Source organism: Mesoplodon densirostris, chromosome 1 (genome assembly GCF_025265405.1).
Source record: "Mesoplodon densirostris isolate mMesDen1 chromosome 1, mMesDen1 primary haplotype, whole genome shotgun sequence".
NCBI lineage: Eukaryota > Metazoa > Chordata > Mammalia > Artiodactyla > Ziphiidae > Mesoplodon > Mesoplodon densirostris.
In genome coordinates, this window is record NC_082661.1 from 160972921 (window position 1) to 161045009 (window position 72089).

A 72089-nucleotide genomic window follows, 5' to 3' on the forward strand; every position below is an offset into this window, starting at 1 on the left:
CATTCTAGTTAAGAAAGATTAATTAAGCATATACTATGTATCAGGCACCATTCTATGAGCTAGAGATCACAGTGAAGAGAACAGACAAAAATCCCAGTCATCACTGAGATGACAGTTCTGCTGGGGGATTAAATGTATCATCAAATATTACAAATGTTTAATAATCATTCAATGAAAACAGTGAATAAACACATGTCTCCCCACCCCTCTCTCTCCCTTTCTCTCACACATATGCACACAAGTTTATCAGTTCCCTCTAAACCATCTTCATTCTTCACCCCCTGTTGCCCAAAGGTAATCAATATTAAGAGCTATACGTAGATCTATACATAATCTTTATGTTTATAGAAACTTCAAATCATATGCAAACAGATTTTTGAAGGGGAACAAAATATACTACTGAAAATATGCCTCTTTGGCATATTGATTATTTTAGGCTGATTATTTTTAAGAAATATCAGACACAGGAGAAGCTCTGAAAACTGAGAAGTTACCCTTTTGTGAGAGACATTTATAATGATAAAAGAAATCTCCATCTGTAAGGTTGTTTCCTCTCTGTACCGGAAAGAAAAGGCCAAGACAAATCTGTATAACAACCTTAGCCTTGTTTACTGTGCTTTACTTGATAACCTCCCATAACTGGCCTCGCCTGCCCCCAACATCCTTTGTCTTTAGATGGAGATGTTATTTAAAGTGGTGGCTTGGGCCCTTTCCAAAAGTTACTCAGTTTTCTTGGGTATCTCCCATGTATACAGGAGGTATACATGTTATTTATTAAACTTTTGTTTGTTTCTCTCCTGTTAATCTATCTTTTTATTACAGAGGTGTCTCAGTAAAGAACATAGAACAGTAGAAAAGTTATTTTTCCTCCCCCACATCATAAATTTCTTTTTAAATAAATATTACAGTCATTCTCGGAAGGGCAGATATGTCATTTGACCTTCTACCTAACATTTAAGGTTTTTGCATTTTTAAATTAAGGTATATTTACAGACAATAAATGTCACCCCTTTTAATGTAGTGTTTTACAAGTCTTGAAAAATGCATATGGGTGGTAAGCACCACCACAATCAAGATATAAAACAGTTTTGTCACCCCCCAAATATCCCTCATGTACATTAGTAGCCAATACTTCCCCACCCCAAATCTCTGGCAATCACTAATCTGTTTTTGTCTCTATTGTGAACAAAGAAGAACAAAGAAGAAAAAACATCACCCAATTATGCAAAGGTTAAACCACAACCCACCACAGCCCTCATGTCCACCAATAGCGCTCTGAGAGGAATTCAGAATGAAAACAAAAGAAAACAAAACAAAGCAGGATGAGGCACTCTATGCTTTGGATAAATGGACCCCTAGATATTTGTTAGATGCCTATCTCAGAAAGAATTTTAATGACCCAAGATTCTTGTATCTTCCCATACATAGACAAGTACTAAAATTATTAACTTGAAATATCTGTTCTCGTGATTAACAGTAATCTTTTTACCAAAATGTGTGCTTGACTACATGTATTTTCCAGCCAAAAAAGTCATATATAAACTGGCTCCTCTTTTACCGCTTTGGAACAGTTCCTTAGAGCTATTTTCTTGGCTGTTTTACCGGTACTCAGTAAGACCCTGAATAAAACTTAAACTCACGACTCTTATGTTGTGTGTTTTTCTTTAAATTGACACTATATTTGCCTTTGCAAGAATGTTGTACATGTGAAATTATATATGTGGAATCATGCATGTAAGTGTTCAATAAATGTTAGTTATTATTGCCATATGTCACTGGATTTAAGAAGATATTGATTGTAAAAGTTTTTCTTAAGTTTAACACTAAATAAAGAACGTTTAAAAAGTAAATTTAATTGTTTTCTTGTCACATTATAAGATGCATGCCTATGGTACTAAAAAAAATGACTTTGAATCACTGAAATACTATATTATTAGTGTTTATTCCCACAACAATGTAATCACTTGTACATATGCCCCACAGTATCATCACTTAAAATTTCACATTCTCTTAAGGCCAAAAGATGTGGCTCTGACTCACTCTTTTTAATTGATGAACATATACTGAAGTATGAATAGACATTAACCATTCCTATATTGATATTTAAGTTGTTCACAGTTTCATGATACCACAACCCATGGTGCAATCAAAATAATTGTCCATATATCCTTGTTTCCTAATGCTTTTATTTCTATAGAAATTATTGCCTCAGGAGATATTATTTGAAAGGTTTTGTGTATTTTTCAACTTCTGTAAAAATTTCTAGTTTATTTTCCAAAATACTTTAGTAATTCGCACACCAAGCTACAATGTAGAAAACATGCCTTTTTCCTTAAATTCTCATTGGAAGTATTTTTCTTTAATTGTTCTCAAAAACAGCAATTAATTTATTCTTAAATATTTTTTCCTATACACTAATAAATAGCAGTTTGATATTGCTTCTAAGAAGAGGACTGTAAATAACTTTTTGACAACAAAATTAAAACATGCCAAGAAGTGCCATGTGAATACTGCCTATGGATATCAAAAAGAGCTGACTATCGTGGTTGACAGGAAATGCAAATTAAAGGAAACCTAAGACAGTGAAGGCAGAAGAATTAACAAAATCCCATAGGTAGCAACCATAACGATGGGAGTAAAAATTCTGAGCACTTGACAATCTTAAATTCATTTTAAAGTTAAAAAAGAACTGGAACCAGACTCAACACTTTTAACACCTATAAAGTTAATATTTATAAAATTATAAACTATAATCTGGTTCCCTTTTCATTGCTCTATTCCTTGATTCTAGGATTCTTACAAACAGAGAAGCTCAGACCTTCAAGATGGAAGAGGAGTAAGACGTGAAGATCACTTTCCTCCCAACAAATACATTAGAAATACAGCTACATGTGGAACAACTCCTACAGAACACCTACGGAACACTGGCAGATGACCTCAGACTTCGCAAAAAGCAACAAACTCCCCACGTACCTGGGTAGGGCAAAAGAAAAAAGAAAAAACAGAGATAAAAGAATAGGGATGGGTCCTGCAACTCTGGGAGAGAGTTGTGAAGGAAGAAAAGCTTTCACATGCTAGGAGCCCCTTCACTGGCAGAGATGGGGACGGGGCGGGGGGGGGGAGCTTCGGAGCCATGAACGAACGAGAACACAGCAACAGGGGTGTGGAGGGCAAAGAGAAGAAATCCCCGCACAGAGGATTGGTGCCGACCAGCACTCAGCAACCTGAGAGGCTTGTAAGCTCACCCACTGGGATGGGTGGGGGCTGGGAGCTGAGGCTTCAGCTTTGGAGGTCAGATCCCAGGGAGAGGACTGGGTTTGGCTGTGTGAACACAGCCTGAAGGGGGTTAGTGCACCACAGCAAGCCAGGAGGGAGTCTGGGTAAAAGTCTTGAACTGCTTAAGAGGCAAGAGACCATTGTTTTGAGCTGCGCAAGGAGAGGGGATTCAGAGCACCGCCTAAAGGAGCTCCACAGAAGAGCATGAGCTGCGGCTATCACCATGGACACCAGAGACGGGCATGAAATGCTAAGGCTGCGTTTCACCACCAAGAAGCCTATGTGCAAGCACAGGTCACTATCCACACCCCACCCTAGGAGCCAGTGCAGCCCGCCACAGCCGGGGTCCCGTGATGCAGGGACAACTTCCCTGGGAGAATGCAAGGTGTGCCTCAGGTTGTTGCAACATTGTGCCGGCCTCTGCCACACAGGCTAACCCCACATTCTGTACCCCTCCCTCCCACCAGCCTGAGTGAGCCAGAGCCCCCTAATCAGCTTCTCCTTTAACGCCATCCTGTCTGGGTGGGAACAGACACCCTCAGGCAAACTACATGCAGAGGCGGGGCAAATCCAAAGCTGAACCCCAGGAGCTATGTGAGAAAAGAAGAGAAAGGGAAATTTATCCCAGCAGCCTCAAGAGCAGTGGATTAAATCTCCACAATCAACCTGATGTACCTTGCACATCTCTGGAATACGTGAATAGGCAATGAATAATCCCAAAATTGAGGCAGTGGACTTTGGGAGCAACTGTAGACTTGGGGTTTGCAGTATGCGACTGACTGGTTTCTGGTTGTATGTTTATCTTAGTTTAGTATTTAGAGTTTATTATCATTGGTAGATTTGTTTATTGATTTGGTTGCTCTTTTCCTTTTTTTATCTTAAATATATATATATATATATATTTTCCCCCTTTTTCTCTTCTTCTGAGTGTATATGTGTATGCTTCTTTGTGTGATTTTGTCTGCATAGCTTTGCTTTTACCATTTGTCCTAGGGTTCTGTCTGTCCATTTTTTGTTAGTTTGTTTTTAATATAGTTTTTAGTGCTTGTATTCATTGGTGGATTTGTTTTTTGGTTAGGTTGCTCTCTTCCTTCTTCTATTACTTTTTAATTTTTTATTTTAATAACTTTCTTTCTTCTTTTTTCTTTCTTTCTTTATTTTTTCCTCCCTTTTCTTCTGAGCCATGTGGCTGACAGGGTCTTGGTGTACTGGCCGGGTGACAGGCCTGTGCCTCTGAGGTGAGAGAGCTGAATTCAGGACATTGGCCAACCAGGGACCTCCCAGATTGATGTAATATCAAACGGTGAGAGCTTTCCCAGAGATCTCCATCCCAATGGTAAGACCCAGCTCCACTCAACAACCAGCAAGCTCCAGTGCTGGACACACTATGACAAACAACTAGCAAGACAGGAACACAAAGCCACCCACTAGCGGAGAAGCTGCCTAAAATCATACAAAGGTCACATACAGCCCAAAACACACCACTGTATGCGGTCCTGCCCACCAGAAAGACAAGATCCAGCCTCATTCACCAGAAAACAGGCACCAGTCCCCTCCACCAGGAAGCCTACACAACCCACTGAACCAACTTTAGCCACTGGGGGCAGACACCAAAAACAATGGGAACTACAAACCTGCAGCCTACGAAAATGAGACCCCAAACACAGTAAGTTAAGCAAAATAAGAAGCCAGAGAAACACACAGCAGATAAAGCAGCAAGGTAAAAACTCACCATAGCAAAAAAATGAAAAGGAAATAGGCAATCTACCTGAAAAAGAATTCAGAATAATGATAGTAAAGATGATACAAAATCTTGGAAATAGAATGGAGAAAATACAAGAAACGTTCAACAAAGATTTAGAAGAACTAAAGACCAAACAAACAATGATGAACAACACAATAAATGAAATAAAAAATTCTCTACAAGGAATCAACAGCAGAATAACTGAGGCAGAAGAATGGAAGAGTGACCTGGAAAATAAAATAGTGGAAATAACTACTGCAGAGCACAATAGAGAAAAAAGAGTGAAAAGAATTGAGGACAGTCTCAGAGATCTCTGGGACAACATTAAACACAAAAAGCTTCAAATTATAGGGGTCCCAGAAGAAGAAGTTAAACAAAAGGGACTGAGAAAATATTTGAAGAGATTGTAGTTGAAAACTTCCCTAATATGGGAAAGGAAATAGTCAATCAAGTCCAGGAGGCACAGGGAGTTCCATACAGGATAAATACAAGGAGAAACATGCCAAGAAATATATTAATCAAACTATTAAAAATTAAATACAAAGAAAAAATATTGAAAGCAGCAAGGGAAAAAAAAACAAACAACATACAAGGGAATCCCCATAAGGTTAATAGCTGATCATTCAGCAGAAACTCTGCAAGCCAGAAGGGAGTAGTAAGACATATTTAAAGTGATGAAAGGGAAAAACCTACAACCAAGACTCCTCTACCCAGCAAGGATCTCATTCAGATTCGAGAGAGAAATTAAAACCTTCACAGACAAGCAAAAGCTAAGAGAATTCAGCACCACCAAACTAGCTCTACAACAAATGCTAAAGGAACTTCTCTAGGCAGCAAACACAAGAGAAGGAAAAGACCTACAATAACTAACCCAAATCAATTAAGAAAATGGTAATAGGAACATACATATAGATAACTACCTTAAATGTAAATAGATTAAATGTTCCTACCAAAAGACACAGACTGGCTGAATAGATACAAAAACAAGACCTGTATATATGCTGTCTACAAAAGACCCACTTCAGACCTAGGGACACATACACACTGAAAGTGAGGGGATGTAAAAATATTTTCCATGAAAAGGAAATCAAAAGAAAGCTGGAGTGGCAATTCTAATATCACACAAAATACACTTGAAAATAAAGACTATTACAAGAGACAAAGAAGGACACTACATAATGATCAAGGGCTCAATCCAAGAAGATATCACAACTGTAAATATTTAGGCACTCAACATAGGAGCACCTAAATACATAAGGCAAATATGAAGAGCCATAAAAGGGGAAATTGACAGTAAGAAATCATAGGAGGGGATTTTAACACCCCACTGTCACCAATGGAAAGATCAACCAAATAAAAATAAATAAGGAAACACAAGCTTTAAATGATAATTTAAACAAGATGGATTTAATTGATAGTTATAGGATATTCCATCCCAAAACAACAGAATACACTTTCTTCTCAAGTGCTCATGGGACATTGTCCAGGATAGATCATATCTTGGGTCACAAATCAAGCCTTGGTAAATTTAAGAAAACTGAATTCATATCAAGTATCTTTTCCGACCAGAAAGCTATGAGACCAGATAACAATTACAGGAAAAAATCTGTTAAAAATACAAACATATGGAGGCTAAACAATACACTACTAAATAACCAAGAGATCACAGAAGAAATCAAAGAGGAAATCAAAAAATACCTAGAAACAAATGACAATGAAAACACGATGACGCAAAACCTATGCGATACAGCAAAAGCAGGTCTAAGAGGTAAGTTTATAGCAATACAATCCTACCTCAAAAAACAAGAAACACCTCAAATAAACACTTAACCTTACACCTAAAGCAATTAGAGAAAGAAGAATAAAAAATCCCTAAATTAGCAGAAGGAAAGAAATAATAAAGACCAGATCAGAAATAAATGAAAAAAGAAAAGAAGGAAACAGTAGCAAAAATCAAAACTAAATGCTGGTTCATTGAGAAGATAAACAAAATTGATAAACCATTAGCCAGGCTTACCAAGCAAAATAGGGAGAAGACTCAAATCAATAGAAGTAGAAATGAAAATAGAGAACTAAAAACTGATACTGCAGAAATACAAAGGATTATGAGAGATTAATACAAGCAACTATATGCCAATAAAATGGACAGCCTGGAAGAAATGGACAAATTCTTAGAAAAGCCCAACCTTCCGAGACTGAACCAGGAAGAAATAGAAAATATAAACAGACCAATCACAAGCACTGAAATTGAAACTGTGGTTAAAAGTCTTCCAACAAACAAAAGCCCAGGACCAGCTGGCTTCACAGGTGAATTCTATCAATCATTTAGAGAACAGCTAAAACCTATCCTTCCCAAATGCTTTCAAAATATAGCAGAGGGAGAACACTCTGAAACTCAATCTACGAGGCCACCATCACCCTGATACCAAAACCAGACAAAGATTTCACAAAAAAAGAAAACTACAGGCCAATATCACTGATGAACATAGATGCAAAAACTCTCAACAAAATACTAGCTAACAGAATTCAGCGGCACATTAAAAGGATCACACACCATGACCCAGTGGGGTTTAACCCAGGAATGCAAGGATTCTTCAATATACACAAATCAATCAATGTGATCCAACGTATTAACAAAGTGAAGAATAAAAACCATATGATCATCTCAATAGATGCAGAAAAAGCTTCCGACAAAATTCAACACCCATTTATGATAAAAACCCTCAAGAAAGTGGGCATAGAGGGAACCTACCCCAACATAATAAAGGGCATATATGACAAACCCACAGCCAACATCATTCTCAGTGGTTAAAAACTGAAAACAGGGCATCCCTGGTGGCGCAGTGGTTAAGAGTCTGCCTGCCGATGCAGGGGACGCAGGTTTGTGCTCCGGTCCGAGAAGATCCCACATGCCGTGGAGCAGCTGGGCCCGTGAGCCATGGCTGCTGAGCCTGCATGTCCGGAGCCTGTGCTCCGCAACGGGAGAGGCCACAACAGTGAGAGGCCCGCATACCGCAAAATAAATAAATAAATATATAAATAAAATAAAAAACTGAAAACATTTCCTCTAAGATCAGGTACAAGACAAGGTCACCCAGTCTCACCACTATTATTCAATATTGTTTTGGATGCAATCAGAGACAAAAAAGAAATAAAAGGAATTGAAATAGGAAAAGAATAAGTAAAACTGTCACTGTTTGCAGATGACATGATACTGTACATAGAGAATCCTAAAGATGCTACCAGAAAACTACTAGACCTAATCAGTGAATTTGGTAAAGTGGCAGGATACAAAATCAATGCACAGAACTCTACTGCATTCCTATACACTAACAACAAAAAATCTGAAAGATAATTTAAGTAAACACTCCTGTTTACCACTGCAACAAAAAGAATAAAATACATAGGAATAAACCTACCTAAGGAGACAAAAGACCTGCATGCAGAAAACTATAAGACACTGAAGAAAGAAATTAAAGATTATACAAACGGATGGAGAGATATACCATGTTCTTGGATTGGAGGAATCAATGTTGTGAAAATAACTATACTACCCAAAGCAATCTACAGATTCAATGCAATCCTTATCAAACTACCAATGGCATTTTTCACAGAAGTAGAACATGAAATCTCACAGTTTGTATGGAAACAAAAAGGACCCCAAACAGCCAAAGCAATATTGAGAAAGAAAAACAGAGCTGGAGGACTCAGCCTCCCTGACTTCAGACTATACTACAAAGGTACAGTAATCAAGACAATGTGGTCCTAGCACAAAAACACGAATATAGATTAGTGGAACAGGATAGAAAGCCCAGAGGTAAACCCACACACCTATGGTCAACTCATCTATGACAAAGGAGGCAAGGATATACGATGGAGAAAAGAGAGACTCTTCAATAAGTGGTGCTGGGAAAATTGGACAGCTACATGTAAAAGAATGATATTAGAACACTCCCTAACACCATACACAAAAATAAACTCAAAATGGATTAAAGACCTAAATGTCAGGCCAGACACTTTCAAGCTCTTAGAAGAAAACATAGGCAGAACACTCTATGACACAAACCACAGCAAGATACTTTTTGACCCACCTCCTAGAGAAATGGAAATAAAAACAAAAATAAACAAATGGAACCTAATGAAACTTCAAAGCTTTTGCACAGCAAAGGAAACCATAAACAAGATAAAAAGACAACCCTCAGAATGGGAGAAAATATTTGCAAATGAAGCAAGTGACAAAGGTTTCATCTCCAAAATTTACAAGCAGCTTATGCAGCTCAATATCAAAAAACAAACAGCCTAATATAAAAATTGGCAGAAACCCTAAATAGATATTTCTCCAAAGAAGATATACAAATTGCCAAGAAACACATGAAAGGATGCTCAACATCACTAATCATTAGAGAAATGCAAATCAAAACTACAATGAGGTATCACCTCACACCAGTCAAAATGGCCATCATCAAAAATTCTATAAATAAATGCTGGAGAGGGTGTGGAGAAAAGGGAACCCTCTTGCACTGTTGGTGGGAATGTAAATTGATACAGCCACTATGGAGAACAGTATGGAGATTCCTTAAAAAAGTAAAAATAGAACTACCATATGACCCAGAAATTCCACTACTGGGCATATACCCTGAGAAAACCATAATTCAAAAAGAGTCATGTACCACAATGTTCACTGCAGCTCTATTTACAATAGCCAGGACATGGAAGCAACCTAAGTGTCCATCAACACAGGAATGGATAAAGAAGATGTGGTACATATATACAATGGATCATTACTCGCCATATAAAGAAACAAAATTGAGTATTTGTAGTGAGGTGGGTGGACTTAGAGAGTGTCAATCAGAGTAAAGTAAGTCACAAAGAGAAAAATAAACACCGTATGCTAACACATACATATGAAATCTAAAAACAAAAACAAAAAATGGTTATGAAGAACCTAGGGGCAGAACTGGAATAAAGATGCAGACATAGACAATGCACTTGAGGCCACGGGGAGGGGGAAGGGTAAACTGGAATGAAGTGAGAGAGTGGCATGGACTTATATATACTACCAAATGTAAAATAGATAGCTAGTGGGAAGCAGCTGAATAGCACAGGGAGATCAGTTTGGTGCTTTGTGACCACCTAGAGGGGTGGGATAGAGAGGGTGGGAGGGAGATGCAAGAGGGAGTAGATATGGACATATATGTATATGTATAGCTGATTCACATTGTTATAAAGCAGAAACTAACACATCATTGTAAAGTAATTATACTCCAATAAAGATGTTAAAAAAATAAAATAAAAATAAATTAAAAATAAAAAGAGGAATTCAGTCAGTAATTGTTTAATTAAGAAACAAATTCAGATCCACTTCCGGGTAAGATGGCGGAAAAGTAAGACGCGGAGATCACCTTCCTCCCCACGGATACACCAGAAATACAGCTACACGTGGAACAACTCCTACAGAACACCTACTGAACACTGGCAGAAGACCCCAGACCTCCCAAAAGGCAAGAAACTCCCCACATACCTGGGTAGGGCAAAGCGGAGAGATCCCCACACAGAGGATCGGTGCCGAGCGGCACTCACCAGCCTGAGAGGCTTGTCTGCTCGCCCGCCGGGGCGTGCAGCGCTGGAAGCTGAGGCTCGGGCTTCGGTCAGAGCGCAGGGAGAGGACTGGGGCTGGCGGCGAGAACTCAGCCTGAAGGGGGCTAGTGTGCCACAGCTAGCCGGGAGGGAGTCCGGGAGAACTCTGGAGCTGCCGAAGAGGCAGGAGACTTTTTCTTCCCTCTTGGTTTCCTGGTGCGCGAGGAGAGGGGATTAAGAGCGCTGCTTAAAGGGGCTCCACCGACGGGCACGAGTCGCGACTGAAAGCGCGGAGCCCAGTGATGGGCGTGGGACGCTGGGGCTGCTGCTGCCGCCGCCAAGAAGCCTGTGTGCGAGAGCGGGTCACTGCCCACGCTACCCTTCCGGGAGCCTGTGTAGCCCGCCACTTCCAGGGTCCCGGGATCCAGGGGCGGCTTCCCAGGGAGAACGCACGGCACGCCTCAGGCTGGTGCAACGTCACAACGACCTCTGCCGCTGCAGGCTCGCCCCGCACTCCATGCCCCTCCCTCCCGCCCGGCCTGAGTGAGCCAGAGTCCCCGAAGAGGCTGCTCCTTTGGCCCTGTCCTGTCTGAGCAAAGAACAGACGCCCTCCAGCGACCTACACGCAAAGGCGGGGACAAATCCAAAGCTGAGACCCAGGAGCTGTGAGAACAAAGAAGAGAAAGGGAAACCTCTCCCAGCAGCCTCAGAAGCAGCGGATTAAAGCTCCACAATCAACTTGATGTACCCTGCATCTGTGGAATACATGAATAGACAACACATCATCCCAAATTGAGGAGCCCGGAGTCAGTGCTGTGCCTCTGAGGTGGGAGAGCCAACTTCAGGACACTGGTCCACAAGAGACCTCCCAGCTCCACATAATATCAAACAGCGAAAATCTTCCAGAGATCTCCATCTCAACACCAGCACCCAGCTTCACTCAACGACCAACAAGCTACAGTGCTGGACACCCTAAGCCAAACAACTAGCAAGACAGGAACACAACGCCACCCATTAGCAGAGAGGTGGGCTAAAATCATAAAAAGTCCGCAGACACCCCAAAACACACCACCAGACGTGGACCTGCCCACCAGAAAGACAATATCCAGCCTCATCCACCAGAACACAGGCACTAGTCCCCTCCACCAGGAAGTCTACACAACCCACTAAACCAAACTTAGCCACTGGGGACAGACACCAAAAACAATGGGAACAATGAACCTGCAGCCTGCAAAAAGGAGACCCCAAACACAGTAACATAAGCAAAATGAGAAGACAGAAAAACACACAGCAGGAGAAGGAGCAAGATAAAAACCCACCAGATCTAACAAATGAAGAGGTAATAGGCAGTCTACCTCAAAAAGAATTCAGAATAATGATGGTAAAGATGATCCAAGATTTTATTTCCCAGATCCAAAATCTTGGAAATACAATAGACAAAATGCAAGAAACAGTTAACAAGGACCTAGAAGAACTAAAGATGAATCAAGCATCAATTAAAAACACAATAAATGAAATAAAAAATACTCTAGATGGGATCAATAGCAGAATAACTGAGGCAGAACAACGGATAAGTGAGGTGGAAGATAAAATAGTGGAAATAACGGATGCAGAGCAAAATAAAGAAAAAAGAATGAAAAGAACAGAGGACAGTTTCAGAGACCTCTGGGACAACATTAAACGCACCAACATTCGAATTATAGGGGTTCCAGAAGAAGAAGAGAAAAAGAAAGGGACTGAGAAAATATTTGAAGAGATTATAGTTGAAAACTTCCCTAATATGGGAAAGGAAATAGTTAATCAAGTCCAGGAGGCACAGAGAGTCCCATACAGAATAAATCCAAGGAGAAATACGCCAAGACACATATTAATCAAACTGTCAAAAATTAAACACAAAGAAATCATATTAAAAGCAGCAAGGCAAAAACAACAAATAACACACAAGGGAATCCCCATCAGGATAACAGCTGATCTCTCAGCAGAAACTCTACAAGCCAGAAGGGAGTGGCAGGACATAATTAAAGTGATGAAGGAGAAAAACCTGCAACCAAGATTACTCTACCCAGCAAGGATCTCATTCAGATTTGATGGAGAAATTAAAACCTTTACAGACAAGCAAAAGCTGAGAGAGTTCAGCACCACTAAACCAGCTTTACAACAATGCTAAAGGAACTTCTCTAGGCAAGAAACACAACAGAAGGAAAAGACCTACAATAACGAACCCAAAACAATTAAGAAAATGGGAATAGGAACATACATATCGATAATTACCTTAAATGTAAATGGACTAAATGCTCCCACCAAAAGACACAGACTGGCTGAATGGATACAAAAACAAGACCCATATATATGCTGTCTACAAGAGACCCACTTCAGACCTAGAGACACATACAGACTGAAAGTAAGGGGATGGAAAAAGATATTCCATGCAAATGGAAATCAAAAGAAAGCTGGAGTAGCAATTCTCATATCAGACAAAATAGACTTTAAAATAAAGACTACTAGAAGAGACAAAGAAGGACACTACATAATGATCAAGGGATCGATCCAAGAAGAAGATATAACAATTGTAAATATTTATGCACCCAACATAGGAGCACCTCAATACATAAGGCAAATACTAACAGCCATAAAAGGAGAAATCGACAGTAACACACTCATAGTAGGGGACTTTAACACCCCACTTTCACCAATGGACAGATCATCCAAAATGAAAATAAATAAGGAAACACAAGCTTTAAATGATACATTAAACAAGATGGACTTAATTGATATTTATAGGAAATTCCATGCAAAAACAACAGAATACACATTTTTCTCAAGTGCTCATGGAACATTCTCCAGGATAGATCATATCTTGGGTCACAAATCAAGCCTTGGTACATTTAAGAAAATTGAAATTGTATCAAGTATCTTTTCCGACCACAATGCTATGAGACTAGATATCAATTACAGGAAAAGAGCTGTAAAAAATACAAACACATGGAGGCTAAACAATACACTACTTAATAACGAAGTGATCACTGAAGAAATCAAAGAGGAAATTAAAAAATACCTAGAAAAAAATGACAATGGAGACACGACGACCCAAAACCTATGGGATGCAGCAAAAGCAGTTCTAAGAGGGAAGTTTATGGCAATACAATCCCACCTTAAGAAACTGGAAACATCTCGAATAAACAACCTAACCTTGCACCTAAAGCAATTAGAGAAAGAAGAACAAAAACATCCCAAAGTTAGCAGAAGGAAAGAAATCATAAAAATCAGATCAGAAATAAATGAAAAAGAAATGAAGGAAACAATAGCAAAGATCAATAAAACTAAAAGCTGGTTCTTTGAGAAGATAAACAAAATTGATAAACCATTAGCCAGACTCATCAAGAAAAATAGGGAGAAGACTCAAATCAATAGAATTATAAATGAAAAAGGAGAAGTAACAACTGACACTGCAGAAATACAAAAGATCATGAGAGATTACTATAAGCAACTCTATGCCAATAAAATGGACAACCTGGAAGAAATGGACAAATTCCTAGAAATGCACAACCTGCTAAAACTGAATCAGGAAGAAATAGAAAATAAGAACAGACCAGTCACAAGCACTGAAATTGAAACTGTGATAAAAAATCTTCCAACAAACAAAAGCCCAGGACCAGATGGCTTCACAGGCAAATTCTATCAAGCATTTTGAGAAGAGCTAACACTTATCCTTCTCAAACTCTTCCAAAATATAGCAGAGGGAGGAACACTCCCAAACTCATTCTACGATGCCACCATCACCTTGATACCAAAACCAGACAAGGATGTCACAAAGAAAGAAAACTACAGGCCAATATCACTGATGAACATAGATGCAAAAATCCTCAACAAAATACTAGCAAACAGAATCCAACAGCACATTAAAAGGATCATACACCATGATCAAGTGGGGTTTATTCCAGGAATGCAAGGATTCTTCAATATACGCAAATCAATCAACGTGATACACCATATTAACAAATTGAAGGAGAAAAAACATATGATCATCTCAATAGATGCAGAGAAAGCTTTTGACAAAATTCAACACCCATTTATGATAAAAACCCTGCAGAAAGTAGGCATACAGGGAACTTTCCTCAATATAATAAAGGCCATATATGACAAACCCACAGCCAGCATCGTCCTCAATGGTGAAAAACTGAAACCATTTCCACTAAGATCAGGAACAAGACAAGGTTGCCCACTATCACCACTCTTATTCAACATAATTTTGGAAGTTTTAGCCACAGCAATCAGAGAAGAAAAGGAAATAAAAGGAATCCAAATTGGAAAAGAAGAAGTAAAGCTGTCACTGTTTGCAGATGACATGATACTATACATAGAGAATCCTAAAGATGCTACCAGAAAACTACTAGAGCTAATCAATGAATTTGGTAAAGTTGCAGGATACAAAATTAATGCACAGAAATATCTGGCATTCCTATATACTAATGATGAAAAATCTTAAAGTGAAATCAAGGAAACACTCCCATTTACCATTGCAACAAAAAAATAAAATATCTAGGAATAAACCTACCTAAGGAGACAAAAGACCTGTATGCAGAAAATTATAAGACACTGATGAAAGAAATTAAAGATGATACAAATAGATGGAGAGATGTACCATGTTCTTGGATTGGAAGAATCAACATTGTGAAAATGACTCTACTACCCAAAGCAATCTACAGATTCAATGCAATCCCTATCAAACTACCACTGGCATTTTTCACAGAACTAGAACAAAAAATTTCACAATTTGTATGGAAACACAAAAGACCCCGAATAGCCAAAGCAATCTTGAGAACGAAAAATGGAGCTGGAGGAATCAGGCTCCCTGACTTCAGACTATACTACAAAGCTACAGTCATCAAGACAGTATGGTACTGGCACAAAAACAGAAAGATAGATCAATGGAACAGGATAGAAAGCCCAGAGTTAAACCCACGGACATATGGTCACCTTATCTTCGATAAAGGAGGCAGGAATGTACAGTGGAGAAAGGACAGTCTCTTCAATAAGTGGTGCTGGGAAAACTGGATAGGGACATGTAAAAGTATGAGATTAGATCACTCCCTAACACCATACACAAAAATAAGCTCAAAATGGATTAAAGACCTAAACGTAAGGCCAGACACTATCAAACTCTTAGAGGAAAACTTAGGTAGAACACTCTATGACATAAATCACAGCAAGATCCTTTTTGACCCACCTCCTAGAGAAATGGAAATAAAGACAAAAATAAACACATGGGACCTAATGAAACTTAAAAGCTTTTGCACAGCAAAGGAAACCATAAACAAGACCAAAAGACAACCCTCAGAATGGGAGAAAATATTTGCAAATGAAGCAACTGACAAAGGATGAATCTCCAAAATTTATAAGCAGCTCATGCAGCTCAATAACAAAAAAACAAACAACCCAATCCAAAAATGGGCAGAAGACCTAAATAGACATTTCTCCACAGAAGATATACAGACTGCCAACAAACACATGAAAGGATGCTCAACATCTTTACTCATTAGAGAAATGCAAATCAAAGCTACAATGAGATATCATCTCACACCAGTCAGAATGGCCATCATCAAAAAATCTAGACACAATAAATGCTGGAGAGGGTGTGGAAAAAAGGGAACACTCTTGCACTGCTGGTGGGAATGTGAATTGGTACAGCCGCTATGGAGAACGGTATGGAGGTTCATTAAAAAACTACAAATAGAACTACCATATGACCCAGCAATCCCACTACTGGGCATATACCCTGAGAAAACCATAATTCAAAAAGAGACATGTACCAAAATGTTCATAGCAGCCCTATTTACAATAGACCAGAGATGGAAACAACCTAAGTGTCCATTATCGGATGAATGGATAAAGAAGATGTGGCACATATATACAATGGAATATTACTCAGCCATAAAAAGAAATGAAATTGAGCTATTTGTAATGAGGTGGATAGACCTAGAGTCTGTCATACAGAGTGAAGTAAGTCAGAAAGAGAAAGACAAATACTGTATGCTGACACATATATATGGAATTTAAGAAAAAAAATGTCATGAAGAACATAGGGGTAAGAAAGGAATAAAGACACAGACCTACTAGAGAATGGACTTGAGGATATGGGGAGGGGGAAGGGGAAGCTGTGACAAAATGAAAGAGTGGCATGGACATATATACAGTACCAAATGTAAGGTAGATAGCTAGTGGGAAGCAGCCGCATAGCACAGGGAGATCAGCTGGGTGCTTTGTGACCGCCTGGAGGGGTGGGATAGGGAGGGTGGGAGGGAGATGCAAAAGGGAAGGGATATGGAAACATATGTATATGTATAACTGACTAAATTTGTTATAAAGCAAAAAAATTAAAAAAAAAAGAAACAAATTCAAGTTTGCACTTTATGTGTGAAGGCAATATAGGGTATCATATTAATGGCAGCAAATTACAAAAACTTTCTACCTTTGCTTTTTTTAGGTAATAAATTTTGTATTTCTTATCTATCAGTATATATCAGTTTCCTTTTCCTTTGTAATGATTGAATAATATATCATTTTATAAATGTCCCATAATCTGTAGGAGTTTGAACATAGTGTTTGTTTCTCTTCTTATGCTCTTCAAAATCTCAGTGATTATCCTTGTACATGCATCACTGCATAAATTAGTAAGCAATGTCTTTATATAAGTGTAAATAATATTTGTATAAGTGTATACAAATATATACAATACATATTATATCATATGGTATTTAAAAATAGTCTATATTTAAAATAAAAATATATGAATTTTACAAATTTATAAGTATGAAACTTATATGTAAAATTATTGAGTAGAATTACTGGGTCAAAGTCTACCTATATTTTAATGTTAAATGTATTGTTAAATTTCCTTCCCCAGGGACAGACCAATAAATGTTATCCTTATATTGAGAAATGTCTGTTTTTCTTCTACTCTTTTACAACACTACTTTCTTCTTCAACATCTACATTTACTCCAAGGGTAAGTACTACTAATTAAGCTTAAAATAGCTTTCTATATCTCCTAGGCTCTTTAATGCCCTAGTTTCTACCCTTGGATTTCCTACTATTCTAACCTGTCCTGGTCTATTGCAGCAAAGCAGGCACAATTATATTTTCTTATCTATTTCCTGTGCTTATAATTCTGTAATGATTTCCCATTTAACTTAATTCAAAATCCAAAACAGTTAGTATGGCCTCTGGCTAATTCTCTAAAATCATCTGTCACTCTCCCCCTCAGTCACTACAATAAAGTCACACTTGTCTTCCATGTATCCCTGGTACACTATTTTTTACAGCTCTCTAATTTGCCATATACTATTTATTTTATCTAGAATATCTTACTCCCCATTCCTCAAGTTGCAGACTCCTTGCTGTCCTTCACATAACTGGATAATTATCACTTTTTTTTTCCAAACAACAGTCTTTTATTGACTCCTATTATAGTTTAGGTTTTCCTCCATAGCAGGACCTAAAATAAGAACTTGGATGCAGGCAGTGTATTTGGGTGAAAACATCAGAAAATAAAAGGGGAAATATGGGCAAAGTAAAACAGAAAAGAAGAGAGACAAAAAAAGTATATCAACAATCAATCAATCAAGACTCAATCTATTTAGAACCCTTAGAAACTCTGTGAGACATATCTCAGATTCATTCCATTAAATAGTGAGGAGGCTAGAGTATAACCTAATGACTTCCATCCTTTATTGGTGGAGGAAAGCCCTCCATATTTAAGGTTTTTATCTGAAGGCAGCTGTGAAGTCAATATTGTGCTGTAAAATGCTCTCTGACAGAAAATAAGAGACACACAGGTTCTTAAAAGGGAAAGGTGACATATGCTAAAAACTTACTCATTTTACAAGTACAGATGAACACAGATAAGCTTATGGGATATAGTGTGGAACAAGAATAGGGTCTGTTAAAGTTTACTCCTTGAACCAAACAGACCTATTCACTTGTGCCTCATTTGGAGTCTAAGCTGTTACTGATGAGCCAGGAAGACTGGCAGTCACAATCTCAAAAAATGAGTGAAATTGGGTTGGTAGTGAAAGAAGATAACATAGGATCCCTTCTGCTACAACTCCTTCCATGGTCATATTGATATTAATATTTTTGTCTTTGTCAACTATTGTAGATTTGTTTTTATACTTGGCTAGCCCATTTGCTGGTTACATGGCTATGCAATTTTTTGAGATAATGTCACCAATTCACTTACAACATACCAAGTTTGAGATAACTATTATATAATCAAGATATTACAAATAATGGGATGAGTTAATCTATAATTCTGGAGAAAGATATGGCCTAGAGATAAAAATTATATGTAATTAGGGGTATATAAATAATTTAAAGCCATGAGAGTTGAACCATATGAATGAAAATAGGAAAAAGTTCTCAGTACTAAGACACAGGGCATTCCAGCACTTAGAGTTCAGTCATGGGAAAGTGAACAGTCATTGAGATTAGAAGAAAAGAGGTTAATCTGATGCCCTGAATGCCCAGTAAAGAAAGTTTACTATGAAGCAATATCCCCTGGATAATCATAACCTTGAAAAGAGAAGATATAACAGAGCTGTCATGGAGAAAACCTAGCCAGGTTTTGTTCAAAATAGAATGGAGGTTTGCAGAATTGGAGACATCTAGTGTAGAAGAGTATGTCCAAGAGTCCTACAGTAGAGAAATTAAGAGACAGCTGGAACAAGGAGTGGGGTCCAGAAATGTTTTGTTTGTTTGCTTTGGTTTTTAAGGTTGGGTATATGAGAGAGTGCTTTAATGCTGAAGGAACTGAGCTATTAATAGAGAGGGAAGGCCTCTCTATAAAGCAGGATATGAAATGGAGAAGTGCCAGAGTAATAACTTTAGGGGGAAGCAGGATGACATCTAATGAGCTAGTCGAGTGGTTGACCTTCAATAGGAATCCAGGCAGTCCATCCATAGTAACAGGCAACTCAGAGTAAATGGGTACAGATCTAGGTAGGGTCCAGATGCAGTCATGGTAACTTTTGGAATTTGTCTTCTTATTTACTCTATTCTATCAGTGAATTAGGCAGCAAAGACATCAACTGAGAGTAAGGATGAGGGAAATAGTGTTGTAGATTTGAGGGGAGATTAGAAGATACAAATGAATATTCTAGAAAAGAGAGAGTGTGCTAAACCATGGAATATTGTAGGATGAACAGAAACATTAAGAACCTGCTTAATGTTATTCGTCAATTATTTAACTGGAAACTGTATCCATGTCTGTTTCTTTTTTTTCTCCAGCTACACTTAGCTACTGTCAAAGAGAGTAGGAGAACTATTTTATCTGTTTTATTCACTCCCCCACCCCCACAAATGAGTACAATATAATTAAAGAGGGGAATGGGGGGGCTTCTCTGGTGGTGCAGTAGTTGAGAGTCCGCCTGCCGGTGCAGGGGACACAGGTTCGTACCCCGGTCTGCCACCGAACGGCTGGGCCCATGAGCCATGGCCGCTGAGCCTGCACGTCCGGAGCCTGTGCTCCACAATGGGAGAGGCCACAACAGTGAGAGGCCCGCGTACAGCAAAAAAATAAAAAATAAAAAAATAAAGAGGGGAATGGAATGCAAGATGAAAATGATAGATAACAGAATTTAAGCTGTGTAAAGGCAGAATTGAAGCAATGAAGCTAATGATGGATTGAAAAATGGGTAGCACTGATGGATATAAATCCTGAGGTCCTGGTGGGATGTGAAACTTGTAAAAGTCAGGAAACTAAATGGAATAATACAGATTAATACTTTCTGGGGGCTTGAAACTATTCTTAATATTGAGACTGGTAGGTCTTGCACTTACTTGTATCCAACACTATCTATGCTATGGCCAGAGAAGTAAGTGACCAAGTTTCCTGTATCTCCACCACTAGAATTAACCATGATAGGATGGGAATACATCTGTTTGTTCACCATTATATATACAACAGTTCCTTAAAATCCTAGAACATGGTAAGGGCTCAGTTTTAAAAAGATGTTCAGTGAATGAAAAAAAACATGAATTCATGCACAATTGCAACCATCAATGCTGATTAATATTAACTTAAAGTTTACTGTTTTTCATCTAATACTTAAGAAAACTTTTAATTACAGAATATGTAACTTCAACTTGTGTCAATGTTTTATAGCCAAATACCACCAAACACACACAAATATGTACCGTAAGGAACCATGATGTGTCTTTGTAACAGGATGTTAGCATAAAAACCTAATACAAGATTTGACTTCTCATTGGGTGATCTGGAGGAGGGTATAAAGAAGTAGAAGTTTGCTGTAGGTCAGATGATGTTAGAGAATAAGAAAAAACTGTGATTGAGTATCTTAAATCTTACTTCTAGGGTGGGAAACTGGCAGGAGGATAAAGCTATAATTGGTAAAGAAGTAATAATCATTTATTTTGACAAGAGAAGGCGTGTTTGGTATTTTGTTGGTGGCATAGTCAATTTATTTTTGTTATGCTTAGAAAAAATTAAGAAATGGCCTTGCTTTGTTATCATTTTATCATGGTCTCAGAGTAAGCTCATTTGAAGTTGGTATCCTGTGTGACTGCTTATGTCTAATGGGACAGTAACATGGCTTAGCTATGAGTGTCAGGCCAGCTTCTCAAAGCCAGGGGTTGCTCTTTTTTGCTTTCTGATTTTTCTTTCTAAGAAGTAACTTATAATATTCCATCAATAGGACCTTGGTTAATATTTTAATCATAATAAATAGGTTACATAAAGCAGGAAAATTTAATTGATGTAAGTCCACTGAAGACTATTTTAACTGATGTAAAAGACCATTCATAAAATATTTTATTTAAAAAATAGTAAGATTTCAATAGATGGAAAATATAGACAGCACTTTGGTAAATGAACAAAGCCTGGAAACAGGAAGGTGTTTTGTGCCTATCAGTAATTGCTGCTCCTTAAGGTAATTTTTCAGATGTTTCTTAATGAAGCTGTATTTACTGACAAGATGGCTTTTTCAAACTTGTGCATTTTCTCGATTCATCTATTTCTTTTTCCTAATCCCGGAAAATTTACCACATGTTTATAATGGAAGAAATTCCCCTAGCCCTCTTTTCTTAATTTTTTCTTTCCAAATTGCAACTTTGCACCTTGGGTCAGTCAGTTTGCTGTTATCTTTTTAACACACTATTTTTCTTGGAAGAACAGACATGCATTATAAGAATACTATTGCTTTTATCTGTTGAACATTTTTAAAAATTAGTTCAAATAAAATTTTAGAAGTGTATGATTCATAATTTTATGCCTTGTTAAAGTAAGGTAAACAGATTCTTCCCTTATCTGTACACATGGATATTTATATGTGTTTATGTATGTGGGGTATGTATAGAAGGACATTTTTATTTATGACTGTGGCCCACTTCACTAGTCCAGTTAAAATTTATGCCTGTAAAACTGATCAATTTTGTGTCCATCACTCAATCCTGACTTAAAGTAAAATTAATCCATCAGCAATTCAATCAGTCTAAACAATTTATATAAGAAGCCTTCATCTGAATATTGATTTATTCTACCATTTCACTATGTTCTATCAGATTATATCTGGTCTTATTTAGATGGCTAAATATATAAGTTATTACATTAATGACCATTCTGAATATCTCACATTTGGTTAATCCTTAGCTGACAAAACTTCTTTTATAAAATATTCATTTAAAATAACTTTCAGACTATTATTGTCTTCTAGAGGGGATTGGGTGCAAAGGTCAAATTTCCACCCCTTTTCCTTTCATCACATCTTCTTCTGATTTTCAACAATAACTTTACTTTAACCCCTGTTAATCAGCTTTAGTGGTTTCCATAACCATATATATATATAAGATGATACATAAAATTATCCAAGGCCTTAGAGAAATAAATGCCTATTGATAACATAGTAATCTGCAGTAACAGATTTTAAGAAAAATTACCAGGAGTTTACAGTCTACTCTGATACTAAACAAGATATCTCTCTTTTTATGTATCTATGTACTTATGTATTTATATATGTATGTATGTATTTATAAATGAGAATAGGAGGCTTATGGTGGGGAGTGAAGAACACAAACCAAAGTATAAAATAAATAAGTATACTCATACTTTTTGTGGAATACTAGGATCAGAATTATTTTGCTTTCTTTATGCCCTCTTTGGCTTTCATGCTATCTATTGGCAAAAAAGAAGGAAGGAAGGAAAAAATGGAGGGAGGGAGGAGAGGAAGAAGGGAGGAAGGAAAGAAGAAAAAAATATTCTTGCATAGTAACTTGAGAAAATTCACATACTTATTCCTCCAAGTCAAAAGTATCATAGTTAATATTTCAATGACAGATGCTGTATGAAAAGTAGCAGAGAAAGCAGCATTTGTCACATGTTTCATTAACAGAATATCAGTGAATATAAAGTCAAAACATGCCATAATCCAAGGAAAATTATTACAGATTCTCATGTTTTGTAGTTGTTGTGTAACATTAAACACTACAAAGAGTGTGTTGATACTTAATTTTTATTTGAGACTGTATTATGCTGATGTGACAATAATCCACAGGGAAGTAATAAATTTATGAGGTACATATTTATGAAGAGTCAATTAAAAACTTGTTTTAATAAGGTAACTAAAAAAGGGAAAAATTACTTTTATATAATTTTATTATCAGACATGCTCGCTGTAGGACAAATGTATAAAAATTATGATAAAGAAAAAAATCATTATTAACATTTTGAATTTTAAAATATTTTTGTATAGAGTTAAGATCTGATTTGGATTTTTTAAAAAGGTAACTAATCAGTACTCTAGCCACTATTTAATGAGTGTCTTTATGCACAAACTTATGTTTTGCACATTATGTTTAATCATTACATCCTATTTTATTTATATGCCATTAATCTAACTTTTCATTTGTGAAATAGAAATATTTTTAAAAACTGAGAATGCATATACTCATTCATATCTGGATAGGAAAAATTTCTTTTCTAAGGTTTGGGTTTTTCCCAAATTTTCAGTCATTCTCACATATTCAAAAAACATTTGGAATTGGTTTATATAGTCTAAAAATTTTAGCTGAAAATATTTGTTTTGCATTAATATTTGCAAAATTTCTCCACTTTTTGGCAAAAATATAAGTTGAGTCTGTTATTTTCTTTATATAGGTATTATATTTTTATTATAATTATCTCAGCATCTTATATTTTTGTTGTTTTATACTGTGATCTAAGATGGATTTTTACTTCTATTATAAATATTTTCTAAATTATAATTGCATAAAAGTCAGTTTCTAATTTTTAATATCTAACATATAACAATTCACTAAATGCTATTATTGTTATAAACAATTTTCATGTCACCTGCAAAACAGAATATTTTTTCAATAACTGCCTTTTCAAAATATCCAAAACTTTCAGAACAAGGAAAATGATCTATTTCTTGAAAACTGTTATAAACCTGAATATTTCTTCATGCTTTGTGATTAAAAATTGGTGAAAATATTTAATTTTTATAAGAGAATGACATCTGTTTTTTCACATTTTCTAATTAGCATAGTTCTCAAAGTATATATATAATGTTTTAAAATGTTTCCCATGTCTGTTCTTTTTCTCCTTTCCAATTTCCAAAATATATGACTGTTTTCTTTACATCATTTTAAACATGATTAATTTTATTCTTATAATTAAACAACTTGCTTTTAACTTTTAATTTTTATATTACTTGCTCCCTGTTTTACTAATCTTTAAAGGATATTTTTAATTCAGAGATAAATACTAATTAATTAAATTTCTTGTTTTTGAATAAGAATATTTCAAGTTGTAGATTTCTTTCATTGAGGAACATCTCCATAGTCAGATTTCATATATGTTTCAACTTCTGATTTATTTTATTTAATTTCTTCCTTGAACCAATACATTTTAAGACTTTAAAAAAATCCTGTCACATGATTGAGGATTGCTAATTTAATTTGCACTGTTAATTTCTATATATAATGTATTGAATTATAGTACAAGTACAGTTTATGATTTCAGAAATTCAGTGAAAATTTCTCTGTGTTCTGTTATATGATCGCATTTTAATTATTATTATCATTTGACAACTTTTCCTTGGGGATCTAAAAGAAGATACATTCTCTGTTTGTAGAATACAACATGAGACATATCAGTATTTCTAGTTTCTTGGTAACAGTTTATGAGAGTGTGTGTGTGTGTGTGTGTGTGTGTGTGTGTGTAATCTCTAAATTATAAGTGCTTTTCCCATTTACACAAACAGGGCTAACACTAATAAATTTTTAATAGAATGGCTAGAAGTTTGAACTCCTTTAACTGGTATGAGGTAAAGTTGAGTTTTAATTATTGAGACTTTGTTGTAAAAGTGTCACTTCGCTATGTTCATGATTATTATTTTCACCTAAATTTCATCCCTACAAAAATGATGTTTTAAAGCCTTAGAATGTTCTTATACCAGAGTGGGAGAACAGTACACTAGGAATACAGATGGTACTTTCTAAATAAGGTTCTAAATACCTTAACGTCGACTTAGTGGTTCTTCAGCTGCAAATCCTGCGGGGAGATGCATGCTTAGGTGCTTCGAAAGAAATAAAGAGCCCTAGAGTTAAGTGTGTATTGTCTTATTGAAAAATGAAATTTATGGAGACTGAGATTAATTTGTCACTGCCAAAGCAGCGATATATTCAGACAGTCAAATAAGTTTTCAAATTTAAGATACAATTTCTCCTTTCAAGTTTTCCCAGTTTAATTTCATAATGAGTAAATTTTATTTTTACTAACTCAAAAAACTATAAGTAAGTGATCTGAAAAAAATCTTACTTGATCCTCTAATTATTAAATATACACACTATGTCTTAAAAATTTAAATATAAAATGTAAGATAAAATCTCACGTATGCCTGTTTTCTTTTCCCAAATAATACTGTGAACTGTAGTCCAAAGTGAAATAAGTTGTGAGTAGGGAGATTGGCAAGTGACATTTTTCTCCATTAATTCTGCATTCCTCATTTCACTCTGTGTTGCCCCCTCGGGCTGGAATCCCAATATGAGGCTTGTCACAATCTGTATCTGTCACTTCAAGTGAATGAACAACTTTCCAATATGTTCCTGACAGCAGGATTTCAACCATGTGGCAGGATTTGGGAACAGTTCTTTGACTGGCACTTCAAACATCCCCTCATCAGCTCCATGGTGCTTTCAGTCTTACTGAAGAACTCAGGTGTTCCAAGATGAGTATTGTTAACTATTTCTGGGCTGATTGCTTTTTTAAACTTGAAAAAAACATTGAGAAAAAATACTTTTTTCTAAAGTATATAATGTAAATTTGGAATGGATGAAATATTAAATTTTGTTCTGATCATATTTTATAATTTACTAATTCCCTTTATAGGTAAGCTACTTCCAATGTCCACAAACAAAATATATTGTTTTAAAGATGAATGACACAAACGTGTAGGCTCACACATATTTACTAAATAGGCTATGTTTTACATAATTTAAAAATTAAATTTAGAGCAGAGAAGATCATCTGTTTTATGAAATTTGCCTATATTTTCTTCTCTTATTACTCTGAATATTACTATGCCTGTGGGCAATTTTTAATCATCTAAGCACTTAATAAATATTAAATATATATATTATAATATACAAATTAAGGTATATCACTTCAGAATCACTTCATTGATTTATGTTGATTCTTTAATATGTGTATTAATACTTCCCTTATAAAGAAAGAGGAAATAGGACAGTATGTGTATACTTAGGTACTATAAGGACTGTAAATGATACTGTGACAAAGAGTGTTGGTGGGGTTTGAACTGCCTTGAAACATCATTCACATCATCTTGATTTATTTACAATGTGAGATTTATTTAAGGTTGACTTATAAACGTACTATGTAGGCTTTATGCTTTCTATAAATTCAACCTCAAGTATTTGATCACTCTGAAAGGTCACCAGTATAAATCTATCAATCAACTCAATAAAGTTATATAAATGTCATAAATAAAAATTCTAATTTATATATTATTAATTTACATATTAAAAGCAGGTACATGTCAAACCTGTAATGTAATGCATTCAGAATAAATATATTTATTACACAACTAATAATTTCAAAAATGATATGGGTGGGAGAGGTAATGTGTTTCCTTAGTTACTAACAATGCAATAAAATATTGGAGAACCTCTATTCTTTATATATTCCTTATGGTCAAGCACATAGATTAAACTGAAATATTTAATTGTAAAATTAAATGTATTGTGAACAGGACACTTAACATGTAGACAAACAACAATAATTTTTCTTATTTTTAAAATGTCATTCAAGTCTTACATATTATTATTTTAATAAATCCAGTGTTGGGATATTGCTAACATGGAAGGAAGTGAAAGAGAGATAAAAAGAAATTATAGCCTTCTTTGTAACATTAAAGATGACTTAGAAAAGATAGGCCTTACAGTTTTATTGTGAATATAATCTGACATAAGCATCATTTTGTCCTTCTTTATAATACTCTTAAATCTGACCCTCAGGAAAATGTCAGCAGGGACCAACAGACCTCTGAAGCTGCCTTCCAGTCAATTGATTCTATGACCTATTAAACATCAGGCCTTAATTACTATAATAAAATTATGATTGAACCTTGATAGAAAAGTCTTCCCTATCCACATGCCCACGCTTTACTCGTCTCCTCCCCATGTATTGATAAGAATTGGCCTTGAGAAGCTATGTCCCTCATATCATAGGCAAACTTGCTTTGAAATACATTTTTCAAGATCTTAACATGAGGCTTTCTTAGTTTGTACATTTTTTGTCTGCTTAGGTTTATATATAAGATGTATCTATTTTTTAAAAATCCATTTAGGAAACCATTGTTCTTAACAATGAATAAGTACACATAATTCTGACTTACTATTGTTTTGATTTTTTTTTTTTTTTGGCTGTGCCACGCAGCTTGTGGGATCTCAGTTCCCCAACCAGGGGTCGAACCCAAGCCAAGGCTGAATCCTAGCCACTAGGCCACCAGGGGACTCCCTGGTTTAATATTTATAAAATAAGTTTATTTAACAACACAACATTTATGGGAAAAGAAGTGTTTTTCAATAGGCTAGTCTGTATTAGGTGGATAAGTTTTCATAATAAAATAGGGTTTCTGGGTGTTATTAGGTCAGGGTGGAGGCATATCTAAACAACTTGGAAACAAAATGCATGCTGAGAGGATTCACATGTTTAAGGATCATGGAGCAGGAAAAAAAAAGACTTAGCAAATACTTACAAATTTGGTGCTATTTCAAACTTGGTAAATTGAAAAAATGTTCAGAAAAGAGCCTATGGTAAAAATGTAACAAAGGTATTTGTTTTCATTTTTAATTCCCCGAGGGCATTTTTTCTCATTTTTTTTGACATTACTTCCTAAGCCAAATAGTCAGGATTCAAATGCTTAAAGGATCATAGGTTGTACTTTTTGAAGTAAAGAATTAATGCTGTTAATATCACAGATGAACATTCTAATGGACTGAGTCAGTTTCAGGAAATTCTTTAAAAAACTGAGGCTTCACCTTCTATTGTGAGTGATCACAATAGTGCCACCTTTATTTAATGAACAGGGATGTCCATGAAGTCCTGACAATAGCTTATAGGATGATTCAAGGTTGCATGAGATCAAGATTGTTCCTGCATACAAGTAATAGATAATTGGGCAAGTGGTGGACTGTAGCAGCTGAAGAGAAGTATAAGAGCTGGCAGCTTCAAACAGGAGCTGATTTTAGTGACAAACAACAAAAGAAAAAGGATTTCCTACTGGGACTTGAAAGATGCCAAAATAGCCTACACATATCAACGGAAAGAACAGTACAGTATATTTTCCCTTTAAGCTAGTGAAATAAAATAAAAGTGAACTGGATGTTTCAATCTCCCAGACTTCTACTGTATTTTCATTTGGAAAGTCTTCAAGTTATAGCATAAAAGCAGGAACAAAGTAAAAATATAAGGCACTAAAACACTTTCTTTATTGCCCATATTCACTCTATTCTGATCTGGGTCTCTAGGCTCTTTTCTTTGTATACACTTGGAATAGGATCTTAGTTAACAGCTCATAATTCTGATAACTAACCTGCTTAATATTTTTGTTATGCCTTTCTTTTCATGGAGTAGCTGGTAAATAACTTTAAAAAGTAATGAGAAAATGGTTGGCCCACATTTTCAAAATAAGAGAGAAAGAGAGGAAAAAATGGAGGAAGGGAGGAATGGAGGGAGGCAGTCTAGGAGGGAAGGAGGTAAGAAAATAATGTAACTTTTGAAGGCAAAAGGAAGAAGACTCATGTTATTTTTGGTGTGCTATATTTCAAATGAGAAGTGTGAATATAAACAAAGAAGAAAAAATATACAACTGAAATCTTAGATATACCATGAGAACAATGAAAGAATTAGTTTTCTTTCTAACAAATTTTCCATTGGTTTTACAAAATATTTGAATATATATATTTTTCCTAATTGCATATATATGTATATGTACTTGCTAATTGTATAGTTACAAAGATGAGGCAACATGGCAAATACATATATTAGATAATCAAATATGTAGATTTTTATAGATCATATATGGATTTGAAATATAAAGGCAATATTTATATATTTATACATCGACATATTTATAATATTTACATATACATGTACATATTACATATACATGTAAATATATGTATTTGATAGAAGAAGCAAGTAGGAAAAAATTCATCTGCTTTTGAGTTCAAACCTATTTCTTTAGATAGTCACAGCAAGTAGTCATAACAAATGTGTCTCCTGTCCTTTCTAACAAAAATGATGTTATGATCAGGTAGACATTTGGGTCATTTCTTCTGTGAGGAGGTAGATGAAGTTCAAAGTTGCTTCAAATGAAATATGATAGGTTAGTTTCCAGTCACATTAAAACTTTTTAAGACAGTGGAATATACAAAAGATGGGATTTGAAACAGAAGTATCTCAGTTGTTAATAATGTAACTTCAGGAACATAATCAAGCATTATTTTGCGTGTGTGTGTGTGTGGTACGCGGGCCTCTCACTGTTGTGGCCTCTCCCGTTGTGGAGCACAGGCTCCAGATGTGCAGGCTCAGCGGCCACGGCTCACGGGCCTAGCCACTCCACAGCATGTGGGATCTTCCCGGACCGGGGCACAAACCCGTGTCCCCTGCATCGGCAGGCAGACTCTCAACCACTGTGCCACCAGGGAAGCCCTAACCTAGCATTTTTATGACTGATTTTTTTAATCTGTAACATTACAAAAATTATAACTCTATAAGATTGAGAAACACATTGAACAAAATGTGCAATTGTCCTAGAATTAAGAGGTATTCAGTCAAACTTAAGGAGAAGTTATCCAAAAGAAGTAAACTGTCCAGAAATATGGAACAGAAGACAGAGAATGAAAGGGATGTGGCTGGTCGAGAAGACATTATTAAGAATCCGGAAGGTCTAGGGGAATCATGCTTGCTTCCACCACTTAGAATGTAGGTTGTTTAATATCATTAAGCACCAGTTGTTACATTTTTTAAATGAGAATTAAAATAAATTTTTAAAGTTTAAAAATTAAATGAAAAAAAGACATATAAAGCTCTTAACACAGAATCTCCGATACAACAAGTGTTCAGTCAAAAGATAAGTATTATCACTATTTCTGAATTAAAGGTAACCAGGATTGTTCCTGTGAATCAACTGTGATCAGAAATGTGAAGAGCTTTTGAAAAAAATATATAATCCTATTATTTTATTGTTAAAATTTTCACAAATTGAAACAGCTCCTAGTCAGTACTTTGACCATTCTAGGCATGTAATGTATTTAAACGCATGAATACATGAATAGAAGAAATGTTAGTATTAAGAGCAGTTATTTCTTCAACATGGCTCCATCTAGCATATGCATTTTTTCTTTTGACTTCTCCAGGCATTTACAACCAGGTTAGTATGAAAAGTCTATCATCCATTCTCAGGAAACTGAGTCACCAAGAATTTACTAACTTGCTCAGAGTTACCAACAACATAGTGTTAGGACAAGCTTTAAGTCAAGCTGTCTGACTCAGGAGACCAGGCTTTATTTCACCTTAAGTATTATGATTAATCTGTTTATTCAGCACCCAAGAAACAAAGAAAATACCTTTAAATTACAAATAAATATAAACAGAATTAGTGATTACTAGGCTGAAAAACAAAATGGACCATAAACATACAAATAAAGGCATTTAAACCCTTCTATGAAAAATGAATTATCCTACTCAGAGTGAAATCGTCCCTATGCTTCTTCTAGTGTACCATATTAAGTGGGTACCCAGCACACGGAGGTAAAAACTAGTTGCTCAGACTGAGATTCTTTAACAGATACATTAATTTGTTACCAAGGATTTTCCAGTTGTATCTGTTAACAGGTTTGGAGTGGTTAAGGACACTGAGTGACATGTATCCATCATACTGCCAATACTTTACACCTCACCAGAACAAATGCAGGTTCTTAGATTAAAAGACCTAGAATTTAATCAGGTACTTAACTTGTTCCATAAACATTGATAGAGTGTCCTAGGTGCTGTGCTGTGTTCTTGATTTTAAATAACTCACCTACTATGCCAGGGGGATTACATATAAAGCAACAATGGTAATGCCAGGTAAAAAAGTACAGTCGAGGTATTTTAAAATTTGCATTGAAAGTGGCAAACTCAGTGGGCTAGGAAAGTAGTGAAGACTTCACAGAGAGAAGTACTTTGAGCAGTGTTTTTTTTTTTTTTTTTTTTTTTTTTTTTGCGGTATGCGGGCCTCTCACTGTTGTGGCCTCCCCCGTTGCGGAGCACAGGCTCCGGACGCGCAGGCTCCGGACGCGCAGGCTCAGCGGCCATGGCTCACGGGCCCAGCCGCTCCGCGGCATATGGGATCCTCCCAGACCGGGGCACGAACCCGTATCCCCTGCATCGGCAGGCAGACTCTCAACCACTTGCGCCACCAGGGAGGCCCTGAGCAGTGTTTTAATAAATGTAAATGACTTCACTTTCCAAAAATGGATTGAAAGAGCATTTCAGGCAGGGGAATCTCACATATACAGGCATAGAGAAACTGGAGGCATGAAGAACATTTCAGAGATTATTGCAATTGATTAAGAGAGATAAATGAGGGGTGAAAGTGAAAAAATAATGAAGAAAGTATAATTCTACAAATACTATCCAGGAAAAATATCATGTTTTTATAATCATATTATATCAAAGATGAAGTTTGATATAATGCAAAGGAAAATAAGAGATGATTGATAATATAGAGATAGTAACTTTTTCTCTATCACTATAAACAAAGGTTATGTTGATTTTTATTAAAGGAGATCTAATGAACTAACAGTAAAGCTTGATTATACTTTGAAATAACTATTTTTGATTCTTTACTATATAATCATCTGACATACATTTGTTTCCTTAAAGAAGACTTCCTTAGTAAATTGGGGATATACGTCAGGGAAAGGTAAATTTTTATAAATCTTTTTCTACCTCAAATTGAAAGAGGATGGTTTCTTGCTAGCATGACTGAATAACTCATACTGAAATCAACTAGTAACCCGAGGCTTTGTATCTTAACTTTGAGTTTACATGGCAACCAATCATGAAAACCCTAAATATAATTAAAATAGCAATGCTTTTCATATCAGTTAAATTCAATGATAATAATCAGAGCAAATAATTATTTCAACTTGATATCCTTCAGACATTTTTGTTTTATAGGCCTGAATGATTACCTCAAAAATCAAAGTAATTGCTGTATAGCAGAAATTAACACAACATTGTAAATTGACTATACTTCCAATATAAAAAAAAGAAAAAAAAATTTTTGAAAGTTCATAATAATGTAATTGACAAGGAAATTTAGTTATTTCTGATATATACATTTTAAAGTAATAACTAGAATTATGACTTATAACATTATACCAGAACATATAAGATTTTTAGATAATTCATGTAATGTCTGAAACATTTATATTAACATATGTCCACACCAATAACCCAAAGAAAGTTTAGTATCAGTTGTTTTTTTGGTTTGTTTTCTTTTTTTATACTGCAGGTACTTATTAGTAATCAATTTTATACACATCAGTGTATACATGTAAATCCCAATCGCCAAATTCAGCACACCACCATCCCCACCCCACCTTGGTCTTCCTACCTTGGAGGCCATACGTTTGTTCTCTACATCTGTGTCTCAACTTCTGCCCTGCAAACCAGTTCATCTGTACCATTTTTCTAGGTTCCAAACACATGTGTTAATATACAATATTTATTTCTCTTTCTGACATACTTCACTCTGTATGACAGTCTTTAGATCCATCCACGTCTCAACACATGACTCAATTTCGTTCCGTTTTATGGCTGAATAATATTCCATTGTATATATGTACCACATTTTCTTTATCCATTCGTCTGTCAAAGGGCATTTAGGTTGCTTCCATGACCTGGCTATTGTAAATAGTGCTGCAATGAACATTGGGGTGCATGAGTCTTTTTGAATTATGGTTTTCTCAGGGTATATGCCCAGTAATGGGATTGCTGGATCATATGGTAATAGTATTTTTAGATTTTTAAGGAACCTCCATACTGTTCTCCATAGTGGCTGTATCAATTTACATTCCCACCAACAGTGCAAGAGGTTTCCCTTTTCTCCACACCCTCTCCAGCATTTGTTGTTTGTAGATTTTCTGATGATGCCCATTCTAACTGGTGTGAGGTGATACCTCATTGTAGTTTTGATTTGCACTGCTCTAATAATTAGTGATGTTGACCAGCTTTTCATGTGCTTCCTGGCCATCTGTATGTCTTCTATGGAGAAATGTCTATTTAGGTCTTCTGACCATTTTTGGATTGGGTTGTCTGTTTCTTTAATATTGAGCTGCATGAGCTGTTTATATATTTTGGAGATAAATCCCTTGTCGGCTGATTTGTTTGCAAATACTTTCTCCCATTCTGAGGGCTGTCTTTTTGTCTTGTTTATGGTTTCCTTTGCTGTGCAAAAGCTTTGAAGTTTCATTAGGTCCCATTTGTTTATTTTGGTTTTATTTTCATTACTCTAGGAGGTGGATCAAAAAACATCTTGCTGTGATTTATGTCATAGAGTGTTCTGCCCATGTTTTCCTCTAAGAGTTTTATAGTGTCTGGTCTTACATTTAGGTCTTGAATCCATTTTGAGTTTATTCTTGTGTATGGTGTTAGGGAGTGTTCTAATTTCATTCTTTTACATGTAGCTGTCCAGTTTTCCCAGTACCACTTATTGAAGTGACTGTCTTTTCTCCTTTGTATATCTTTGTCATAGATTAGTTGACCATAGGTGTGTGGGTTTATCTCTGAGCTTTCTATCTTGTTCCATTGATCTATGTTTCTGTTTTTGTGCCAGTACCATATTGTCTTTATTACTGTAGCTTTGTAGTATACTCTGAAGTCAGGGAGTCTGATTCCTCCAGCTCTGTTTTTTGCCCTCAAGAAAGCTTTGGCTATTTGCGGTCTTTTGCATCTCCATACAAATTTTAAGATGATTTGTCCTAGTTCCATAAAAACTGCCATTGGTAATTTGATAGGGAGTGCATTGAATCTGTAGATTGCTTTAGGTAATATAGTCATTTTCACAATATTGATTCTTCCAATCCAAGAACATGGTATATCTCTCCATCTGTTGCTATCATCTTTAATTTCTTTCATCAGTGTCTTATAGTGTTCTGTATACAGGTCTTTTGCTTCCCTAGGTAGGTTTATTCCTAGGTATTTTATTCTTTTTGTTGCAGTGGTAAATGGGACTGTTTCCATAATTTCTCTTTCAAATTTTTCATCATTAGTGAATAGGAATGCAAGAGATTTCTGTGCATTAATTTTGTATCCTGCAATTTTACCAAATTCATTGATTAACTCTAGTAGTTTTCTGGTGGTATTTTTAGGATTCTCTATGTATAGTATCATGTCATCTGTAAACACTGACAGTTTTACTTCTTTTCCAGTTGGTATTCTTTTATTTCTTTTTCTTCTCTGATTGCCATGTTTAGGACTTCTAAAACTATGTTGAATAATAGTGGTGAGAGTAGACATCCTTGTCTCATTCCTGATCTTAGAAGAAATGCTTTTAGTTTTTCACCATTGAGAATGATGTTTGCTGTGGGTTGGTCATATACAGCCTTTATTATGTTGAGGTAGGTTCCCTCTTTGCCCACTTTTTGGAAAGTTTTTATCATAAATGGGGGTTGAATCTTGTCAAAAGATTTTTCTGCGTCTATTGAGATGATCATATGATTTTTATTCTTCAGTTTGTTAATATGGCATATCACATTGATTGATTTGCATATATTGAATAATCCTTGCATCCCTGGGATAAATCCCACCTGATCATGGTATATGACCCTTTTAATGTGTTGTTGGATTCTGTTTCCTAGTATTTTGTTGAGGATTTTTGAATCTATATTCATTAGTGATATTGGTTTGTAATTTTCCTTTTTTGTAGTATTTTGTCTGGTTTTGGTATCAGGGTGATGGTAGCCTCATAGAATGAGTATGGGAGTGTTCCTTTCTCTGCAATTTTTTGGAAGAGTTTGACAAGGATGGGTGTTAGCTCTTCTCTAAATGTTTGATAGAATTCACCTGTGAAGCCATTTGGTCCTGGACTTTTGTTTGTTGGAAGATTTTTTTTTTTTTTTTTGCGGTACACAGGCCTCTCACTGCTGTGGCCTCTCCCATTGCTGAGCACAGGTTCTGGACACCCAGGCTCAGCAGCCATGGCTCATGGGTCCAGCTCCTCCGCAGCATGTGGGATCTTCCCGGACTGGGGCATGAACACATGTCCCCTGCATTGGCAGGCAGACTGTCAACCACTGCACCACCAGGGAAGCCCTGTTGGAAGATTTTTAATCACAGTTTCAATTTCATTATTTTGACTGGTCTTTTCATATTTTCTGTTTCTTCCTGGTTCAGTCTTGGAAGGTTATACCTTTCTAAGAATTTGTACATTTCTTCCAGGTTGTCCATTTTATTGGCATAGAGTTGCTTGTAGTAGTCTCTTAGGATGCTTTGTATTTCTGCGGGATCTGTTGTAACTTCTCCTTTTGTGTTTCTAATTTTTTTGATTTGAGTCCTCTCCCTCTCTTTTTCTTTTTCTTTTTTTTACGGTACGTGGGCTTCTCACTGTTGTGGCCTCTCCCGTTGCAGAGCACAGGCTCCGGACGCGCAGTCTCAGTGGCCATGGCTCACGGGCCCAGCCGCCCCGTGGCATGTGGAATCTTCCCGGACCGGGGCACGAACCCATGTCCCCTGCATCGGCAGGCAGACTCTCAACCACTGCACCACCAGGGAAGCCCCTCTCCCTCTTTTTCTTGATGAGTCTGGCTAATGGCTTATTAATTTTGTTTATCTTATCAAAGAACCAGGTTTTAGTTTTATTGATCTTTGCAATTGTTTTCTTTGTTTCTATTTCATTTATTTCTGCTCTGGTCTTTATGATTTCTTTTCTTCTGCTAACTTTGGGTTTTGTTTGTTCTTCTTTCTCTAGTTACTTTACCTGTAAAGTTAGATTGTTACCTTGAGATTTTTCTTTTTTCTTCAGGTAGCCTTGTATAGCTATAAACTTCCCTCTTAGAACTGCTTTTGCTGCATCCCATAGGTTTTGGATCATACTCCTTTCATTGTCATTTGCCTCTAGGTATTTTTTTATTTCCGCTTTGATTTCTTCAGTGATCTCTTGGTTATTTAGTAACGTATTGTTTAGCCTCCATGTGCTTGGGTTCTTTATGGTTTTTTCCTCTGTAATTCATTTCTCATAGCGTTGTGGTCAGAAAAGATGCTTGATATGATTTCAATTTTCTTAAATTTACTGAGACTTGATTTGTGACCCAACATGTGATCTATTCTGGAGAACGTTCCGTATGCACTTGAGAAAAAAGTGTAATCTGCTGTTTTTGGATGGAATGTCCTATAAATATCAATTAAATTTATTTGGTCTATTGTGTCATTTAAAGCTTCTGTTTCCTTATTTATTTTCATTTTGAATGGTCTGTCCATTGGTGTAAGTGAGGTATTAAAGGCCCCCACTGTTACTGTGTTACTGTCGATTTCCTATTTTATAGCTGTTAGCAGTTGCCTTATGTATTGAGGTGCTCCTCTGTTGGGTGCATATATATTTATAATTGTTTTATCTTCTTCTTGGATTGATCCCTTGATCATTATGTCATGTCCTTCCTTGTCTCTTGTCACATTCTTTATTTTAAAGTCTATTTTATCTGATATGAGTATAGCTACTCCAACTTTCTTTTGATTTCCATTTGCATGGAATATCTTTTTCCATCACCTCACTTTCAGTATGTATGTGTCCCTAGGTCTGAAGTGGGTATCTTATAGACGGCCTATAGATGGGTCTTGTTTTTGTATCCATTCAGCAAGCCTGTGTCATTTGGTTGGAGCATTTAATCCATTCATGTTTAAGGTAATTATTGATATGTATGTTCCTGTGACCATTTTGTTAATTGTTTTGGGTTTGTTTTTGTAGGTCCTTTTCTTCTCTTGTGTTTCCCACTTAGAGAAGTTCCTTTAGCATTTGTTGTAGAGCTGGTTCGGTGGTGCTGAATTCTCGTAGCTTTTGCTTGTCTGTAAAACTTTTGATTTCTCCATTGAATCTGAATAAGATCCTTGCTGGGAGAGCAATCTTTGTTGTGAGTTCTTCTCTTTCATCACTTTGAGTATATCATGCCAATCCATTCTGGCTTGTAGACTTTCTGCTGAGAAATCAGCTGTTAACCTTATGGGAGTGCCTTTGTATGTTGTTTGTCATTTTTCCCTTGCTGTTTTCAATCATTTTTCTTTGTCTTTAATTTTTGCCAATTTGATTACTATGTTTCTTGGCATGTTTCTCCTTGGGTTTATCCTGTATGGGATTTGCTGTACTTCCAGGACTTGAGTGGCTATTTCCTTTCCCATGTTAGGGAAGTTTTTGACTATAATCTCTTCAAATATTTTCTCGGGTTCTTTCTCTGTCTCTTCTCCTTCTGGGACCCCTATAATGCTAATGTTATTGCGTTTAATGTTGTCCCAGAGGTCTCTTAGGCTGTCTTCATTTCTTTTCATTCTTTTTTCTTTATTCTGTTCTGCAGCTGTGAATTCCACTGTTCTGTCTCCCAGTTCACTTATCCATTCTTCTGCCTCAGTTATTCTGCTATTGATTCCTTCTAGTGTAGTTTTCATTTCAGTTATTGTATTGTTCATCTCTGTTTGGTTGTTAATTCTTCTAGGTCTTTGTTAAACATTTCTTGCATCTTCTCGATCTTTGCCTCCATTCTTTTTCCGAGTTCCTGGATCATCTTCACTATCATTATTCTGAATTCTTTTTCTGGAAGGTTGCCTATCTCCACTTCATTTAGTTGCTTGTCTGGGGTTTTATCTTGTTCCTTCATTTCATCTGGTACATAGCCCTCTGCCTTTTCATCTTGTCTATCTTTCTGTGAATGTAGTTTTTGCTCCACAGGTTGCAGGATTGTAGTTCTTCTTGCTTCTGCTGTCTGCCCTCTGGTGGATGAAGCTATCTAAGAGGCTTGATGGGAAGGACTGGTGGTGGGTAGAGCTGACTGTTGCTCTGGTGGGCAGAGCTCTGTAAAACTTTAATCCACTTGACTGCTGATGGGTGGGGCTGGGTTCCCTCCCTGTTGGTTGTTTGGCCTGAGGCAAGCCAACACTGGAGCCTATCTGGGTTGTTTGCTGGGGCTAATGGCAGACTCTGGAGGGCTCATGCCAAGGAGTACTTCCCAGAACTTCTGCTGTCAGTGTCCTTGTCCCCACAGTGAGCCACAGCCACCCCCTGCCTCTGCTGGAGACCCTCCAACACTAGCAGTAGGCCTGGTTCTGTCTCCCCTGGGGTCACTGCTCCTTCCCCTTGGTCCCAATGCGCACATTACTTTGTGTGTCCTACAGGAGTGTAGTCTCTGTTTCCCCCAGTCCTGTCGAAGTCCTGCAATCAGTTCCCACTAGGCTTCAAAGTCTGATTCTCTAGGAATTCCTCCTCCTGTTGCCAGAGCCCCAGGTTGTGGAGCCTGACGTGGGGCTCAGAACCTTCACTCCAGTGGGTGGACTTCTGTGGTATGAGTGTTCTCCAGTCTGTGAGTCACCCAACCACCAGTATGTGATTTGATTTTACTGTGATTGCACCCCTCCTGCCGTCTCATTGTTGCTTCTCCTTTGTTTTTGGATGTGGGGTATCTTTTTTGGTGAGTTCCAGTGTCTTCCTGTCGATGATTGTCCAGTAGCTAGTTGTGATTCTGATGTTCTCACAAGAGGGAATGGGAGCATATCCTTCTATTACGACATCTGGTTTCCTCCACCTATCTTGGACTATTTTTGAGAGACATAAATAATTGCACTTCTTTTCTGTCCCAAATAAGTAGATTAGTGCTACAGAGTAACTGTTTGTGTCCTTCCAGAAATCATTTGTCAAAAAATCAAAATATTGACTCAACAATGTTTGGGGTTCATAATCATTATACTGAATGTATTAGGTCCTATGATTTTTTGTAACAAATTGCTATAAAAATTTGTAGTGACTTAAGGCAATTAATTATCTTGTAATTCTAGAGGTCAGATGTAAAAAATGGGTCACACTGGCTAAAATCAATGTATTGCTCAGGCTGTATTCCTTTTGGAGGCTCTAAAGGAGAATCTATTTCCTTGCTTTTTCCATTCCAGAGGCTCCCTGTATTCCTAGACTTATCACCCTCTTCTATCTTCAAAGCCAGTAGTCTGTCAATTCCTTCTCACTTTGCAGCACTTTGACCTCTTCTGCTACTCTCTTCCCGTTTTAAAAACATTTTGATTACATTGGATTCACCTGAATAACCTGCTTATTTTAATAATCTAATTTTGTCTAAAACCTTAATTCTCCCTGCTATGTAAGGTAAACACAGTCACAGTTACCAGGGATGAGGAAAGGATTGTGGGACGGGGGGCATTGTTTTGCCTACTACACAGAATAAGAATATTGAAAAATAATTTAGAATATGGTTTACAAATCATAAATTGTAAGGACCAGGGAAGAAAAATAAGTACCTTCATATAAAAGTGGTAATATATGGGGTATGCCAATATTTTGATGACTACATTAGGCTGCTTCAACCTTCTTACCCTTGGGATGAATAGTTACATTTAATTTAATTTTCCAATTAAGAAAAATTAAATTAATTACTTGCTGTTTGCCCTTGAGAATACATTCTTCAGTTTTAATGCCACATAGATATATGCCTCAGGAAAGGAAGGTTTATAAAATGTTTATTAATAGTCACAACTGCCAATACTCTTCCAAATTCATCTCTAAAGTATACAATTTAAAAATGCACGGAATATCTTCTAATAAGACATGCAGGTTGGGGAGGGAGAGAGGAGAAAAAGGAAGGAAAGGGGAAAAAATGCTTTTGTTTAAAGTAAGTTAGGAATTGTGTAGTTTCCCCTTTGAGTCACTGGTTAAATAAGAAGGAAAGAAAAAAAGAAGATTTAAAGAAGAAAGAAGAAAAAAAGAAAGAGAAAGGAAGTGAAGAAGGAAGGAGGGAAGGGAAGGAGGGAGGAAGGGAGAGAGAGTATTAATATTACACTGTCTCAGGAATCCACTATTTTCAGCCTGATTTTAAAATACAGAGAATGTGATCTTTCGAATGATCAAAATTCTTGCATTCAGAAACCATGAATTCCTCTATGGCTCAATTTATTATTTAGTGGCTATCCTCGTTTAAAAAAATGTTTGGTGTCCTTTCATCTGTATGATAAGGGCCTTGAGGCCCTGGTTACTGGGATGTGCTGAACGTATTTCTATTTACATTAATTTTCCTTGGATGAGAGTGTCACCCAAGATGGTACTCTTTCTTACCACTATATATGGTATTTTCCTCCCTGCTGCTGTCTGCCACTCTTGCCTCTCCTGTTGCTTTTCACTGTGCCTGTTACCACTTTTGACCATTGCTGCTGCTGCTGCTGCAGCCTTGACCTGCTTCAGCCCAACTGCCTGATTGCTATAATCATCTCCCTTCATTCTTGTTCTGTATTGCTTCCTTTTTTTTTTTGTCCTATATTTATTCATTATTGTTTCGCTCTTTATACCTATTCAGGACTGATTAAGATGACTGTACTTTCGTTTGCTGACTAAACATTCCATATATAACATTTAAATCTTCTGCTTATAAGTGTTATTCATTCATTCATTCACAAGATATTAGTGTAATGCTTGTATTTAATACAAACAGCAGTATTATTATTAATTTAGGACCAATAAAAAAAGCGATAAATAATTGTTATCCCCAAAGAATTTATAATGTAGTTGTAGAGATGACAAACACACAAAATTGCTACAATTAAAAAACCATAGATAATGAATATGAGAATAATAAAAAGTGTTGTCAAACACCAAGACAAATGATCATTTTATGTTAAATTAAGGACTAGTATCATGGAGATAATTCTAATTTGGCCCTAAGTTTCAAATATTTTCATTGTTAAAAATTAAAAGTTCTAGGTCTTAGACAGAGAACATACAGTAAGTTGTAGGAGTTTTTAAGTTTTAAATGACAATTTGGTACAAGAAATGGAATCTAGACTCAAAATACTACAGTCTGATTTTTTGGTCCATGTCCCCCTTATTTATTGTTAGCCTTATCTGTGTTCTAGTCCAAATATCCTAGAAAGCATCCACACCTACATAACAAAGGACACTTCAGTGTGCCAACTTGGTTTATCAGAGTTTCCTTCAGAAGGTGTTGGGTCTCACTTACACAGACAAAGCACAGTGGATTTCTTTCTAATTATCATTTTAGGAAAGTATAATGGAGTGTCAGACAGATATTTGCCTAAATATATGGAACCTTTATTCCTAAGAATTGCTTTTGTAACTTCAAAAGAACATGAGCTTTTTGATCTAAAATTTAGATACTTATGATAGAAGCCCTCGATTAAAAAATACCCATATAAATGCAAATATGTAGTTGACATCTGCTTACAGGTTGGGTACATATTTTTTCTGAGACAAAACACTAATAAAATTGGGTCTGACTCAATGAACAAAAAGAGCATTGATACTCCTCCACTTAAAATAATTGGATTTTATCTTTCTATTGTAAGGCACATTTTAAGGAAATATTGTTGACCTTCTCCTGCCCCCAAATACTTCCTTTTCTCATAATATAATACAATTCTGAGGTACTGAAAGTTTACAACAAAATTACACATGAAAGAAATAAGAGTTTAAGTGAAAATTGCAGGCAACAAACATGTTTGGACAAGTAATGGCTGGGGCACACTGTCCTATCAGAGTTAACATTGTTAAATAAAGTATTCCATTAAGGTCTATAACTATGGCAATAAAAAGGTAGAATTTTAAACTATTATAAAATGAATGAGAGCAAAATTTAAAAACAATAATTGTACTTCCACAAACAGCCTGTTTGTACTAGAGTTACTGCCATTTTAGCTATACCATATATGTATTTTGTTTCTTAAAAGTCTCATGGAAAACCATCCTTCTTAAAATTAAGCAAGTTGTAAAGGTTAAAAAAAACCTAAACATATAGAGTCGGCCCTCTGTATTCTCAGGTTCTTCATCCATGGATTCAACCAGTCCCAGATCTAAGATAGGGTTGACTCCGAAGATGTGGAACCTGCGATTGAGGGCTGATTATGTTATTTTAAGGCCTTCCAAATTATCTGTACTTTTAATGATATGTAATTCACAGTTTTCATTTGTACTGAGATGGTAATTTTCAATAGAACTTTCCAGTATTAGAGAAACTATCTGTAAATTGAGAAGGAATTATAAAACATAAGAAATAAAAATGTTGAATCTTTCATAAGGTTACAAAATTTCAAGTTAAAAAGACAACATTATCTATTAAAATCACCATTTTAGAGTCATAATGAAAGCTAATCATATTTTAAAAATTAAATTATACATTATAGATAATCTACTTAATAGATAAGAACTCATAAATAAACATGATTAACTTACAAATATTGGAGGGATAGCAAGCTGTCAAATGAGTCCTTATGTAATTCAGTCAAATAATTTTCACTGAGAATTCTGAAAAATGAAAAGGTTATTTCTGGATCAAAATGCAAATAACTACAACTATATACTACATAGGACTAACTCATATATGTGGAGGAAAGCTGGGTAATGGTGCCACCTAAACAACCTAATTCTTATTTAATTTAGGGATGGTGATTTCTGCTCTGTTTTCATTTAAACTTTCTTTTCACGTCCTCCTTTGTGTCCATCTCTCTCCATCACACATGTGCGTACACACACACACACACACACACACAGACACACAAACACACACACCCCAACCACTCTTCCCACCAAATCATATAGTTAATGCCTACTCACTAGATCATGAAGTCTCAGTTAGAAACCAGCTCTTGGTGGCACCAACGATGCAGAGCTGCCCTTCCCTCCTCTCTTTCCCCAAACTTTATTGGGAAGTCCCACACAGAACTGTATCAGGGCAAATGAAGCCATCTGATTTTTTCCCCATTAAAATTTTTTTGAAAACTAAAATGTGTGTGTATAAAATATACAGAACTGTTCAATAATTCAATTGAACAACTGTTCAACTATTTAATAATTACAAAACAGATCCCCACGTAACATCATTTATGTCAAGAAAGAATCCTGCCAGCATCCCAGAAGCCCCATGTGTGCCCTTTTCCAATCACAACCCTCTCTCTGACTTCTTAGAGGGAACAACTATCCCGACTTTAATAATAATTTCCTTGCTTTTTAAATGTAATTTTGCCTTTTCTCTATCAGCCACAAACAACAGAGTTTAGTCTTGCTTCTTCCTGAACTTTATATGAGTTGAATCCTATTATATGTATTTTCCACGTGGCTATTTTCATTCAACATTATTTTGTAAAATTATTTTATTTTTGCCTGTAGTATGTAGTGTTGCATGTCCAACTACATGAGACTTCTGAGTATTTGAAAGTGTGTGACTAATGTGACTAAGGAGTTGAATTTTTAATTTAATTAATTTCAATTATTTTAAAATTATAAGTTAAAAAACTAATACACAATGTAATTATTGGAAAATGTTTATGTTAGCAACAATTTGCATGTGTGATACTTTTTTGACTGTAAATTTTATGAAATCTAAATACCAATCAAATATTTGTAATAAAATTTAGCAACCAAATTGTGATTTCAAAGAGTTAGTATGGAAAAAAAATGTAGATTCTCTCATTAATTTTTATATTGATTACATGTTGATATGATAATACTTTGGATATTTTTAAATACTTAGTATGAAAGAAATGTAGAATATCTTATTAATAATGTATACAATGATTACATGTTAAAATGATAATATTTTGGATATAAGGGTTAAGTAAAAATATGAACATTTATTTCATCTGTTTCATTTTACTTTTAGTTTTAAGTGGCTACCAGAAAATTTAAGATTACTTATGTGGCTTGCATTATGTTTCTGATGAAGTGTATGACTTCTAAGTATGATTATACCACACTTTACTCATTCAACTGTTGGTGTATACTGAGATTTTTCTAGTTTTATTTATTAAAGACAATACTGCTTTAAAAAAATAAATTGCATAAGTGACAATTCATTCCATTTACCCCATGTGAATATTAATATTCTCCATTAAAACAGATGAGTATTAAGTCAGAACATTTTTTTCAGTAGCTGTCCTGCTTCCACACTAAAACTGAATTTCTTTTAGTTACTTTTTGAAGGAGTAGCAGCTTAATTTATTCATTGATATACCAGACCAGTTGGGTGTCTATGTGCTACTGTAGACTAGATTTTGAAGCTCGTGGCAAAAGTCCTTGATATGTGATCTCCTATATAGAAGGACTGGTTTAGACTGAAACACTTGAATGGACCTTTTGGGAATAGTTGAACCAAATCCTAACAAAAGAACCTGGGCAGACTCAGCTCCTTTCCTGGTGGCATGTACCCCATTAAGGCCAGCAATTATGTTCCAAAGGCCAACTCACAAAAACAAACAAAAAAAAAACTTGTTTATACAAAGTTCTCTAAGAATTGTGATTGTGATCTCACAGCTAAATACCAGACACGACCTGAGTAATCCAAAACATCACATTATGAATATGAAAAATGTGTGTAACATGCATATCTATGATACTATATGTTCTTGTTTGTACAGATACAATGAAAAGCATTTTCAGACAGAAATAATTCTGTCAAGGCAGCACCCTCCTTTGCACCTCCATGGGAAGGTGAGTGAGAGGCAGAAGGCACCCTTGCCCTCCATATATTATGAAAAGTGCCACATTAACAAATGATCGACTCCTACACAGAGGAGTGAGGAAAAAGGAGTTCTGGTTCACTATCTTGCTTCAACTTGATCCTCATTACACTCAAATACATATTCATGAATCCCCCACAACAGCTGGGTCATTGCTAGGATAAGAAAGGTATCTGTGACAATAAGTGAGAGTGCTTGAAATTAGAAAAGAAAAAAAAAAGTTCTGCTAATCTGTCATCTATATTTATAGTTCAATATTAACTTGTATTTCTTATAAGAAAAACTAGAAAATAAAGGCATTTATTGAAAACCTGAATCCATTATTTTTAATACAGTTATTTTAATAAGATACAAAGGTCAGAAATTGCCATTAGGTTTCATTTTAATATACTGAATATTTAGCAGAAAAAAACCCCAACATACTGGAATAGCATTTATTTGTTAACAAAGAAAAACAACTAAAAATAGGTAACTTTAATCTCTTTAATAAATTCAGTCTCACAACCCCTAAGTATATAAAACTATCACATTACTTTTCTGTATTGTCAACAGCTTCTTTAAGTCTGGCCATACATCAGATTAGAAATAATTCTTTATTCCAGGTATATCTGATGCATGGACAGTTTTTTACAAAAAGTGGGACAGTTAGACATTTTAATTATAATATAATTATGATGTGGCAAAATAAAACTTCTTACACCAATGTGAGTGTGAATATACATTCATATTCACATACACATATTTAGCACTTTGTGGAAAAATTTCTCTAACATGTTGAGTTTATCTCATCCAAAATATTTGAGAAAAAAAAAGCATGATACAGATAAACAATTTGTATTTATTTGTTCAATTTTTATTTACAGATGAAATAATTCTATCCTATTACTTTTATGATGTATTTACTCATTCAATGAAATGTATAATTTATCTATTTAAAAAACCAACACAAAGTGATACAATCCAAGTTTTTCTAGAATATTGTTTTCACATATAGCTGTTTCTGGATCTAGTGAAGAAAAACCCATGTGAGATAAAGCTAAATGATCAGGAAGGGAAAAAAAATACTGCTTCTCAACTTTCTAAGTAACAGTGTTTTTATTCCTGCTTTTTTCTTTTTTTTTTTTTCTGGTACGCGGGCCTCTCACTGTTGTGGCCTCTCCCATTGCAGAGCACAGGCTCTGGACGCGCAGGTTCAGTGGCCATGGCTCACGGGTCCAGCTGCTCCGTGGCATGTGGGATCTTCCTGGACCGGGGCATGAACCTGTATCATCTGCATCGGCAGGTGGACTCTCAACCACTGTGCCACCAGGGAAGCCCTCCTGCTCTTTTTTTTTTTTTCTTTCTATTCCCTTTGATTATAATGTGGAACTTTCTGATTCGGAGGGCAAAATAATCTAAAATAGAATTTAACTATTTTTCTCACTATAAGCTTCAATCTCACAGTATTTTTTTTGTTGTGAAAGATTGACAGAATAAACTATTGAATAAATCAATAAAACACTGAAGGAATTGAGTAGTCTAGGTAATTCTGCTCTATTCAACTATGAATTATAAATATAATATTACAAGAAAAAATTCTTAATGATATTTTCTGTGATAATTTTGCAGTTAGGATATAAAATCTTCATCACAACAGTTTAAGAAGGACAATTAAATAAAGTAAATATCTTATTTGCCAGATGTTCATTCTTACAGATGAAATGTGAGTTCATGTACTTTGAAGAATAAGTTAAGATTAGGTCATAGGAATATTATTTTCTTATGCTTATAAATAAAAGAAATTTAAACACAATTTAGTAATTTTGAATATAATTTGATGAATTTGTCCAAATAGAAAACATTCAAACACTTATTCACTTGCTCATAATAGTTGGTACAAAATATTTATGGAGAGAGTAACTTATGTGTTAAAAGCATGGGCTTCAAAATCCTGGAACCCAGACTCTGTGTTTTGATAGTTTGTGTACCTTGGGCAAGCAACTTAACCTGTTTATCCCTTAGTTTCTATGTGTTTTAGAAAAATTTTAGGATACTTGAAATTTCATCATAAGCACTGGGTGTGTTTAATGCAATACTTTTGTAAAAAGCTTAGATGGATGCTTTTACATAAATGCTTAATAAATATTATCAATGATTTCAGTGAATAATGTCTATCCTTACTGTGCCTTAATTTTCTCATTATCAATTCTTACTCTCTGATGTGTTATATATGTATTAATTGGTGTTGACACAGACTTATTTATTTATGTGTTTCTTGTCCATCTCGGCTAGGATAATATAAATTCTCAAAGGGAAGGTGTTAGTGATTTAAATTATTTCATACACTTATTCAACATCTGCATTTCCAAATACATGAAACTTCAGTTTCTTTTTCACATTTTAAAAGTTGGAAAAAAAAATGTTGGGTTCTTAGATCACTCAGACAGAAAATCAACTGCTCTTAGACACCAGTTTAAGCAAACACTGGCCTTAAACACCACATTTGACCAAAGAAACTTAACAGAGATATATAGAACATTCCATCCTAAAGCAACAGAAAACACATTCTTTTCAAGTACACATGGAACATTCTCCAGGATAGATCACATGCTAGGCCACAAAACAAGTCAGAATAAATTTAAGAAAACAGAAATCATACCAAGCAACTTTTCTGACCACAACACTATGGACTAGAAATCAACTACAAGAAAAAAACTGCAAAAAGCACAAACATATGGAGGCTATAAAACATGCTGCTAAACAACCAATGTAGTCCCTGATGAAATCAAAGAAGAAATTAAAAAATGCCTTGAGACAAAGAAAACAAATACACAACCATACAAAAATCTATGGGATGCAGCAAAAGCAGTTTTAAGAGGGAAGTTTACAGTGATATAAGCGTACTTCAGGAAACAAGAAAAAAACCTCAAATAAGCAACCTAAACTTATACCTAACAGAACTAGAACAAAAGAACAAACAAAACCCAAAGTTAGTAGAAGGAAAGAAACCATAAATATCAGAGCAGAAATAAATGAAATAGAGATAAAAAATTATAAAAGATCAGTGAAACTCAGAGCTGGTTCTTTGAAAACATAAAACTGATAAACCTTTAGCCAGACTCCTCAAGAAAAAAAGAGAGAGGGCCCAGTTCAATAAAATCAGCAGATGCTCACATCCCATAGTCAGTGCTCCATATCAGAGTTTCCACATCCCTGGATTCAACCAACTGCAGACTGTGTAGTACTGTATGTATTTATTGAAAAAAGTCTGCTTGTAAGTGAATCCTCACAATTCAAACTCATATTGTTTAAGGATCAACTGTATACTCTATATCTCTATTCTATTTATCTACCTACTTATCTATAGTCAATCAGAAATATCATGTAGGTAACATGAAGGATACCCTACATATTACTTATAAGATATTTTCCATTTTTATTGTCTGTAGAAATAATATTTAATTTATTCAATTTTTTAAAAAGTATAGTGTATATCTACTTTATATTCCCCCCCTTTTTTTAAAAAAAGCATATCATCTTCAAATAAGAATATTTCCAACATTTTTATACAGGTGTACCTCCTTTGTTACTGTTATTATTCATGTGTTGACCAATCGGTCCTGAATAGTTTAAAAGATTACTAGTAATATTGGGCTTAAGCACGTCTATTAAATCACCATGTAACCTTATACTGGCGGAGGGAGGACCTTCAAGATGGCAGAGGAGCAAGACATGGAGATCAGCTTCCTCCACACAAATACATCTACATGTGGAACAACTCCTACAGAACACCTACTGAAAGCTGACAGAAGACCTCAGATTTCCCAAAAGGCAAGGAAGTCCCAACATACCTGGGTAGGATAAAAGAAAAAAGAAAAAGAGAGACAAAAGAATAGTGATGGGACCTGCATCTTGGGGAGGGAGCTGTGAAGGAGGAAAAGTTTCCACACACTAGGAAGCCTCTTTACTGGCAGAGACAGGGGGCGGGGGGGGGGAAGCTTTGGAGCCACAGAGGAGAGTGCAGCAACAGGGGTGCAGAGGGCAAAGAGGAGAGATTCCTGCACAGAGGATCTGTGCCAACAAGCACTCACCAGCCTGAGAGGCCTGTATGCTCGCCCACCAGGGCAGGTGGGGCTGGGAGCTGAGGCTCAGGATTTGGAGGTCAAATCACAGAGAGAGGACTGGGGTTGGCAGCGTGAACACAGCATGAAGGGGGCTAGTGCACCACAGCTAAATGAGAGGGAGTCCTGGAAAAAGTCTGGAACTGCCTAAGAATCAAGAGAACATTGTTTCGGGGTGTGAGAGGAGAGGAGATTCAGAGCACTGCCTAAATGAGCTCCAGAGCTCGGCACGAGCCGTGGCTAACAGCGTGGACACCAGAGACGGGCATGAAACACTAAGGCTGCTGCTGCAGGCACCAAGAAGCCTGTGTGCAATCACAGGTCACTATCCCATCTCCCCTCCCAAGAGGCTGTGCAACCCACCACTGCCAGCATCCCATAATCCAGGGAAAACTTCCCCAGGAGAACACACAGCATGCCTCATGCTGTTGCAACATCACGCCGGCCTCTGCCACTGCAGGCTCATCATGCATTCCATACCCCTCCCTCCCCCCAGCCTGAGTGAGCCAGAGCCATCTAATCAGCTGCTCCTTTAACTCCCTCCTGTCTTGGCAAACAACAGAAGCCAGGGGGCAACCTACATGCAGAGGTGGGTCCAAATCAATAGCCGAAACTGAGGAGATGTGCAAACAAAGAAGAGAAAGGGAAATCTCTCCATGCAGGCTCAGAAGCAGTGGATTAAATCTCCACAATCAACCTGATGTACGCTGCATCTGTGGAGTACCTGAATAGACAAGGAATCATCCCAAAATTGAGGTGGTGGACTTAGGGAAAAACTGTAGACTTAGGGTTTGCTGTATGTGACTGACCAATTTCTGATTTTTATGTTTATCTTAGTTTATTTTTTAGTGCTTGTGTTCATTGATGGATTTGTTTATTGGATTGGTCGCTCTTTTTTTTTCTTTTTTTAATACTTTTTACATTTCTTGAATATTATATTTTTTAAATTTTTTATTTTAATAACTTTATTTATTTTATTTTTTTTCTCCCTTTTCTTCTGAGCCATGTGGGTGACTGGGTCTTGGTGCTCCAGCTACTTGTCAGGCCTGAGACTCTGAGGTAGGAGGGATGAGTTCAGGACACTGGTGGGAGAGCTGAGTTCAGGACATTGGACCATTAGACACATCCTTGCCCCATGTACGATCAAACAGTGAAAGTCTTCCCAGAGATCTCTGTCTCAATGCTAAGACCCAGCTCCACACAACGACCAGCAAGCTACAGTGCTGGGCATCTCAGGCCAAACAACTAGCAAGACAGGAACACAACCTCAGCTATTAGCAGAGAGGCTGCCTAAAAAGATACTACGTTCACAGACACCACAAAACACACCACCAGACGCGGTCCTGCCCACAAGAAAGACAAGATCCAGCCTCATCCACCAGAACACAGGCACCAGACACCTCCGCCAGGAAGCCTACACAACACACTGAAAGAATCATACCGACTGGGGGCAGAAACCAAAAACGATGGGAACGATGAACCTGCAGCCTGTGAAAGAGAGACCCCACACACATTAAGTTAAGCAAAATGATAAAACAGAGAAATACACAGCACATGAAGGAGCAAGGTAAAAACCCACCAGACCAAAGAAATGAAAAGGAAATAGGCAGTCTACCTAGAAAAGAATTCAGAGTAATGATAGTGAAGATGTCCCAAAATCTTGGAAATAGAATGGAGAAAACACAAGAAATATTTAATAGGTTCTAGAAGAACTAAACAGTAACAAACAATGATGAACAACACAATAAATGAAATTAAATATCCTCTAGAAGGAATCAATAGCAGAATAACTGAGGCAGAAGAATGGATAAGAGACCTGGAAAAAAAAATAGTGGAAATAATTACCACAGAGGAGAATAAAGAAAAAAGAATGAAAAGAATTGATGACAGTCTCAGGGACCTCTGGGACAACGCTAAACAAACCAACATTCGAGCTATAGGAGTCTCACAAGAAGAAGACAAAAAGAAAGGGACTGAGAAAATATTAGAGGAGATTATAGTTAAAAACTTCCCTAATATGGGAAAGGAAATAGTCAATCAAGTCCAGGAAGCACAGAGAGTCCCACACAGGATAAATCCAAGGAGAAACACGCCAAGACACATATTAATCAAACAATGAAAAATTAAATACAAAGAAAAAATATTGAGAGCAACAAGAAAAAAGCAAAAAATAACATACAAGGGAATCTCCAAAAGGTTAACAGCTGAGTTTTCAACAAACTCTGCAAGCCAGAAGGGAGTGGTGGGACATATTAAAAGTGATGAAAAGGAAAAATCTACAACCAAGTTTACTCTACCCAGCAGGGATCTCATTCAGATTCGAAAGAGAAACTAAAAACTTTACAGACAAGCAATAGCTAAAACAACTCAGCACCACCAAACCAGCTTTACAACACATGCTAAAGGAACTTCTCAAGGCAGGAAACACAAGATAAGGACAAGACCTACAATAACAAACCCAAAACAATTAAGAAAATGGTAATAGGAATATACATAATGATAATTACCTTAAATGTAAATGGATTAAATGCTCCAACCAAAAGACACAGACTGGCTGAATGTAAAAAACAACACCCATATATATGCTGTGTACAAGAGACCCAATTCAGACATAGGGACCCATACAAACTGAAAGTGAGGGGATGGAAAAAGATATTCCATGCAAATGGAAATCAAAAGAAACTGGAGTAGGAATTCTCATTCAGACAAAAGAGACTTTAAAATAAAGACTATTAGAAGAGACAAAGAAGGACACTACATAATGATCAAGGGACCGATCAAAGAAGAAGATATACCAATTGTAAATATTTATGCACTCAACATACGAGCACCTCATTAGATGAGGCAAATGCTAACAGCCATAAAAGGGGAAATCAACAGTAACACAATAATAGTAGGGGATTTTAACACTCTACTTTCACCAATGGACAGATCAACCACAATGAACATAAATAAGGAAACACAAGCTTTAAATGACTCTATACAATATGGATTTAATTGATATTTATAGGATATTCCATCCCAAAACAACAGAGTACACTTTCTTCTCAAGTGCTCATGGAACATTCTCCAGGATAGATCATATATTGGGTCACAAATCAAGACTTGGTAAATTTAAGAAAATTGAAATCATATCAAGTATCTTTTCCGACCACAATGCTATGAGACGAGATATAAATTACAGAGGGAAAAATTGTAAAAATCACAAACACATTGAGGCTAAACAATATGCCACTAAATAACCAAGAGATCAGTGAAGAAATCAAAGAGGAAATCATAAAAACCTAGAAAAAATGACAATGAAAACACGACAACCCAAAACCTATGGGATGCAGCAAAAGCAGTTCTAAGTGGGAAGTGCATAGCAATACAATCCTACATCAAGAAGCAAGAAACATCTCAAATAAACAACCTAACCTTACACATAAAGCAATTAGAGAAAGACAATAAAAATTCCCCAAAGTTAGCAGAAGGAAAGAAATCACAAAGATCAGATCAGAAATAAATGAAAAAGAAATGAAGGAAACGATAGCAAAGATCAATAAAACTAAAACCTGGTTCTTAGAGAAGATAAACAAAACTGATAAACCATTAGCCAGACTCATCAAGAAAAAAAGGGAGGAGACTCAAATCAATAGAATTAGAAATGAAAAAGGAGAAGTAACAACTGACACAGCAGAAATACAAAGGCTCATGAGAGATCACTATAAGCAACTCTATGCCAATTAAATAGACAACCTGTAGGAAATGGACAAATTCTTAGACAAGCACAACATTCCGAGACTGAACCAGGAAGAAATAGAAAATATAAACAGACCAATCACAAGCACTGAAATTGAAACTGTGATTAAAAATCTTCCAACAAACAAAAGCCAAGGACCAGAAGAATTCACAGGCGAATGCTATCAAATATCTAGAGAACAGCTAACACCTATCTTTCCCAAATGTTTCCAAAATATAGCAAGGGAGGAACACTCTAAAACTCATTCTATGAGGCCATCATCACCCTGATACCAAAACCAGACAAAGATGTCACAAAAAAAGAAAACTACAGGCCAATATCACTGATGATCATAGATGCAAAAATCCTCAACAAAATACCAGCAAACAGAATCCAGCAGCACATAAAAGTATCATATACCATGATCAAGTGGGATTTATCCCAGGAATGCAAGGATTCTTCAGTATACGCAAATCAATCAATGTAATAAACCATATTAACAAATTGAATGAGAAAAACCATATGATCATTTCAATAGATGCAGAAAAAGCTTTTGACAAAATTCAACACCCATTTATGATAATACCCCTCCAGAAAGCAGCCATAGAGGGAACTTACCCCAACATAATAAAGGCCATACATGACAAACCCAGAGGCAACATCATTCTCAGTGGTGAAAAACTAAAACCACCTCCTCTAAGATCAGGAAGAAGACAAGGTTGCCCACTCTCACCACGATTATTCAACATAGTTTTGGATGCAATCAGAGACAAAAAAGAAATAAAATGGTCCAAATCAGAAAAGAAGTAAAACTGTCACTATTTGCAGATGACATGATACTGTACATAAAGAATCCTAAAGATGCTACCAGAAAACTACTAGAGCTAATCAATGAATTTGGTAAAGTTGCAGGATTCAAAATTAATGCACATAACTCTCTTGCATTCCTATACATTAAGAATGACAAATCTGAAAGAGAAATTAAGGAAACACTCCCATTTACCATTGCAAGAAAAATAATAAAATACCTAGGTATAAACCTCCCCAAGGAGATAAAAGACCTGTATGCAGAAAACTATAAGACACTGATGGAAAAATTAAAGATGATACAAAGAGATGGAGAGATATACCATGTTCTTGGATTAGAAGAACCAACATGGTGAAAATAACTATACTACCCAAAGCAATCGATAGATTCACTGCTATTCATATCAAACTATTAATGGCATTCTTCGCAGAACTAGAACAAAAAAATCCACAATATGTATGGAAACACAAAAGAGCCTGAATAGCCAAAGCAATCATGAGCAAGAAAAATGGAGCTGGAGGACTCAGGCTCCCTGACTTAAGAGTATACTACAAAGCTACAGTAATCAAGACAGTATGGTACTAGCACCAAAACAGTAATATAGATCAGTGGAACAGGATAGAAAGCCAAGAGATAAACCGACAGACATATGGTCACCTTATCTTTGATAAAGGAGGCAAGAATATACAAAGGAGAAAAGACAGCCTCTTCAATAAGTGGTGTTGGGAAAACTGGACAGCTACATGTAAAAGAATGAAATTAGAACACTCTCTAACACCATACACAAAAATAAACTCAAAATGGATTAAAGAACTAAATGTCAGGCCAGACACTATAAAGCTCTTAGAGGAAAACATAGGCACAACAGTCTATGACATAAATCACAGCAAGATCCTTTTTGAGCCACATCCTATAGAAATGGAAATAAAAACAGAAATAAACAAATGGGACTAATGAAACTTAAAAGCTTTTGCACAGCAAAGGAAACCAGAAGTAAGAGGAAAAGACAACCCTCAGAATGGGAGAAAGTATTTGCAAACAAAGCAACTGACAAAGGATTAATCTCCAAAATTTACAAGCAGTTCATGTAGCTCAATATCAAAAAAACAAACAACCCAATACAAAAATGGGCAGAAGACCTAAACAGACATTTCTCCGAAGAAGATATACACATTGCCAAAAAACACATGAAAGGATGCTCAACATCACTAATCATTAGAGAAATGCAAATCAAAACTACAATGACATATCACTTCACACCAGTCAGAATAGTCATCATCAAAAATTCTACAAACAATAAATGCTGGAGAGGGTGTGGAGAAAAGGGAACCCTCTTGCACTACTGGTGGGAATATAAATTGATACAGCCACTATGGGAAACAGTATGGAGGTTCCTTAAAAAACTAAAAATAGAACTACCATATGACCCAGCAATCCCAGTACTGGGCATATACCCTGAAAAAACCATAACTCAAAGAGTCATGTACCACAATGTTCATTGACACACTATTTACAATAGCCAGGACATGGAAGAAACCTAAGTGTCCATCGACAGATGAATAGATAAAGAAGATGGGGCACATATATACAATGGAATATTACTCAGCCATAAAAAGAAATGAAATTGACTTATTTGTAATGAGGTTGATGGATCTAGAGTTTGTGATACAGAGTGAAGTCAGTCATAAAAATAAAACAAATACCATATGCTAACACCTATATATGGAATCTAAAAAAAAAAAATGGTTGTGAAGAACCTAGGGGCAGGAAAGGAATAAAGATGCAGACTTGAGGATAGAATGGAGGGGGAAGGGTAAGCTGGGACAAAGTGAGAGAGTGGCGATGACATACATACACTACCAAATGTAAAACAGATAGCTAGTGGGAAGCAGCCGCATAGCACAAGGAGATCAGCTCAGTGCTTTGTGACCACCTAGAGGGGTGGGATAGGGATGGTGGGAGGGAGACACAAGAGGGAGGGGTTATGGGGATGTAAGTATACATATAGCTGAATCACTTTGTCATACAGCAGAAACTAACACAACATTGTAAAGCAATTATACTCAGTAAAGATATTTAAAAAAAAAAAAAAAAAGAGGGCTTCCCTTGTGGCGCAGTGGTTGAGAGTCTGCCAGCTGATGCAGGGGACATGGGTCCATGCCCCGGTCTGGGAAGATCCCACATGCCGCAGAGCGGCTAGGCCCGTGAGCCATGGCCGCTGAGCCTGCGCATCCGGAGCCTGCACTCCGCAATGGGAGAGGCCACAATGGTGAGAGGCCTGTGTATTGCAAAAAAAAAAAAAAAGAAAAGAAAAAGATTATACTGGCAACTAGTTTCTGATAGATTATCTTCAACATACCAAGGATGTATGTTTCTCTATGTTCTTTACAACATGTCAGTTATTTAAATGAAACCTGTCTGCTACTAAAATTTCATTTTTTCCAGACACTAAAATAGTTGCAATCCTTCTCCAAAGTCATATACACATTGTTAAAATGGGGATTGCAGGGAACAGTTTACAGATGAGGTGAGGAACTGACCAAGTGTAGATCAGCTGAAAGACAAGTGGAGATATGTTCTGATAAGATCTTGAATTTTGCTCTTGTTATTTTGGCTTTTATTTGATGTTGAAAATTTGTTTCAGTATAATATTATGCTGTTATGAATTATTGTGAATATATTTGGAATTACATAATATTTTTCTGAACATTACAGATGAAAAAACAGAACTGTTATAGTTATGTTAAAGTTTGATTTAATTTTACTTGTTGTCAAGTTAGATTGATTAAATGAACTTCTGTTCAGTGCTTATATTTATGTGATTTTTACAATGATGTTTCTGCTTCATGTAATTCTGAAGAAGCTATGGTTGTTATGAATTGAATTGCCCTTCACTCAAAATTCATATGTTGAAGTCCTAATTTCCAGTACCCCAAAATATGACTGTACTTGGAGATGGGACCTTTAAAGAGGTATTAAATTAAAATGAGGCCATTTCCTCATTTTAGATTGGGCCCTTCCCAATCTGACTGGTGTCCTTATAAGAAGAGGAGAGGACACAGAGAGAGACAACAGGGGTATGCATACACAGAGGAAAGACCATGTGAGGACACAAAGAGAAGGTGGTCATCTACAAGCCAAGGAGAGAGATATCAAAAGAAGTCAAACCCTGCCAGAATCTTTATCTTGGACATCCAACCTCCAGAATTGTGAGAAAATAAATTTCTGGTGTTTAAGCCAACTGGTCTGTGATATTTAGTAGTTACAGCAGCCCAGCAGATTAATACAAGGGTCTAGAAAAGTGAAATAGTTTGTCTAAGATCTCACAGTTAGTGAGGGGGAGGTCTTAGATGCAGATGGAGATGTATCATACTCTAATTGCTTCAACACATTATACCACCCAAGACACCAAAATTAATTTTGTATCATATGATTTTGTTTTTCTTTCCTGTGTTTTAAGAAAAGTGAAGTTTTTTCCTTCAAAATATTAATTCAAAATGAATATCTCCAAACACAATTTAATTGCAACTTTTAGAATATAGGGTATAATGCTGAAAATTTTTGGAAATTCTTATTTTTTAAGTAAAAATATAACATTTATCTCAGAAATGTTGACCTTTTTAAACCTAAACAAGTTTTTCTCAGTAATGAAACAGATTTTTCTCTGGAAAAAACAGGCTTCCTTTGATCTCATGATATATTCAAAGAGATAATGAAGCAGGTTTTTCTTTCTGTTAAAATATTATTTGTCTCTGAGGTTGACAGTGGTGAAAATTTTATCACACAGCATGAAATGTGTTATTTTGATACACTGACACCATATCAAAACTTATCCTTACACATTCAACTTTGTGACAAAGAATATATTCCTATGAATTTCACAGGCAATTTCCATGGCATTAAAAAAAAAGTATTAGTTTCAGATGCTGAATGGCTTTTACACTGTTAACTGGTAAGTATAGGTTGATGAATATATTGATGTTGAATTACACTGCAGTATAACCTAAGGCAAATCTGTAATATAATTTCTGACATGGATATTCACATAAACTGGAGAAAAGATATTTGGAATTAAATTAATTAATAGTCTTACTTTCCATCTTCATTTATAGGACTCTCACTAATGTCAGTGTGGGTTCATGATTTCAACAGAATAGGAACAGAGTTCTAAAAATCTATTTCCATGATCAAAGTACCAAGAATCCAGTCTTACTGTCTTCCTTTTGTTCTTCTTTAATTCTAAGTCTATTAGAATTTTTTTTTATATAATGAGATTTAAACTTTAGAAATAAGATTAGTGATGCGGTGAAGTTTGAAAGGGGAGAAATAGTAACAAATAATAGAAATAGTAACAAATATTAGAGCATGATAATGTAGAATGATAACCTTCCTAGATTTGTGATCACATATGTAATCAATTTCTAGGTCCTATCTTTCTAATTTCCTTATTCTCAACAGTCCATATTTGTCATTTGCCACTACTTTAGATCAAGTTACCTTTATTTTTCAACTAAACACAGCAACAGCACCTAAGTGGATCTTTATTCCAGTCTTCAGTTTCATCTCCTTCCCATACTCTCTATAAAATGCAGACTCAGTGATTATTTGAGAACTAAAATGGGATCATGTCATTCCCCAGCAAAAAATACTTCAGTATCTCCTAATAACCCTTATGATGAAAAACTTACACTTGAATTACTGAATGAATCACTGTTCTTATTATTGAAATGTCAGCTCCATTATGCCTTACTCTTGGTTGTACTTCCCATTTCCTATATATTAAGAATTACCACTGCCCTGTTGATCTGCAAAGGATGTCCACATATATCTAACTACATATGCCTGCTATGAAATATTTTATTATACCCATGCTGTTCTTTTAATGAAAATGATGTGTTGCTGCAAACACATCAGTAAGATTTTCTTTACTCATTTTTTAAAGATTTGACTCAAATATTACCTCCTTAAAAGAAGAATTGCCTAAAAGTTTTTGACCCCAGTCAAAATTCACTACACATTTCTCTGCAGCTCCATAAAACATAATATCACCAAAATAATGCATCATACTCTCCCTACTGTTATACTACATGTATATTTGTGTTCAAAAAGTAATCAACTTGAGAACTATGTTTTAATATATTTTTATAGCCTCTTAGGGCTTAGTTTAGTGGTTTTTATAGTATAACAATGAAGAGTTTTTTTAACTTGAATATTAACTTATACATACATATATATATATACACTAATGTCAGATATAAGGTACTTGAAACTTTAGTGCTTTCTTCCTTTTGTTTCATAATATTCTGAGTGGCTTGAACATAATTGTGATAACTCAACATCGATTAGGTTGGTGTGTCTAGTTACATATTAATAATGCAAAGTGTGTTTTATAATATAGATAAATATCATATAGCAGAGTATAATATGTACTCTGTTATATCTCACAAATATATTTTTAGGGGATTAATGCCAGAAAGTGCAGTCAACACAAATCTGAATGGCATTAGACATTTCAAATATCAGGTAGAAAGTTTAAAACTATTTGTAGAAATGGAACATCCTTCCTGAAATCCTCTTGGAACAGGTTGTGCTTTCATTTATTTTCAATAATTGAAACCATCAAACTCTAATGTTTAAAAATAAAATCTAATATTAAGTCTGAACTTTCTCTTTTCCAAAGATCTGTCAGTGCTACCTTGGTTTTAGAGGCAGAAAGGTAGATAACAACAGGGCACATTCTCCCTCAGGCATATTTCTAGCTTCCCTGATCTACCTACCTCAGTAATTTTAGCAAAGCCAGATTAAGTAGGGCTTTCTATCAGTTTAATATGGTGTTTCTTAACGAAAGTTGAGAACAATTATGAAGCTATGATTAACATCCTTTGACCTTTAGCTGAGAAATATAGGTGATTCAGTCCAGGCAGTATATAGGCTTTTTTAAATGAAAATGGCTTCAAGGAATGCATTTTGGTGACAAGACAGAAAAATCTGAGCAGAATAGAATTTCCCTGCATTCATTTCTTGTGTAATAGATAAATTGAAGAATACTATAAAGCTATTCTTGAAATGACTGTCAGAGGAAATCCTTGAGTTAAGAACATTTAAGTACCTAAATGATTAACTTGAGCCTTATTCAAGCATAACCCCCAAACCCAAACAAAATCCTTTTGCTAATGTGACCAAGTCATAGTAAATTAAACAGGCTCAAGTGGAATTTTAGTGGACTGAATTTATCTAGATTACTTCTAAAATGTAAAGTGTTAGAGAAATTACTTTATAACAATCATGTACTTGATATGAATCTTAGAAATTACTTTTGGGAGTCTGAGTAGTAAATTCTTATTATTCTTGGGTCTTAGGCAGATGGTTATAAGTAACTATCAATACCAGACCCATCCTGTGCTTACCTCTAAAGTTAATCACATTGCTGTTGTAGGATACTGTGTAATAATTTGAATAAGAAAAGAGCCCTCAATTCTAAATAATTCTCCTTTCGATGGTAACATTAAAAACTCTGGATATTAAAATAGGTTAACTTTCATATGAAAATTCTCAAGAGAAACATGGTCTATTATACTTGTTTTATATAGCATAATGCATGCATACAAGTTTTTGAGAAATGGGATATATTGGTGAATTCATTATTTTGAGTTAAGAACTTTATAATAAAGCAATAATTTCTTAAGTTTTGGATAAATCCCAGGAAAGACAATAGAATTTTGCTATATCTTGATATCACAGTTTTGAATATCTTTTAGGTTCTGCTATACTCTAGTCCATTTTAATGTTTAGTCAATGGTGGCTTGCAGTTCCTTAGGGTTTGGTTAAAAGATAATTTCCTGTTAGTATGCAAATGGAGCATATTTATACATTCCAGTCCTAATGATGGTCATCAATAAGACCCCAAGAAGATATAAACATCCTACAATTTTGTTGGCATAAAAAGCAAAAAGCACAATTTTGGGACTAAGATCTGAGGCACCTTAGATAATAAGGAAGATATCTACTGGTTAACTACAAGAAGTCATTGAAAATTGTTATATATAAACAGTAAAATATTTACATTTTTCTCCATGTTCATTTATTCCTAAGAGCTCTTTCAGATTAATATATTGTGTGTATTCTTATGTATCTGCAGTGCAAAGTAGTCATTAAATATAAAGAATGTGGTAATTATCTGAATATTGATTTAACATTTTTAAGGTTTTAAAACTAAGATCTTGTACCACTCTAAATAAATTTATTATAGTTATTTTAATTTTTTATGAGACTCCTGTCTGGTTTAATAGGCAATCATCATTAACTGTATTGTGTGTTAATTAGACCCAAGAAGTTTTTTGTCCTGCTTTACTTTTTGTTCTAATGTTATCTTATTTTAGTCTTACCTTCCTTTCCTAGGAGCTATTTTATGATTAAAAACATTCATTTTCTTTGGGGGACATTTTAAGCATCAAATTGCTGACATATGATTGACTAAAAAATCATAGAAGTATAACTCATATGGCTTCTCCATTTATTGATGTAATGACCCATTTTCAATTTTTAAATTGAATTGTCAATTGGCATGAGAAAATTTAAGGTAACATACAGATAAATCCTATTCGGCAGGAGGCTGTAAAATCTTATTAGAACTAGAAATGTACTGATCAAAAGACATGGATTGCAGCTTCAGGTCCTCTATTTGATAAGTACCTTGATAATTTTGGATATCAGTTTGTCATCTGTACAAATAGGAATAAAAATCCCTAATGGGATTATTGGCCACTGATCCGCTTTGCACATGAGATAAGTCATAGTGTGCAAATTTCAGAATTTAAACTTTGTGTTTTGTGGGTCACTATAATATATATAATTGTATGAAGTAGTGCCAACAACTAGACTTTTCAATTTAAAAAATGTAAAAGATAATTAAACAAAGATCAAATTTTAAAGGGAAATTTAAATCAGAAAGCCTATAGGAGGGTATCATTTATATCCTCACGTGCAAAAGGGCTATTCTATTAATGTCCATTTAATAAGTCATCTAAGGCCGCAGAATGGTAGAACTGAAATTGGAAGTTGAACTCAAGACAAGATTAAATCTCCAACCAGATGAATTTATATTAATCACTGAAATTTTATAAGGTTATATTTAAAGACTTAATGTGGTAAAATGGTACTATTCTAAATGAATAAAATAATTAATTAATATTTTAGCTATAAATAATTTATCATGATTTGCAAATATACTGGTTATTTGTTGTCATCTCGCTCTTTCAGATTCTGGCCATGAATACTTTTTCACTATTCCATTTCTTGGACAAATCTAACTTAGTTTTTCTCTCTCATGTTAGATTCATTTTCTAATATGGTGTTATTGTATAGAGCAGTTGAAACAAATGCCAGCTAGTGAAATATTTCAAATTATGTTTTTGTAATATTTATATCTGGTAATAATTTAAAATTCCTACTTTTCTTGATTTCATTGGTTTGATATACAGACATTTTGTGGAACTGCACAAGTATACATCAGTCAACACATACTATCCTTAAAAATATTTATTGACTTGAATTGATGTTCTACAAAACTTTCTGTTATGCATATATTGATAGTTATGTGTTAATAGCCTTTAAACAATAAACAAATATCCATAACCATTTAAAATTCAATTACACAAGATGACTTGATCAAAAGATTATGAACACAATCAAATATGAGTGTATGAGATGAATAACATGATAGAAGCGAAGTCACAAAAATCTTTATCTAAAATTAGTTTCTGTAATTGAAACACAGCAAATTTAGAAAACATTTTTATATTTTTTTCACTTTAAGGAAATGACTTTTTCATATACATGAAATAATTGGAAATTTGACATAATGAACAGTAGTCTTCAGTCAATATGTATAATTTGGAGGAAAATTCTTTGGGAAAATGCTTTAGCCCTCCATGACAATTGAACAAGTCATTCACATATCACATATAAATTCAGTTTAGAAACTGATTCACTGGGATATTCAGTGAAAACTATAAAAAATATCATGTTCATTAGAGTTTAAAGTATTTTTTACTGACAGAAGATGAGTTGATCAGTATTCCTTGGTAAAACTGTATGATAACTGCCCACAGAGCTGTATCTAATGTAATCTCTATAGTCACTGAGTGCTATGAAAGCTCTGAATCATTTATCTGTCAAACATTTAGAGTTCATGTCATTGTTCCATTTCTCTAGTTAGGAATAATCAACTTTTTTTTTTGATCTAAAATTGTCACTTATTTTCTTTTTGGCATAATGGACTTTGACTTCTGAAAGCAATTGATATGTGAGTAGTAGACCAAAATAGAAGTTTTTCATGTCATTATCTATGTTGAAAAGTGTTAAGTATGCCAAGATGCCATGCTGTTAAAATATTTCAGAGAAAAAAGTAAATAGAAAAATTTAAGTGATATCTCATACTGAAGAAATAAATACATGGTCTTCCCTGAAGCTACATTATAAACGATATCCATATACATTTACAAATAATAATTAATTTTTAGCTACTTACTTTAAGTGTGCCAGATAAGTGTCAATTTAAAGATGGAAAAAACAACTCTGTGATACAGGTAATGGAGTAAACACTAAATGTAATAGCATTTGTTGAGAACAAAGCACACTATCATTTAGTAGATTAAAACAACAAATACTCTATCTATTCCTCATTTCTATGGTTGGGTAATTTGGATGTCTTCAGCTGCTTCCTATGACCTTATCAAGTCTCAGTAATGCATTTGCCATCATATGGAAGACAATGGGAAGACTGGGGTGTGTGTCACTTATTACAAAGCTGGCTCTCTGAGCTTGTTCACATTATGCTGGCTATAGGGTTCCCAAGAGTATCAAAGAGAAAACCCTAATACACAGGCATTGTTCAAACCTCTGCTTACAACATTTCTAAGTTCCTGTTGTCCAAAGCAAGTAACAAGTCTGTTACTTGCTTTGGAGAAGTCACCTTTTAATGGGAGAACTAGAATGCTGCATTTCAAAGGGGCATACACATGATAGGAAAATATTGTGCACATTTTTTCTACCTATCCTACTAAAAATTCTAAGATAACACAACAATATTAGAGAATACTGTAAAAGAATATACTTTTCTGAAAAAAAATGTATTCTGAAATACAGTATACCAAATAAAGCTGTTATTCTTTCAGGCCACTCACACCTAACTCCTTTCAAAGTCTGGAGAGTATTCTGCCTTATCGGCATTTATATCATGTTAACGAAGCTTAAAATGCCAATAACTGACTCACTGAGCTTCCCTCAGCCAGAATGTGGTCAAATGACCTATGCTACACCAATCAGAAATACCTGCCTCCCCAGTTTAAAGCTTAGAAGGAAAAGCAAAAGATGTGCAGGAAAAAAAAAAAAGGAAAAAGAAAAGGAGCAAGTGCCGCTACTACAGCCAACTTCCAGGGGCAGCAGTGACAAGGACTCTACTTCCAGCTTTCAATTCACAGTGTCACCAGAGTGGTGGCAGTATTATCTTCACTGAGCTAGTGAGGTGGTAGGATTTGGTGGGAATATTCCAGACTACATAACAGATTTTTTGGCTCTGCTGAAATGTCTATGATCTATCTAATGTTCATCACTTAATATTTACATATCTTATCTGCTTACATTGGCCTGGGTCAGTTTTGGTGGCTTGCAACTAAAATGCTATATAATACACATTATGTGATTATTGTGCAAACGAAGCATTAATTGGAAAAAGGTCTTTATATATATGTATTTTAAATAGCATTTAGTTTTCTATTGAAATTTAATCAGAAAAATACTCATTTGAAAATAAGAAGACACAATGTTTAAATAAGTTTTATATATTCCACTAACAATATATATACAACAATGCCAGGTATCTAAAGTCCAGATGCTGGCATAGAAAAAAATGTATGAATAGCCAACATATTAGGTGCTCCATTGAAAGATAATTATTTGATTCTCTCCACCTAATTGATATAAGAAAACAAAGAGCATATCTTTACCAAGATATCTTTATTTCACAATTTAGAAAACTGTAATCCAGAGTGGTTAATGAAAACCCCCTTGATTACCCAATATTTTCTTGTCAGCGTTTTCTCATTATTCAGATCTCAACTCAAATATTTCCTTCTCAGAAAGGCCTTCCAGGGCTTCCCTGGTGGTGCAGTTGTTGACAGTCCACCTGCCAATGCAGGGGACATGGGTTTGTGCCCTGGTCCGGGAAGATCCCACATGCCGTGGAGCAGCTGGGCCCGTGAGCCATGGCCACTGAGCCTGCGTATCTGGAGCCTGTGCTCCACAACAGGAGAGGTCACAACAGTGAAAGGCCTGCAAAAAACAAACAAACAAAAGGCCTTCCCTGACATCCTTATGCAAAATATAAAGCTGACTCTTCATCTTCCAAATTCCTTCTACTCCCTTACCCCGTGCCATTGTCTGCACAGTACTCTACAGGACAATATAACATAATGGTTAAAATTCTGGCCACAAGAAACAAGCTGGAAAACAAACAATCCAATTAAAATGTGGGCAAAAGATCTGGACACCACACCAAGAGGATCTACAAATGGCAAACACATATATGAAAAAATGTCCATCATTATATGTCATTATGGAATAACAAATTAAAATGATGAGATACCACTACGTATCTTTCAGGAAGACAAAAAATTAAAACAAAATAAAACTGAAAGCACCGAATACCCACAAGGATGTAGAGTAACAGGAATTCTCATTTTACTGATGGTGGGAGCACAAAATGGTACAGCCACTTTGGAAGATAATTTGGCAGTTTCTTAATTAACTAAACAAGTCTTCTTATATACAATCAAGCAATTGAACTCTTTGGTAGTTTCTGAAATGAACTGAAAAACTGAAAAAAAAACAAATGCTTATAGCAGCCTATTCAAAACTGAAAAAAACTGGAAGCAGCCAAGATACGCTTCAAAAAATGAATAGATAAGCTGTGTTAAATCCATACAATTGATTATTATTCAACAATAAAAAGAAGTAAGCTATCAAGCCATGAAAAGACAGAGAGGAACCTTAAATGCATGTTGTGTTTAAGAAACCAGTCTAGGGCTTCCCTGGTGGCGCAGTGGTTGAGAATCTGCTTGGCGATGCAGGGGACACAGGTTCGTGCCCCGGTCCGGGAAGATCCCACATGCTGCGGAGCAACTAGGCCCGTGAGCCAGAACTACTGAGCCTGCGCGTCTGGAGCCTGTGCTCCGCAACAAGAGAAGCCGCGATAGTGAGAGGCCCGCGCACCGCGATGAAGAGTGGCCCCCACTTGCCACAACTAGAGAAAGCCCTCACACAGAAACGAAGACCCAACACAGCCAAAAGTAAATAAATAAAATTAAAAAAAAAGAATACTACTGTCTTAGCAACTTTCAATATAACAAGGAAAATGAAAGCAGGGGACTTCACAGTGAATAAATTATATTAAAAAAAAAAAAAAAAAAAAGAAACCAGTCTGTCAAGTTGACACACTATATGCTATAGACTGCATGTGTCCTCCCAAAATTCATATGTTGAAAAGTAATTTTCAATGGGAGGTGATTATGTCATGGATATGGAGCCCTCTTGAATAGGATTAGATCCCCTATAAAAGAAAGCTCCCTTGCTCCCCTCTGCAATGTGAGGACACAGAGAAAAGATGTCCATGGAAACAGGAAGTGAGCTCTCACCAGATACCGAATATGTCAGCACCTTGATCTTGGATTTCTCAGCCTCCAAAACTGTAACAAATGAATGTTTGTTGTTTAAGCCACCCAGTTTATGATATTTTTGTTATAGCAGCCTGAACAAAATACTGTAAAATTCCAGTTATGTGACATTCTGAAAAAGGCAAAACTATAGAGACAGTAAAAAGATCAGTGGTTGCCAGAGAAGAGGGGAGAGGAATAAAGAGGTGGAGCATAGGCGATATATAGTGCAGTGAAATTATTCCGTAATATTGTAATGCTATATACACAATATCATACAATTGTCAAAACTCATAAAACTGTACAACACAAGGAGTGAGCCCTAATGTAAGCTATGGCCTTTAGTTAATAATATATTAATTAGTTAATAATGATACATCAATACGGGTTCATCAATTGTAACAAATAAACCACACTAATACAAGATGTTAATAACAGGATCTAGGGGAAGACGGTGGAAGAGTAAGACGTGGATATCACCTTCCTCCCCACAGATACATCAGAAATACATCTACACGTGGAACAACTCCTACAGAACACCTACGGAACGCTGGCAGAAGGCCTCAGACCTCACAAAAGGCAAGAAACTCCCCACACACCCGGGTAGGGCAAAAGAAAAAAGAATAAACAGAGACAAAAGAATAGGGCTGGGACCTGCACCAGTGGGAGGCAGCCATGAGGGAGGAAAGGTTTCCACACACTAGGAAGCCCCTTCACGGGTGGAGACTGCGGGTGGCAGAGGGGGGAAGCTTCAGAGCCGCAGAGGAGAGTGCAGCAACAGGGGTGCACAGGGCAAAGCGGAGAGATTTCCACACAGAGTATCGGTACCGACTAGCACTCACCAGCCCGAGAGGCTTGTCTGCTCACCCGCCGGGGCAGGCGGGGGCTGGGAGCTAAGGCTTGGGCTTCGGTCAGAGGCAGGTAGAGGACTGGGGTTGGCTGCGTGAACACAGCCTGAAGGGGTTAGTGCACCACGGCTAGCCAGGAGGGAGTCCGGGAAAAAGTATGGACCTGCCAAAGAGGCAAGAGACATTTTCTTCCCTCTTTGTTTCCTGGTGCACGAGGACACGGGATTAAGAGAGCAGCTTAAAGGAGCTCCAGAGACAGGTGTGAGCCGAGGCTAACGGTGCGGACCCCAGAGACGGGCATGAGATGCTAAGGCTGCTGCTGCCGCCACCAAGAAGCCTGTGTGCAAGCACAGGTCACTATCCACAGCACCCCTCCCGGGAGCCTGTGCAGCCCGCCACTGCCAGGGTCTCGGGATGCAGGGACAACTTACCCGGGAGAACGCAGGGCGTGCCTCAGGCTGGTGCAAAGTCACGCAGGCCTCTGCCACTGCAGGCTCACCCCTCACTCCCTACTCATCCCTCCCCCCAGCCTGAGTGAGCCAGAGCCCCCGAATCAGTGGCTCCTTTAACTCCGTCTGTCTGAGCGAAGAAGAGACACCCTCTGGCGATGTACACACAGAGGCGGGTCCAAATCCAAAGCGGAACCCTGGGAGCTGTGCGAACAAAGAAGAGAAAGGAAATCCCTCCCAGCAGCCTCAGGAGCAGCAGATTAAATCTCCACAATCAACTTGATGTACCCTGCATCTGTGGAATACCGGAATAGACAACGAATCATCCCAAATTGAGGAAGTGGACTTTAAGAGCAAGATTTATTATTTTTCCCCTTTTCCTCTTCTTGTGAATGTGTATGTGTATGCTACTGTGTGCGATTTTGTCTGTATAGCTTTGCTTTCACCACTTACCCTAGGGTTATATCCATTCGGGTTTTTTTGTTGTTGTTTATTTGTATTTTTTTACTTTTTTAAAAAAAATTCTTAATAATTATTTTTTTATCTTAATAACTTTATTTTATTTTACCTTACTTTATTTTATTTTCTTTAATCTCCTTTCTTTCTCTCTCTCTCTATCATTCCTTACTTCCTCCCTCCCTCCCTCCCCCTTCCTCCCTCCCCCTCCCTCCCTCTCTCTCTCTCTCTCTCACTTTTCTTTCTCTTTCTCTTTCTTTCTTCTTTCTTTCTTTCTTTCTTTCTTTCTTTCTTTCTTTCTTTCTTTCTTTCTTTCTGTTTTTTCTCCCTTTTATTCAGAGCCGTATGTAAGAAAGGCTCCTGTTGCTCCAGCCAGGAGTCAGTGCTGTGCCTCTGAGGTGAGAAAGCTAACTTCAGGACAGTGGTCCACAAGAGACCTCCCAGCTCCATGTAATATCAAATGGCAAAAATCTCCCAGAGATCTCCATCTCAGCACCAACACCCAGCTTCACTCAACGACCAGCAAGCTACAGTGCTGGACACCCTATGCCAAACAACTAGCATGACAGGAACACAACCCCACCCATTAGCAGAGAGGCTGCCTAAACTCATAATTATAAGTCCACAGACACCCCAAAACACACCACCAGACGTGGAAAAGCCCGCCAGAAAGACAAGATCGAGCCTCATCCACCAGAACACAGATACTAGTCCCCTCCACCAGGAAGACTATACAACCCACTGAACCAACTTTAGCCACTGGGGACAGACACCAGAAACAACGGAAACTACGAACCTGCAGCCTGCAAAAAGGAGACCCCAAACACAGTAACATAAGCAAAATGAGAAGACAGAAAAACACACAGCATATGAAGAAGCAAGATAAAAACCCACCAGACCTAACAAATGAAGAGGAAATAGGCAGTCTATCTGAAAAAGAATTCAGAATAATGATAGTAAAGATATCCAAAATCTTGGAAATAGAATACAGAAAATGCAAGAAACATTTAACAAGGACTTAGAAGAACTAAAGATGAAACAAGCAACGATGAACAACACAATAAATGAAAGTAAAAATACTCTAGAAGGGATCAAGAGAAGAATAACTGAGGCAGAAGAACGGATAAGTGACACGGAAGATAAAATAGTGGAAATAACTACTGCCGAGCAGATTAAAGAAAAAAGAATGAAAAGAACTGAGGACAGTATCAGAGACTTCTGGGACGATATTAAATGCACCAACACTCGAACTGTAGGGGTTCCAGAAGAAGAAGAGAAAAAGAAAGGGACTGGGAAAATATTTGAAGAGATTATAGTTGAAAAATTCCCTAATATGGGAAAGGAAATAATTAATCAAGTCTAGGAAGCACAGAGAGTCCCATACAGGATAAATCCAAGGAGAAACACGCCAAAACACATATTAATCAAACTGTCATAAACTAATTACAAAGAAAACACATTAAAAGCAGCAAGGAAAAAACAACAAATAACACACAAGGGAATACCCATCAGGTTAACAGCTGATCTTTCAGCAGAAATTCTGCAAGCCAGATGGGAGTGGCAGGACATATTTAAAGTGATGAAGGAGAAAAACCTACAACCAAGATTACTCTACCCAGCAAGGATCTCATTCAGACTTGATGGAGAAATTAAAACCTTTACAGACAGGCAAGAGCTGAGAGTTCAGCACCACCAAACCAGGTTTACAACAAATACTAAAAGATCTTCTCTAGGCAAGAAACACACAGGAGAAGGAAAAGTCCTAAAATAACAAACCCAAAACAATTAAGAAAATGGGAATAGGAACATACATACTGATAATTACCTTAAATGTAAATGGATTAACTGCTCCCACCAAAAGACACAGACTGGCTGAATGGATACAAAAACAAGACCTGTATATATGCTGTCTGCAAGAGACCCACTTCAGACCTAGAGACACATACAGACTGAAAGTTAGTGGATGGAAAAAGATACTCCATGCAAATGGAAACCAAAAGAAAGCTGGAGTAGCAATTCTCATATCAGACAAAATAAACTTTAAAATAAAGACTATTAGAAAAGACAAAGAAAGACACTACATAATGATCAAGGGATCGATCTAAGAAGAATATATAACAAATGTAAATATTTATGCACCCAACATAGGAGCACATCAATACATAAGGCAAATACTAACAGTCATAAAAGGGGAAATTGACAGTAACGCATTCACAGTAGGTTACTTTAACACCCCATTTTCACCAATGGACACATCATCCAAAATGAAAATAAACATGGAAACACAAGCTTTAAGTGATACATTAAACAAGATGGACTTAATTGATATTTCTAGGACATTCCATCCCAAAACAACAGAATACACATTTTTGTCAAGTGGTCATGGAAGTTTCTCCAGGATAGATAATAACTTGGGTCACAAATCAAGCCTTGGTAAATTTAAGAAAATTGAAATTGTATCAGGTATCTTTTCCAACCACAATGCTATGAGACTGGATATCAATTACAGGAAAAGATCTGTAAACAATACAAACACACAGAGGCTAAACAATACACTACTTCATACTGAAGTGATCACTGAAGAAATCAATGAGGAAATCAAAAAATACCTAGAAACAAATGACAATGGAGACACGATGACCCAAAACCTACGAGATGCAGCAAAAGCAGTTATAAGAGGGAATTTTATAACAATACAATCCTACCTTAAGAAATAGGAAACAGGGCTTCCCTGGTGGTGCAGTGGTTGAGAGTCCACCTGCCGATGCAGGGGACACAGGTTCATGCCCCGGTGCGGGAAGATCCCACATGCCACGGAGTGGCTAGGCCCATGAGCCATGGCCACTGAGCCTTTGAGTCCAGAGCCTGTGCTCCGCAATGGGAGAGGACACAACAGTGAGAGGCCCGCGTATGGCAAAAAAAAAAAAAAAAAAAGAAAGAAAGAAAGAGGAGACATCTCAAATAAACAACCTAACCTTGCACCTAAAGCAATTAGGAAAAAAAAAAAAAAACCCAAAGTTAGCAGAAGGAAAGAAATCATAAATATCAGATCAGAAACAACTGAAAAAGAAATAAAGGAAATGATAGCAAAGATCAATAAAACTAAAAGCTGGTTCTTTGAGAAGATAAACAAAATTGATAAACCATTAGCCAGACTCATCAAGAAAAAAAGGGAGAAGACTCAAATCAGTAGAATTAGAAATGAAAAAGGAGAAGTAACAACCGACACAGCAGAATTACAAAAGATCATGAGAGATTACTACAAGCAACTCTAGGCCAATAAAATGGACAACTGGAAGAATGGACAAATTCTTAGAAATGCAAAACCTTCCAGGACTGAATCAGGAAGAAATAGAAAATATGAACAGACCAATCACAAGCACTGAAATTGAAAGCACTGAAATTGAAACTGTGATTAAAAATCTTCCAACAAGCAAAAGCCCAGGGCCAGATGGCTTCACAGGCGAATTCTATCAAACATTTAGAGAAGAGCTAACACCTATCCTTCTCAAACTCTTCCAAGATATAGCAGAGGGAGGAACACTCCCAAACTCATTCTACGAGGCCACCATCACCCTGATACTAAAACCAGAAAAGGATGTAACAAAGAAAGAAAACTACAGGTCAATATCACTGATGATCATAGATGCAAAAATCCTCAACAAAATACTAGCAAACAGAATCCAACAGCACATTAAAAGGATCATACACCATGATCAAGTGGGGTTTATTCCAAGAATGCAAGGACTCTTCAATATATGCAAATCAATCAATGTGATACACCATATTAACAGATTGAAGGAGAACAACCATATGGTCATCTCAGTAGATGCAGAGAAAGCTTTCGACAAAATTCAACATCCATTTATGATAAAAACCCTCCAGAAAGTAGGCAGAGAGGGAACTTTCCTGAATATAATAAAGGCCATATATGGCAAACCAACAGCCAACATCGTCCTCAATAGTGAAAAACTGAAAGCATTTCCACTAAGATCAGGAACAAGACAAGGTTGCCCACACTCACCACTCTTATTCAACATAGTTTTGGAAGTTTTAGCCACAGCAATCAGAGAAGAAAAGGAAATAAA